At 33.8% G+C, this 72,089-nt stretch overlaps 5 protein-coding genes, 1 long non-coding RNA gene and 1 other non-coding gene across 11 annotated transcripts in view; 3 read left to right on the plus strand and 4 right to left on the minus strand.

The window, feature by feature from the left end:
- The window catches only part of LOC112421087 (DEAD-box ATP-dependent RNA helicase 1), a 7,834-nt gene extending 4,469 nt beyond the window's left edge, over positions 1-3,365 (plus strand). For all 3 annotated transcript variants that reach the window (XM_039833107.1, XM_039833108.1, XM_039833109.1), the window contains 4 exons: positions 956-1,143; positions 1,411-1,615; positions 2,597-2,702; positions 2,924-3,365. In XM_039833107.1, the coding sequence (XP_039689041.1) occupies positions 956-1,143; positions 1,411-1,615; positions 2,597-2,702; positions 2,924-2,979 (555 nt within the window). In that variant the 3' untranslated portion in view covers positions 2,980-3,365. The remainder of the gene's footprint in view (positions 1-955; positions 1,144-1,410; positions 1,616-2,596; positions 2,703-2,923) is intronic.
- A 7,874-nt stretch (positions 3,366-11,239) lies between these two features.
- Positions 11,240-11,313, plus strand: TRNAR-UCG (transfer RNA arginine (anticodon UCG)). Its single transcript has one exon. It is a non-coding gene; the product is annotated as a tRNA-Arg (tRNA).
- Positions 11,314-13,323: 2,010 nt separating this feature from the next.
- Positions 13,324-18,731, minus strand: LOC25491393 (heat shock 70 kDa protein 15). Of its 2 annotated transcripts, none has more exons than XM_024783057.1 (10): positions 18,574-18,731; positions 17,141-18,358; positions 16,622-16,849; positions 16,441-16,536; positions 16,092-16,319; positions 15,369-15,557; positions 15,128-15,274; positions 14,785-14,934; positions 14,570-14,700; positions 13,324-13,897 (listed from the first exon to the last, which is right to left on the minus strand). In XM_024783057.1, exons 2-10 carry the CDS (start codon positions 18,308-18,310, stop codon positions 13,681-13,683), a joined length of 2,556 nt encoding a protein of 851 aa, XP_024638825.1. In that variant the 5' UTR covers positions 18,311-18,358; positions 18,574-18,731; the 3' UTR covers positions 13,324-13,680. The 2 variants fall into 2 exon arrangements, with proteins under 2 accessions (XP_024638825.1, XP_013454751.1); XM_013599297.3 differs by having other exon boundaries at positions 17,141-18,343; positions 18,574-18,721.
- A 5,190-nt stretch (positions 18,732-23,921) lies between these two features.
- On the minus strand, positions 23,922-25,107 carry LOC25491394 (transcription repressor OFP14). The gene has a single exon (XM_013599298.3). The coding sequence runs from the start codon at positions 25,004-25,006 to the stop codon at positions 24,131-24,133; it is 876 nt and encodes a 291-aa protein (XP_013454752.1). The 5' UTR covers positions 25,007-25,107; the 3' UTR covers positions 23,922-24,130.
- A 9,345-nt stretch (positions 25,108-34,452) lies between these two features.
- On the plus strand, positions 34,453-36,639 carry LOC11411537 (uncharacterized). Its single transcript, XM_003604403.4, has 2 exons — positions 34,453-34,857; positions 35,692-36,639. Exons 1-2 carry the CDS (start codon positions 34,581-34,583, stop codon positions 36,279-36,281), a joined length of 867 nt encoding a protein of 288 aa, XP_003604451.2. The 5' UTR covers positions 34,453-34,580; the 3' UTR covers positions 36,282-36,639.
- Positions 36,640-45,149: 8,510 nt separating this feature from the next.
- On the minus strand, positions 45,150-46,140 carry LOC11416355 (uncharacterized). The gene is made up of 2 exons (XR_005645686.1): positions 45,517-46,140; positions 45,150-45,439 (listed from the first exon to the last, which is right to left on the minus strand). It is a non-coding gene; the product is annotated as an uncharacterized lncRNA (long non-coding RNA).
- Positions 46,141-66,879: 20,739 nt separating this feature from the next.
- On the minus strand, positions 66,880-68,594 carry LOC120580313 (uncharacterized). Of its 2 annotated transcripts, none has more exons than XM_039833992.1 (2): positions 67,372-68,594; positions 66,880-67,051 (listed from the first exon to the last, which is right to left on the minus strand). In XM_039833992.1, the coding sequence occupies exons 1-2, from the start codon at positions 68,387-68,389 to the stop codon at positions 67,014-67,016; spliced, it is 1,056 nt and encodes a 351-aa protein (XP_039689926.1). In that variant the 5' UTR covers positions 68,390-68,594; the 3' UTR covers positions 66,880-67,013. The 2 variants fall into 2 exon arrangements, with proteins under 2 accessions (XP_039689926.1, XP_039689925.1); XM_039833991.1 differs by having other exon boundaries at positions 67,363-68,594.
- Positions 68,595-72,089: the final 3,495 nt, after the last annotated feature.

Genomic DNA, 72,089 nt, shown 5'->3' on the forward strand with positions numbered 1-72,089 from the left:
CTTGAACCTGGGAGTGGCTTCTGCTTGTTGTAGAAACACCGTGACTTTCATAAGTTTTTGTTGACAGAGCACTAACGACGGTAACTTAAAAGGGAGACCTCAAGGGAGGTCAGTGTAGTTTTCCGTAAATCATAATAGTCAAATACACCATAATGTTTACCTAAAGCCATGCACATCGTTCATTCATATCATGAAATATATCAATGTATCACACTTTTCATCAATTCTTCTCTTAATACAAATAATCAAACCATTAACTAGAAGTTCATTATCCGGCCTATTTCCAAACAATCTCCATGCCTGAAAATGATCTCTCACCTGCAGCAATTGATATGGAAGAGTCAACCAAATGAGAAGTAAACTATTTTTTTTTTGTTTCAAATTCTTGACATAGATTAGAAAATGTTTTCTCTTGTTGAGTAAAGTCATCAGGATATAACACTGTCATTTCAAAAAAAATGTTAGTCGGTTCATAAATTATTTCCACACTGAGTGATTTGTGAAGATCTTTTATATGATCACAAAATCTACTATTAAGCTCAGTTGAGTACCAAGTGTAGAAATGAACAAGTCTCGACTCCACTTCCCCCCCTCCTGGAGTATGCTACTATTTGTTGTTTTTTAAATTTTTTTTTTTACTTTTTTTTATGCTATATTTGTATGAATTCAATATATGAGTAACTCATCTAAGCGTACCCACAGAGTGAACTATTTGCAACACGGTCAAATAGTCTTATTGTTTGAACACACTCAAATTGCCATTTAATAGATGGTGGGATGAGCATACTTGGATTCTTCTTTCACCATTAATTATTAATTTGGCATATTATATAATACACACTCACATATATGCATGTACACAGACAATGACAACACACATCTGCATTTTCTTTAATTTAAAAATGGACGAATTATAATCTGCAGCTACCTTGTAATTAGATTTATATTTTTGTAGATTTGTGAAAAAAAGGTCAAGCCTTTATATTTAATTGCCCTTTTGAAATCCCTGGGAGAAGAAAAGTGCCTGGTTTTTACAAAATCTGTGGATTCAACACATCGTCTCTGCCAATTGCTAAATTGTTTTGAAGATCTGCGAATTGATATCAAGGAGTATTCTAGTTTACAACATCAACGTGTAAGAAGGTAAGTTTTATTGACACATAATAATTAGTAGATATTTCGAGCGATGTATGCTAAGTGCACTTGTTTAAGTTACATACAAAACTTGTTCCCAAAGAACTTCAGGTCTTGGAGGTTAGTGTGTTTGGATTAGCATATCTTTTGACCAAATTAACTTACAGTAAAAAACTTACCAAGAAAACTTTGAAAGAGAAGTGATAATTTTCCAATGTGAACAGAACATGCGAGGGTTAGTCCTTGACCTGAAAAAAAGTTGCTAATTTTCTGCAGCAAGACATTGAACGAATTCCGTAAAGGGGTGTTTCAAGTGCTTCTATCTTCTGATGCATTGACTCGTGGGATGGATGTTGAAGGGGTAAGAAATGTCATTAATTATGACGTGCCCAAATTCATAAAAACTTATGTTCATCGGGCGGGCAGGACTGCAAGAGCTGGCCAGACTGGGCGTTGCTTCACATTGATGTCAGAAGATGAGGTATGAAGTTTTATCATCTCAAACATGTTCCTTGTTTTATGCTAGATCCTCATTTCATAGCGCACTAGAGCCAATAGAAGAAGCTATAATTTGAGCTTTAATTCTTCCATTTTTACATTAAAATTTTATTTATTAATTAAAGTTGTATACTAGTATAAGATTAGGCGAATGACTCCTGCAATTTTTAATGGGGGTCTCTAATAGGAACCTGGTATCTTATTACACAATAAGAGAATCTCCTTCATTACAACACTGTAGAACTTTCAACTTGGTCTTATTGATCTGCAAACAGGCCTCTTATTTCTCCTTGAATAAACTGCATTCTTTCTCCTTCAATAAACCAGTGAGGTTTTGGGCCCAATTGAATCACAATCCGGAGTCTGTTCAACTTGTCAGCTTCCTTAGCATTAGAATTTATAATTATACCAATTTGTGTTTTTATTTTTAATTTCTTAATAAAGTTATGTATGATCTGTTATCTTTGTAAAAAAAAAATTATATTTAATTGTGTTTGTTCAATAATTGTCGTTCTGCAATTGAGTCTTGGCTATCACTGTTAGAATCTGTTGACAGTGGTGTTATATTAAAAACAACTGAACTTTTTCTCTTAAAGTGAGATTGGATATATGAAATAAAATTAACTGGTATCATAAAACGCCATCATGTATGAAATCTAAAAATCTAAAGATAGACCATTTACGTATTTACCTCTAAATCTCTTATGATTGTTTGACCTATTTTTCTTGATATCCATTTGCTTCTAACTATTTGATTTATCTCGGTTAACACCCCTTACTGGTTTTTTTACGAGTCTTACTCTATTCATGTCCTTAGACAAGACTCCACCATCTTTTTCCACAATAGGAACTGTCCCAATTTCTCTGTAATGACTGTGAATTATATAATTTGTCAAATACTATACAGACACAAATATTCTGTCCTAAATCATTCCCGAACTCTTAAAATCTTATTCGATTCCAGGTTCGACGATTTAAGAAGTTAATTGGAAAGGCTGAGGGTGGTTCTTTTCTGGACCATATTGTTTCGTCCAGTCAAATTGAAGCACTCAATACTACCTACCAATCAGGTAAATATTTTGATTGCATTTTAGGGGTATATGCTTACACACCTTTTTCTATGTTCACTACATTTGTCTGCTTGAGAAAATTTCTAAAACAAGATAAATTATATCGTGTATGGACTTGAACTAACTCGACGCTTCTAGAAGTTATTTTCCTTTATGTTGTTTTGGGTTTAGATTTGATGTTTTATAAAGTCAGTGTCATTTCTATTTATTTTTGTTGGCAGCACTGACAAAATACAAGGAGATAATTTCGAAGACACGAAAGAAACCCAAGAATTAGAATCTTCTTAGCTGAGCACAGTGAATGGAAAAAAATATATTTAATAGGAATAGCAGCTTATTCACGAACACGTAAGGGAAAAGCATGTTAGCTTCAAAACATCAAAGTAATCCCTTGAAATATTCAACTGACAATGAGAGTTCTAAGTTCTACAATGGAAATGACAGGCTGAAGTATTCAGGGCTTGAACTCGTGTTATCAGGGAATATTCCCAGTGGTGTTCCATTTCTTGTATTTCTTGAGGTCTTTTGTACTAGTTGATTATACACGACTTTATGAAAAATAATTTCATGTTCTTCAAAGTGATGATCACATGATTATTCTGTTGTTGATTCTAAATCAGCTTAAACAAGAGGTTATCTCCTTAGCAGTTCTACTTATTCCAACCATATCTGGGCAATGCAATACTAATTTAATTTTTAAACGAGTTCCGTCTTCAACCACCAGTTATGTGCATCCTTTGCTATGTTAAAGTGTGTGTGGCTGACTATAATCCACACATAATTTTGTTTCTTTGGTTTTACTCGAGGCCAGGGTGTGTTACAGTGTTGCTTAGATTTTTATGGATTCATATTTATTATCATGATGAGTTAAAAGGATTTGGTGCCCACGCCACATATTTGCACCACCATAATTGATTGACATTTTTTAAATTATAAATACTTCAACAAGTAATATTGTTAAATTGTCAAAGCAGAAAGAGGACATTTACTCACACGCATGCCAGAATTTGTGGTAGTTTTGATTTTTTTTATTGATAGAAAATAATAATAAGCCTTTACATCCAAACAAAATACAGATGCATGAATCCTTAATGTTACTCTAAGCTCGTAAGTCTTAATTATCCTTGTTCATATAAAACATTGAACAGGATATCATTACATAAAAGATAAAAGAAGAAGAAATATAGCAGCTTTACATGACTCATGGAAACAACCACCAAAGATTGTCTTGCATTGTTTTATTGGCTTGCCTCAAAGTTTTAGGTAGTGAAATTACACTGTCATGTGAGTTAATTTTCCTATCCTCTTCAGCAATTGTTTCCATCATCTTTGATGTTCTATGCCTCATCACAGAAACATATTGTGGTGGTGCCACCTCCATGAAAAACCTTGCAACGCGAGAACTTGCCATTCTTAATGTGAACTAATTTCAAGTGTTCAATTGCGGAAAAATGTGTAATCACTAAGAGATAGATTGGAATGAAAATTGAGCTGAAATCGTTTTGTATTTTGATGTGTTTGAAGCATAAGAATAGTTCAATTTATAAAGGGTGGCTAGAAGTAATTAGCTAGGCTTAAATTGAGTCAAGGGTCTTAATCTTTGAGGGTCAAATCAGTTTTTATTTGATGGTGCCGCCTCCAGCTTTTGCTATTAAATATGTTACAAACTTATTTCTATTGTGGGACAAACTATTTGGTACGTGTCAACACCTGGATGAAAATTCTAATATCCTCTAAGATATAGTTTTTGTTTGGTACATTAAGTTCCATTTTACACTTTTCATTGGGACATTTTAGTGTAGTAGCCGTTTAATACTCTTCCACGTTTCTACATATAAGGAAATGATATTGACTTAGACGTTGATGGGGTTAATTAAATTTCTACTATACATCATTATAATTTTTTCCTCATCTTTTTGCAGCAATTATACGGAAGTTTTCTAAACGTACATTTGCATAAGTTTTGGCCGTTGGGTTTTGGTGATGAGAATGATATTTATAAAACCAGTTTAGACAACTTTTGAATAATGATATTTATTACCATTAATTCTAAGCATGAATGAACAAGAATTCTCAATGGTTTCAAGGGTTTGCATCTATTCCTAGATTACAAAGGCAAGAATTTCTTATCTCAAAGTATTTATAAATTCAACTTCCGTTTCACAATATAAACCGTAAATCAATTTAAAGGTGATCAATCAATAAAAGCATTAAGCATGGAGATAAGAAAAATAATTCAATAAGTTTCATCAATAATCGTAATCCAATCACATGACAAATGTATTCATCTAGGTCTACTCATCCCCAACAACGGAGGGTTTAGTTACTCATAGCAAATAAACAAGAGAAAGAATTAAAGAAGAATTACAAGAACAATTCATGAACGATTCTTGATAAATCTCCTTCAATGGTGTTGAAAGACGCCTCCTCTATGTCTTGTCTGCTAGGTGACAGGTTTCTCCACTCAAAATTGATTAAAAGCCGTATCCCCCTTTTCTTCGTTTATTTCCGGCTTTTATACACACGCCTTCTATGATGCAAAGGCTCCTCCACGTGTGTCCATGTTTTTAGGCTTCCTCTATTGTTTTTTCGTTGACCATTCCTTTGTCGTACGTTGAATCTTTCTTTGTGGCAAATGTATTTAATTTGGCAAGTAATGAATAAATGTGGTGTATGGACACCACATGAGTAAAGCAAGATCACACCAATACACAACAACATGTTGATCAGTGATATAGTGAGCATCTGCTATATATGGAATGAGATACACCTCCATTATGCCTAGATGACATGCATGCTTTAAAATTTTGATTGCTTGAATTAATCTTTGTAGCTTCTGCACCGGTATAAGTTCACTTCCTCAACTCAACCTCTAAAAAATAATAGAGAACAAAAACTCCAAAAATTTGTTTGGTTAGAGAGAACTATAAACAAGAATAACTAACACAATTGGATATTTTCAAAATCCTCTTTTTTTTTGCTCAGTTTGACTTTAAAAGCACTCTGAATTGATTCAACTTAACTTAAAACTACTTAAAAATAAATGTAAAAATAGAAACTATTGAAGAATTATCAGAAAGTTCTCTAATCCCAAAATAAATATAGGGGTTTTGTTGCAAACATTATGGGGAAGAAGAAAATCATATTAGTTTTTCAAATAGAGATTTGTGGTGGCCGGAAAATAAGAGAGAAGGTGAGAGTTAGGGTTTTTAAAATCTTAACAATCTAATAATAAGTTGGTGCCTTTTTGAAGAGGAAGATAAGAGTAGTTCAATGGTGGTGGTGGTGGTGGTCGTGGTGTGGTAAAACGACGTCCGACGGTGGGATTATGGTGGATGAAGTATTTTGATGGTGGTTCAAGAGAAAGAGGTTGATGCGCGTTGTTTCAAAGAAGAAGAAAGAGGAAAAAGTTGTGTTTTTTTTTTTGGTAGTGAAATAATAATAATAATTATCATATGTTGTGAGTTCACGGTATGTCACATGTGCTTTTTAAATCCAACCGTTGATCATCAATTTTAACTGACACGTGGAAGGAGTTACCAGATTTGGCAAAATACTAACGGATAGGACCAAAATAGTAAACAACAGAAGATTTATGAGATCAAATTAAAACACTTTAAAGTTAAAGGACCAAAGTGAAATTCAAAAATAAGTTAAGGGATCAAAGAATGTATTAAGCCTTAATTTTATATTGTTACATGATAATATGGCTCAATACTTTGAGGGGGAAACATACAAGTTGCAGCGATAAGGATGGTGTTTGTTGAACTTCTCCATTGAGAGAATAATATTTAAAATGAGAAAACATATAAAAACAAAATGAGACAGTGTTGTAGTTACAGATAAAAACATATAGCTAGCATTATTTGTGATTTGTTCATATGCTAGCATTATTTTTGCTGTGTGTGAAACTTTCTTTCCTTACCTGGAAAGTGTGGCACAGTACTAGTCTCATATGCTCCAATAGAAAGTCCCCACAGACAACAATATCATAAGGGGGGCTATGCTTTTGATTTCATTCTTTATTTTCTGGTATTTTCAACAAATAAGATATTTGAAAAGTTGAAGTATGTGAATTAAATTTTTAACCATACACATCGATTTTTCATTTTTTTCTAATATGTAGTGACATTTTCAACATCTACCCCAATTGCTTATTTTAGGCCTTTGAAATTAAATTTTAGGACATCTCATCGACAAATATGTTGTCACCAATAAAGGCTTTCCAAGAACTAATGAATTCAATTGATCTTTCTGACCTCTCTAATCGATTGATGTTTAATTTTTAGGCAGCTCAATAGCGGTGAAGGACAGAGATAGGAATAACAGCTGCCACCGTTACTTATAATTTTGATTAGAACAATTCATTACTACTGCAGAAAAGCATCCTCAGTATATTACAACATATAAGATTGACTAAGGGACCAATATTGTAATACAAATATTACAAATAAAGATATGTTATTTCAACAACCATTTATAGATAACTTATATGACAATCAAATATATATATATAAAAAAAAAATAAAGATATTGACCCACAAACCAAAACAATAAAGAGAAAGTGTACAAACACAATATAAATAGAAGAGATTATGTTGTCACAAAAGTTATTATAAAATGGTTGTACCAATATTATTTTTCTATACAAATATTTGAGTTGAAGACATGTTTACAAAAGCTTGAATACTAAGATTACAATGATATTACACTTAGTCAATTGCCAATTTAAATAGAAGTATAGACAATTTATAAAACTAAAAATAATAAATCTACGAATAAATTCACACATTCAACATTTTATTCTTCACAAATTTCATTGATAAGAAACTACTTTCAATCGTTACCTTACAGGTACACCAAAAATAAAATAGTTACCTTACATAAATTAACGTAGCTTCATCTGTATTTGATTTGTGGTTTTAACATTTTCATTGGTTATATCGCCTTTTATTGAAATTTCATCTCTTTCGACCAAATTTTTTTTTTAAATTTATTTTTAAATAAATTAATATAAAATATGACATGACATTAAATAATTATCACTTTTCACCCCATTAATATAAAAATTATTATTTTATTAAAATAATGAGGTAATTAGTGAAAAATAGTCAAAATAATGTGTTTGTTAATTGTGTGATTAATAAATTGTGCAAATGAGGTATTTAGAAAAAATTATTATTTTATTACCGACTGAAACTCATTAGTGGCGCTTTAAATAGGGAGCGTGGGTTATATGACTCATTGTCCAATTTTATTGAGCTTTGACTTTGCTTGAGGTCTTGAAGACTCACATATTAGTTTCTAGACTCAAGAAAGAATCAACTATCCCTAGTTTGTGGTTGTTATAATAACTTTCACCTAACCCCTCCACACTTGTATTACTTATGCTATGTCCCTCATGCTTACGGAGTAGAAATCAAAGAGAACTAGTCTTTGGTTGAGGACGAGAATTATCATGTCGATTTTTACAATTCCATTTTGAACTTCCCATCAATTTTCTATAAGTATATTATTATATCATATCCATTGGTTTTAACTTATTATACTTGGCTTTTTATTTAATTATCTATCACGAAACTAGAATGTTTATTTTGCCTTATTTCTCAGAAGTGCTTGATTTATGTAGAGCATTTTTTTTTACTTCAATTGTTTTGTATGAATTTCACGAACGAAAACATTTTTTACTCTTAAATCAATATGAATTGAATTAATGTGAAATGGTAATGAGCAACAAGGTAGGAAAAAAAAAAACATTTAGATAGTTAAAATGATCAAACCAGACAATTGTTGGTTTCATACTTTCATCGTATAAACTTATTAATGCCACTGATATCACTCACGTTAACTCTTCTTTTAGTTATTAGAGTCAGATCAAAGATTTGATATTTTATCCTAATTAATGTTTTCAATGGTATGTTGCTTCAACTTTAATATCATACAATGATCTACAATATATTTAAGGAAATGTACTTGAGATTTTTGAATGGAGGATGAGTTAAAAAAGAAGATGAGTTTATAGAGATGAGAGTTGTAAATGTAATATCCCTCTATGTTTGTTTGTATTCTTTCTTTTTCTACATCTCTTCTTTTCTATGTGTTTTTGGTTCTTTTTCTCCATGCCTCTTTCTTTTCTGATCTTGTGCTCCAATTTATACTAAAAATAAGGTCGAGGTATACATCGTGGCAAAATGGTAAAACAACATAATTGTGGATTTTGTTTGTTTGTTGCAAATAATGAAGAGCAGTGAGACATAGAAGAAAGAAAAATGTTTAATTTTTTATGACTTACATACATTGTTTATGAAGACTATAGTTTTATTAGGAAAAGAAATAAAGATATTAATGTTGAAATAAGGGGAGGAGTGGGTTCAACCCCTTGCTAAGAATGTGATGGACACTCTTCGATGCCGAATGGGAAAAAAAATCCATAACCAAAGAAAAGAAAAATTGGTATTACTCTCAAGGTGACATTTTATATGGGAAAGGTGAATCCTTTCCCATCATAGGAAAGTTTATTTGGACCTTTAGATCAAATCAAGAACACATTCTTATAATACTCTCTCCACACTAGATTATTTCTTTTACATCTTCCACCACCGTTATCTCCTCCCCACCACCAGCAACATTAAAAACGCCACCATCTCTCTTTTCCAAACCCACAAATGCTTGATTCCTCTCCAATTCCAGTTAATAAAAAAACTTCCGCTTCAACCATTAATTTTTATATTATTATATGGATCTTAACCTTTCATCTTCTTCACTACGAGATGAGATCTGGAAACACCCAAATCAATAACTTCATGGAACTAAACTCAAAATCATCATAGAACCAAAACATCCAGATTGATAAACTCAAAAAAAAATTAAAGAAATGAGATCTGGAACGTTATTTCTGTATAACAACCTTGGATATTCTGTTTCTGTTGTTGTTGTTTACTTGTTTACATATTATACAAAATTGAAGTTTGATTTGTTGTTGTTGATTATTATTGTGTAAAACTTTGCTCCAATTTCTTATGAACTATTGAGATTTTGTTGTTGCTGCTATTATGTGGAGTGGAATAAGGGAAAACAAAGGAAAGTGAAATCAGAAAGATATTATTTAAAAAATGAGTAGAAACTTGATTGTAAATTTAACAAAATTAAAATTATAAATGAAAAACCAAGTATGAGTGAAATCCAGACAAAGCATGCACAAAGATATTGAAAAAGCCATGGGAAAGAAGCTTACACAGAGATATGGAGAGGAATCAAGCATTTGCGGGTCTGGTGAAGAAAGTTGGTGGTGTATAGTGGTGTAAAAGAAATAATCTAGTGAGGAGAGAGTATCATAAGAATGTGTTCTTGATTTGATCTAAAGGGTCAATATAAACTTTCCCATCGTGGGAAAGGATTCACCTTTCCCATGTGAACACACACCTACTCTCAATATAGGTAAGTGTTAGTTTTGCTTTACCTCGTGTTGGTTTGTAGCTATTTTATGGAGTATTTGGCGTGCACGTAATGCTTGTTTATGGGAACAAAAACCAGTCAATGCACAAACATCTTGTGTGCTAGCGTTGGATACTGTTCAAGATTTCATGTGGTGCAACCGTCCCAATGATACTTTGCAGCCAGCTACCCCAAGATGGTCTAAACCGCAGGCAGATTGGATAAAGTGTAATGTTGATTGTGCCCTCTTCAAAGTCGAAGGAAAATTTGGTGTTGGTATCTATTTCCGAGACAGCCTTGGACATCTTATCCAAGCTCACTCAATAGTTTTTCCCTTTATTTCAACCGCAGTTGAGGGTGAAGCTACTGCTCTACAACAAGCCCTCCAAATTGCTCTCGATCTTGGTCTCAATCGCGTTGTTTTTGAAACTGATTGTCTGCTTGTTGTGAATGTTGTCCTTAGTAATAGCCCATATGTTAATGAATTAGGAAGTTTACTCTCTAATTGTAGGGCGTTGCTTTTTTTTCTAATGTTACTTATGCTCTAGTTTATGTTAGGAGACAAGCTAATAGAGTCACTCATAATCTTGCTCGAGTATCTATTTTACATGCCAGTCCCAGTATTTTCAATCATCCTCCCTATTGTATTGACTCTATTGTTTTAGATGAAATGAAATGAGCTATCTTCCCGTAAAAAAAATAAAAATGTAATGTCAAAAATCCTTGACTCTCACTTTCTTGATCCACACGTATATTATAGGGTCAAAAATAAGAAGAATCTCAAATGACAGAGTTAGAATATGTATTTTTCATTTTACAGGATTATTTTTCAAACATTGTGTATTTTACGGGGTCAATTTAAACAATTAACCCTAAATGAAATAATGTTACGTTTTTTGGATTTTATGAGGAAAACATGATAAAAAAATCAAGTAATTATCCTTACTTTTGAATTTTTTAAATTGATGGAACAAAATTGAGGTACTACACCTTGGATGAGAAGAGAATTGTGGAGTCTGTTGTTTAGTATTTCTGTGTGACATATAATTTTAGCAAAAGTGAAACAATACTTGTATTAGTTATACGTAAGAATCTCAACAGTTGACCGCATAGCGCAGTGGATTAGCGCGTTTGACTTCGGATCAAAAGGTCGTGGGTTCGACTCCCACTGTGGTCGATTCCTTTTTATTTTTCTGATATGTTTTCATATACAATCTTTTCGTTTTAGATAGTGTCTGTCCATTATTCAATACACCAATGAGTTACTTATTATTCTTAAGTCAAGCTATTGATTCTTCATACATTATGATACTAGTAATTGTTAACGAGGGTCTTATTTTCGTTTGTTGTCCCTTAAGTGTGTTTTTTTTTTTTTTGAGGGACCTAAGTGTGTTCTTGAAGGTCCTTGAATTTAAGGATATACGTATAAATAATTTCGAATTTAAATTCAGCCCTATAAAGAGTTTATGTCAAGTGGTATATTCCTATTTCACCTTTTCATAAAGAGAAATGATATTTGTACAATCAATTTGTGACAACTTTTGTACAACTTTCTCTCTCATACTCACATGATGGCTTTTTCATCTCTCTTCCTTTTTCTCTCTCCATTGTTTTTGACCAATAAGAAGAGAGAAAAAGAAGGTTGTCACTAAAGTTTTCATGGAATGGATGTACAAATATCATTGCTCTTTCATAAATGATCTGAATTGTATGGAGGAAAACATATACCTTTTGAATGAACGAACCACTTTCTATCATTCTATGTAGAAATTATTTTCAGAGCATATGTTAGTATACCAAAAAATAGAAATTAGTTTTTAAAAATTGTGCTAATTTATTTATCAAAAGTTGAAAATTAAGTCTATTTAACAAATACTTTTTACTTGTATAATCACTAACATGTGGGCACATATTAGCATGACCCTTGTTTTGAACTAATAGTCATTTAATTGTAGAACTTATTGAACATTTTTTAAAATAAAAGTAAACTTTTTACTTAGCTATCATATAAAATGTCCATAAGTAGAGAACCAAACATAAGAACTTTTTTTTTACTAAACATAAGTAATAGAGATTTAACATTGTTGAATTCTTGAAGCAGGGACATCTAATTAAGCTCTAATTAAACTGAAAGAGAACTCTAATCATCCCATCTGAACATTCTTGAGTTTGCTTGGAAAATATCTATAATTCATATTATGAGTGAGTGCCATATCAGTGTTTAATTCCCTTGATTCACATTGAAATGTAAATATGAAAAAACCTTAACCATCAAATAAACAACCTAAATTATCGATGAAAAATCAAGAGTTAATACTCCTAGGTACATATCATTACAGATCACACAATTATTAAAAGTTAAATTGTGAATGATAATTACAGTGATAATAGTAGTGGTGGTGATATTTACTTCATAAACGAATAGCTCCCCATTCTATAATTTTGTTTGGAAGTTTTGAGCAGGATGGAAAACGTTTTGGCGATAAGGAAGTAGAAAATGAGAAGGAAAAAAGGAGAATAGTCTTAACTCCCACACCTTAGACCAAAATGAGAAGGAAAACGTTTTCTTTATTAGACAAAAACTTCCACATGAGAAATTTAAAATATGCATTGGAAGAAAACTTCAAAAAAAAATTATAGGATAATTCCTAATTCAATAGATATCTATTAGTCGTGATTTAGTTGAATGAATGTGTAAAAACTAAAATGTTTTACACCGTCGGTGCATAACAATTAAATTCTAAATAATAATCTTAACAAAAAAAATGAACGGCTACATTCTCCACTCCCCATTGAAAACAATGGAAGAGATTCTATTCCTATCCCTTCCCTCCCCTCCAAACTTTCCTTTTCTGATACCTCTCAACTCAAATAAAAGTTCCTGATACAAACTTTCAACCCCTAGTGAAATATAACACTCAATCTTGTATTAAAACATTGTTTTCAACAAAACATTTCTAGTGTTAAATACACTTAAGCTTTATTGAAGAGTTTATAAGATATCTCGTCACAATACCTACTACCCAAGGCTTATCTGATTAATAACACCAGATTCATTTCTAAAGTCCAAAATCTATTTTGAGGGAGATTATTAAAGAAGATTCATAGAAACGCCTAGATGATGATCATCACATGCAACCAAACAAGAGAGAAAGTATATTTGACAAAAAAAAAAAGTCAAATGGAATTGAAACACAAAATGGGAAACAAAATTATAATTCAAATCCTGGAAATGATACTCAAATATATCATATAAATTTATAAACCTAAAGAGCGTAATTTTGCCTCTTACCACCACACATTTAGGAAGGCAGAACACACAATCATTTTCTCTTCAAAACCCTTCTGTAAAAAATCCGGATTCCAAAGACCAAGTATATTAATTGAAACTTAACAAACCAACCAACATAGAGGGCTCCACATCAAACACATCAGCAGCCATTCACTGTCCACCCACCCAAGCCCCTGTTTCCAGCACAAATTCTGGCAATTCATAGTCATATATGCTGATACAAAATGTAGTAGACTAAATCAAGAACAAAAATTAGGCAGAACTTGTATTCTCTGGCTTATCAGTTTCCATTGGTTCGGTGGATGCTGATGAAGCCTGATTTTCACTATCACCAGCATTTTCACTGGCACTGGCATTCGCATCTGCCTGAGGTTGCTGCTGCTCAGAACCTGAAGAAGCTGGGCTTGGTGGTGTTTGTGGAGCAGCTGGCTTGGCTGGCTTTGGTTTTGTCATAATCGGCTTGCAGAACCTATTCAAGATATATATTTTGATTAGAATAGACAGATGAACAATTAAGAGAATGGAGTAATAATTAATAGTGATAAGAAAACAACAGGTTTATCAAGATTCACAAATTACAGTCTATGAAGCACTGACACATGTCATCATTTGAGAAAACTGTACAATTGAAGATAATTATGTGTCAGTATCCAACATGTATTGGACACCTAACACACCTTGACCTAAAGTGTCGGAGCTACATAAAGTTGCAGTTAATCCTGCCCAACACAACTGAAGAGTTCATATAAATACATTACGCAAGGCCACAACAAGAGGCTTCCTAGAAAACATAAATAGTATGAATATTGGGTGGCCCTAATATAAATACATTAAGCAAGGCCACAACAAGGGGCTTCCTAGAAAACAAATAGTCTGAATATTGGGGGAGCCTAATATGCACCTCAAAAAAGAGGACTAATGGTGAACGTCTTGAATGTACCTGCTAAAGCAGGTTAACATGTTTTTTCCTTTTAAAATGATATATTTATATAAAGAATAAAAAATATTACAAGTAAAATAGTATGTTAACCGGCTATAACAGATAAAGCTTAATAGGTCCACTCTTAGACCTCTTTTTTGAGGTGATATTGAGGGTACCCTACCCGTGAATATCACACAGAAAGAGTTAAAACAAAAATACCTATCAATAGCCTCAGCTTTCTTTCTTATTTCAGCTACCAAGAGTACAGGGTTGGCATGTTTTGGAAGCGAGTCCTGCTGCTGCTTCTTCTCCCGGAGCCAGTTCTCAGCTTCAACACATTCATTCAAGACCTACGAACACATTAAAATAAATACACTTCAGAATAAATTACAACCATTTTATGGAAAAGGGGGAAAAAATTGACAGGTGATTACCTTTTGTTTCTCGTTAATGTCAATGTGATCAAATTTGGTATCAGTTGACATTGCAGCTTCTCTGTAACTGCCTATACAATAGTTGAACTGTTCAATTATTGTGCCCCTCTCCTCGTACTCTTTGTAACGCTCTTCGATCGGGTCGCCTTGCTGCAATTGCATAAGCAATGCTCAATTAAGGTTGTCAGTGGTTAACTAACATGACAATGTCTCCAGCCACAGTATTTGTGCATATAAGCACAAAGGGTAAAATCAACAGGGATTCTCTGATCCCTTTTTCTTTCTAAAGTTTTACAGTTTGACATAGGACAGGAGCAGTTACTGTCTTGTATGCAAAACTTACCTTTTTGAGCTCTTCAAGTTTGGCAACATATACACCTTTAGTTTCGTCTTCACCATCCTCATATAGCCAATCTTCCACCTCCTGAAGTTTTGCGGTAAGACCTTCCCTCTCAGAAGCAATGACAAACTCTTGGTATTTGTCATTAAGCTAAAATGATAGCAGAAAAGAAAAATTAGTTTCAGCAATTATGAATGACGGGCATTTGTATTTCATGTTAAACTTCGGGTAAGAGAAGAACAACCTTGTTTCTCATGTCATAAACATAAGCCTCTACTGCATTTTTCTTGTCCTTTGTTTCTTCCATCACGCGATCTTGCAAAGCCATTTCATACTCCTTCTCTACAGCTTTCTGGACATCCACAGGTGCCATTGCTCCATAAACCAACTCTGCTACAGGAACATTTGTTTTCTTAACCTTTTTCTTTGGAGCCTGAATCAACAACATATTTAGATTTTGGTGAGTTCTTGCAAAAATTGATATTGGATTATGGTAAACTGTACCACTATCATCTTATCAAAAACTGATCAAGTACATCCTAAGGAGATTTGCATTTAATCTAGAAGAGAAAAATGAGGAAATCATTTTCAAGTTAAATCAGTAACAGTATCAGGCAAACACGTGGAAACACCACAATAAACCTCAACAAGGCCATACTTGTGAAACTGTTCTTAAAATTGTTTTCTTAGTTAGTTTAAGCAACATAAACTGTGGCACTATCATCATCTGAAAAACTAATTACTGTCCCATCAAAAATTAGTAAACAGACCCTTTTTCATGTGAATACCAATAAAATAAGCAGGCTGATTTTACATTGTCAAAAGCTCCAATGCAGACAGAAAGGCACATCAAAACCATGACACCATGACAGGCTAAACACTTACATTAAAAAAATCCAACAGTTGCATATGAAAAGGAGTTTTGATATTGAGAATACACTTAAATATTCCTTTCAATAGTACTCACCTTGGTATCATCAACATCCATTTGTGCAGGCTTATCTCCAGTCTCAGGGACGCCATTTTCAACCCCAGGGGTATCAGCATTGGCCTTTGCATCTTGCATATTAACATCGGCATCGTTGCCATTGGGAGGTGCAGCAGGATCAGCAGGAGCTTCATCAGCCTCCATCTTAGTAGGCTCTTTAGCTGATTCTTTGGAAACTGAAGCCTCAACTTCTTCCTCTTCCAAGACCTAAACAAAAAAACAAGTAAAAGTTTTTAATTCACAGGAAAAAATGTTCAGTGACTTAAAATCATAAATGCACAATAGGTTATGGTAGGCAAGAAAATTAAGCAGCCACTAGAAGACTTACAGTTGCCAAGTCAACAGATGCAATTCCATGCACATTCAAACGAACTTTCACTTTAACTTTTGCCTTTTCGCTTTGTTTCGCTTCGAAAGGACCAATCTGCATACAATCAAAATGGTAAAATGACTTCCATGTGATAAAAAATACTAAATAAAGAAATTAAAAGACTTGTCAAATGGCTTACGGTATATGTGCTGATCCTAGCAGGTGTTTGCTGCCCATTCACATCACTGTATTGTGCATCAATGGAAAATGTTCCTGACCTGTAGAATGTCAGTGCCTTGATACTTGGTATGGGATTACCCTTTGGAAAAACAAGGGAACTCTGCTGATTGTCGGGTCCACTATCCTGTGCATCTGGACCAGAACCTTTCCACGCAAGAGAGATCGAGAAAGGAAAGCTTTCATTGACCTTCACATCATGAGATAAAATAGCCACATCATACCAGATCATGCAAAACTTATTATATGAACAAGTCATAGCAAAGGACATAAAATAAACACACACACAAAAAGAAACCCGCGTGAAAATTCATTAAGGCCTTAACAGAGGTATATACCAAAGATAAGCAATTAAAATAGCTTTGAAAATGTAAAAATTCATTATTCCGAAAGGAACACACTTTTATTATGAGTAGAAGAAATAGGAATGGAAAACAATAACCAAGTAAACTCACAAAACCAAATGCCGAAGAAATGTTACCTGAAATTCTCGCACTTTAAACGTTGGGCTAAGAATAGCACATTGCAATGCAGCACCTTTAGCAACACATTCACTGGCGTTCATTGTTCGCCTAGGCTCCTTCTTGAAAAACTCCGTCAAGATCTTGTTTATAGCAGGTACACGAGAGCCGGAACCAACGACCTCCACCATATGTATATCATCAACTGAGAGTCCTGCTTCAGCAAGTGCCCTCTCCAAAGGTCCCTTAACACGCTCCAAAATCGGGAGACTCAGTTCCTCAAACTCATCACGCTTCATTATACCCTTTACATCCTTCTCATCCATCAAGCACTCGATGTTTAGGGGCACCACAGGATTTGCACTGAGCATCTTCTTCATCTTCTCACAAGCAGCCCTAAGCCTCAAACAAGCCCTGGCATTCGAAAGCACATCAATTTTGTACTCCTCCTTAAACTTTCCAGCAAAGTGATGAAACAAAACCTCATCAAAATCCCTACCACCAAGAGACCTATCGAACGAATGAGCCAACACTTTCAGCTGCCCCTTTTTAAATCCAGCAATACACACCTGCATACTAGCATGTCCAATATCCACAAAAGCTACATTCAGCTGATCATTCTCTGGCAGATCTGTCTTATAAATCCCATACGCCAATGCAGTTGCAGTAGTTTCATGAAGCAACCGAAGCGGATGCAAACCAGCAATAGTTGCAGCATCCAACACAGCCCTTCTCTGTAGATCAGTAAAATAACACGGAATCCCAATACAACAATCATTAACCGCAGCATTAAGATTCTTCTCAGCTATCTCCTTCATATTCCCCAACATCATCGCAAACACTTGTGTCGGGGTAAACATCTTAACCTCCCCCAAATAACGCGCCTGAATCAATGGATACCCATCCGGCCCCTCAGCCACACTAAAAGGCAACGACTTAAGATCACGCTGCAAATCCGGATCCGAATACAATTTCCCAATAAGTCTCTTAATCTGTGAAATTGAATTCTTAGGATTCATCATGGTTGAAGCAGCACCAGCAGTACCAATAAACCGCTGTTTTTCACCGAAACACACAATCGCCGGTGTTTCACGCTTAGATTCATCGTTTAACACAACATCAATCCCTCTTTGTCTAGCAACAGCAACAATGCAACTCTCGTTACCAAAATCAAATCCCACCACACTCATCTTCCTAAATCAAATCTCACTTCACCACAAAAACTTGTAAAAATAAATCTGAAATTAATTATCAACACTCAATAAATCTCAAAGTGACAATAACAACAATAATAGTAATAATTAATGATTAATAATTACTACGCATGAACAATTAAATTAAACTAAATCAAATAAAACAGTGATAATAATAAGAATAATACTAAGATTTAGAATCGATAATGAAGAACGTTGAATCTAAGAGAAAACGAGACAGATCTGGATTAGGGTTTTACCTGTTAGGGATGCGAGAAGAGAGGAAATTAGGGTTTTGTATGGTTATGTTGTGATTCAGTTTGAAGAATCTGAACAATATAACACACACGTTAAAGTAGTAGAGGAAAATTGTTTTTGGAATTTAATTTAGGTTATAAGAAATTTCTGATAAATATTTTTTTTCCTGTAAATAGAAGAAAAAGATATAGAGAATCTGGTAGAGTGGTCCCACACTCTTTGTTAAGTTGAATACGTCATCGATGTTTTTTTGGTTCTAGAACCATCTTTTTCTATGGTCGTGTTTTTTGTTTTTTTGAATAATCTTTTCTAGGTTTGTTTGTTTTTTTTTTTTTTTGTTGGTTTTGGGTTTTACCTATGTACTAATCTTTTCTAAGAAAAAAATAAGTATTATTATTCCCACCTTCTTGGTTTGATTTCCTCACCTTAACCATCTCTCACATCTTTCTAACATTCATATGTCCACTCTCTTATAACCTGCATACATACATACATACTCTCTCTCTATTTAGGGACCTACAAAATAATTAGTCTAAAAAACTTGTGATTATGCACATACATGATTTTCTTGGAGGTTCTTGTAACAACTAAATGTGAAGATAATGTCACATGTATTGCTAATAGAATAGATATTTCATGAGTTATGAATTTCTAAAATAATTCATGATTAATTAATATCTTGTCTATAAATTGACATCAAAAACTCTTATATACCGCTTAAAAATAACATCATAGGAAAATTCCATGTCATTGTTTTTTAAATTTTTTATATTAACAATTGCATTTATATGGACAAGAATTAAAGGACGATATTAAATTCAACAAAGGAATGGTCAAGAATTAAAGTTGAATATAAAATTCAACTCAAAGTTTTTTATAGGGGTGTCCCACAATAAAACCTATGACAAAACCTATAAACACAGTAAAAATACTACTTTATCACACTATTCATGCCATAAAATATACATTATTCGGTTACTATTATGAGTAAAAATCTATATTTTAGATTCACTCAATTAATGCTCATTTATTGATTTTGTTTGGATACAAAGACAAAGAGGGTTGAGGAGATAAATAATACATGGTTCTTTTGGTCAGTCGAGGCCGATCTCGATTGTGGATGGGGGAGGTAGTTGGCAACGACGGTAGAGTGGGAGAGAGGTAGAGAGCGCTTATGTGTGTATTACAGAATAATGAAAAAATGAGGGTGAAAGGTGAGGGCCGGGTTTGATGTGGGAGATTGGGCTTAAGTCTTAACCCAATTCTGGCTAATTCAGACGGTGTACACCTAAACGGTGGTGTGAATAATAATAGATCCAAAATTGCTATTTCATTTAGTTTGATAAAATAAAACAATTTCAAACTATATTTTATACCATTTAATTTTCGAGATACATACACCCTCAAATATATCTCCAAGTTTTTTTTTTAAAATATTTTGTAATTCAAAGTAATAATAAAAAAATTAATGTTTACATTTAATGTATCAACTTCCATGACATTCATTCTTATAAATAATTTTCTAAAATTGATTAACAACCTTTGAATCTTGATGGTAGAACAGTTCAAATGTCTTGATTTCATATCGATGATGTAGCTTAAATTTTTATTTATGGTTGTATTGTAATTTGTAATCTTTATTTTTTTTAACAAGAATTTGTTCTCCTTATTTATTTATTTTTTGACAAAAGAATTTGTACTCCTTATTTGTAAGTTGTATGTCATGTGTTTTAACATCTATTGTATTTTGTATGTTCAATTCGCTATGTTGTTTTTGCCATTAAGTCATCTTTAATTCTGGCCTCATTGTTTATTATATGTTATTCAAATTACATTGTTTGATAGCAGATACATCAACCTGTGCGTACGCACGGGTGTCACACTAGTTGTAATACAAAAGATTTAGTTCATTTCTTGTCTATAAATTGTATGCAAAGGGTAGGTGAATTTCATACATCGTTCTTTCAACGTTTCAAGTAAAAATGTTATCATGTGAGAGCAGATGCATATATAGTATACATAGTTTTGTCAGACGGAAATGAACTCCTTTGTATGGAGTTTAATTTTACAATTTATATACAAGAAATGAACTAAAGCCTTCGTTGCATGGATGTTATGTGTCTTCTAACTTCCAAAAAAAAATTCTTCTAAAAAGTTTTTTCTTTAGAATTTGAACCTTTTGTGTTGAGAATTAATAATTTAGACACACCATTTAAGCACCCAATTTGGTAAAGTTTTTAAAAGATCTTAGACCATCCACAACATAATACCCCAAATTAGGTGCTTAAATGGTGTGTCTAAATCATTAATTTTACGGTAATATTTAATAGGCTTAAATATGTCTATAGTCCCTGTAAATAGGGTTCATGTGATTGGGAATATGGGGAAGAACAACAAGTTATTGAAGAGAGAAAAACATAGGGTGGTGGGAAGCTAGAGGTATTTTGGTCAATTCGCACACCTCTAGTTTCATCAAGGGCAAAATGAGAAGTTCAAGTTCAAAAAGCTGAGCCAGCGAGGTCCTTACCCAGTCAGCTAGAGCCACGTCAGTGCCATATAAGTAATCACTTGACACATATGCAAACAAAAGTAATTAAGTGATTAATAATTGCAAGGAAATTTTGGGGGGATTAACAAGTACTGGGACAAAAATTCAAACGAGCCCTATTTGCAGGGACTATAAACATATTTAAGTATTTAATAAGTACCAATTTTCTCCAATCCAACACTTCAAAAGAAATTATTAAATAGGTCCCACAAATAATTCTATATCATTATATTTCAACAAAATTTATTTAATTTATTAAATAGGACCAACAAAAAATGAAGAGAGAGGGTGATTCCATAACCACCCTTCTCCATAGGCACCCATATATTTTACTTCACAACGAGGGTGCTAATTTAATGTGGTGCTAAATAGGTTAATCACCCACCATTATATATGGTCTTAGTGAGCATTATGATGAGCATTCAAAAACAATTAAAAAGTGCAATTTGAGCAAGAATTCATATTATAGGAACAACTATTGTTATAACTCACTTGGATTGGTATGTGATACTGACTTAAGATTTGAGAGTATATTCATTTTAAAGGTTTGAGATTCGATTTTCTCCTCCGGTGACAATTTGAATGAGCTAATCTAGCTTATTAAAAAAAACAATTTAATTAATGTGAGGGCCGGAAGTCTTGGTTCAAATAGCAACAATTAAACAATGCCATTCAAATATTTTAATAGTCCAATTTTTAGCAAGTCACATCACATGGTTGGAAAGAAAAACTCAGCAAGTTTGATTTTGAATTTTTGCATTAACTAGCATCCCTCAATTGTAGTCATGCAATCCCTCATCTTGGCTCTTAATTAGTACCATCTTGTAATTATTCCTTAATAATTTTGGGATTGATACTGCATCAATGATGCAATCTCCTTTCCTCTCCTTCGTGTATATACAAGTATCATGACACTTTGTAAGAGATCAACAAATACATTTTCTATTCTTCTCTTATATGGCAAATCAAAACAAAGTTATCATGGAAAATTTCTCAAAAATGTTGTTGAGTTTTGAAGCTATGCTTGTTATAATTCTAAGTACTTTGATGGGAAACACACAAGGAAGGGAAATTGTGCAAGGGATCACCAATGCTGAATTGGAATATTCATATCATCCTAATCGCAAAGTACCATCGCCATCTTGCTGCCCGGAACATCAAGTATGTTGCAAACCAAACACACTTAAGCCCTAAAACTTCGTAGCTCTTTCTAGTTACAATGATCGATTTTAAATTGAAGGAAACTATCCTTTAAATGTAATAAGTGAATTTACAATGATGTATGAGAAAGTGTGCTTACTTATTCTCTAGTTTTAGCAAATTTTAATTAAGAATGAACATGTATGCAATATAGGTATGAAATATGAATATGCAAACATATTTAGTGCTAATGTGCACGACACTTATTGTCGCGCAACTCCCACGACAATGACGTGGCATCGCACACCCTTAATTGAATTCTCTTGTATTATAAAACTGCATCTTCCTTGTTAAACATCGTCACCCCTTCTCTTGCAAGCTACCACCGAACTCCCTTCTTCCCATAATTTGAACTCCCCTAGACAGTGTCAGTTAACGACAACGTCAACGGCGATGGTGATAGTGACACCGGAGATGGAGAGAATGATAGCAACGACGTATGATGGTGGCAGCCTTATGTAGTTGTGTGTGACAACGACAATAATAATGTCGGCAGCGACTGACAACAATGATGTAAAGTACAACAACTACGTCGAAGGCAAGTTGTTGTAGCTTAGTTTTGAGATGTTGATTGCGGCACCAATGTTGCTATGTAGGTGGTTGTAGCTTTGTTCATCTCCGGTGATTTTTTCTCTCTTAGGGGATATTTTTTACTTGCATCTTATATAAAAATGGGAAAGGAATATGCATTCTTCACGGCTTCGTGCAATTCAAGGGCTGTGCTATAGTTACAAGCATTTAAATTTACTCACTCGAGGATAAAATATAAACAAAAAGATAGTCGAAAAATTTATCTATGTGGATTAAATTTTTAACCACACGAGATGTAGTTTTTTGTTGTTGCTAGAAATAGCATTTTCGCACTAAAAATTGGTCTCTCTATTTTCTTAAATTCGCGATTTTGGTACTTTTTTCTTCACGAATTTGGTTTCCACGGATATGAAATTTCTATACTATATTAACTACAAATATTATTTAACTCACCAATATAAGTATATATTAAAAGTACCTGTGAACTTAATTCAGTTGGTCGAGACATTGCATAATATATGCAGGCGCCAAAGTTCAAACTCCAAACACCTCATTTATTCACACCTTAAGAGATGTCTTTCTACTTGAACAAAATAATAATAATTATATCTTAAAATATTTTTGTTTTTAAGATTGAATCATCTCATTTTACTGAAACTCAATTTTTTATTTGTCTGTCGACAAGTGACAAACACTACTAAAACTTATACACACAACTACGAGGTTTCAAGCTTAAACACCATTGCTACAATGGATACACACTACCAACTCGAGTCACGTTTCTCACTACCAAATCCTAATTAAGAATTTTCATCGATGTATATCTAATAATATCGATGAAAATTTGGTCTTAAACTATGATATTTTATTTTAATTTTTAAGTAAAAATTTAAATAAGTAGACTCAAATTCTCACTATGACCAGGAGAACGCGATACCGGATGGTTAACGCCAATTTTTTTTTTTTTTTTTTTTTTTTTTTACTATGACTGAGAAAAGTCTACAAACCTATTTGAACCGAGATTCTTATGAAACATATATATGATTTGTCTATTAACGACCACCGAAATTCTCTGACATTTATTTATTTATTTTCTCCAACATTGAAAATAGATCATATATCATAAAAAATATCATAGTACATATTACTAGCAAGCCACAAGACTAGGGTGAAAAAAAAATCCAAAAGACATACAAAAGATAAAATAACACAAGACTTCCTTCAAAAAAAATAAAATAATAAAATAAAATAACACAAGATAATCTGTCAAATTTGATTCATTATCTTGAACCTTCAAACTCTAAAGTTAATTCTTTAATCTTCTTCTTCCTTACCTCAGTCCCAATCCTAACAGTCCGAACGCTCCGCGGCTTCTCTGGTTTAGTCTCCGAACTCTTCCTCATGATAGAGATCAAGTCACAAAAAGCACTTAGTATAAACTTATAAGATTTCTTCTCATTTAAGTTCATATAACAAAACAAAAGCTCTTCCATAAAATCCCAATCAACACTTTCATTGTTCCTCAACCTTGCTTCCACCGTTTCTTGCATGGATCTTCGAAAATCATCATAAGGACTTGGCGAACTCGCCAACACAACAACACAATTATCAGGAATATTCATTTGATCCTCCTTTGAAAATGAATTAACATTGAAGGTTTTTGGTGTTGACGAGTTTGAGCACGATCCTGTTTCTTCAAATGTGTTTGTTGTTGTTGTCGTGGAGCCTGAGAAACCACGTGTCAAAACGAATCTGTTAGATCCACATAGATCTAGTGGTGTCTCATTGGATGAATCGAACAAGGTGGGACCTTGTTTTGAATATTTTTCTTCACGGGTTTCCTCTTCTTCTTCATCATCTTCTTCTTCGTCTGATGAGACAACACTTTTAGTGTTGTTGTTACAATCGGCTTCTTTGTCATCTTCGAGGTATAAAGACTTGAAATTCTCGAAGAGAAAACGGTCAACGTCTTCTAGTGTGGCTTCATCGTCCTTGTTGTCGTTGTTTTTCTTGTCGAAAGAGAGAGAAGGAGTTCTAGGATGCTTGCAACCTTTGAGACCAATCCATTTCTTAGAGGATATACGAAGCTGTCTTGGGCGATTGGTTTTGATTTTGGAGAGGTAATTTTGAAGGGATTTTTGAAAGTTCTTTGGCATGTTGGATATTTTTGGGCTAACGGGGGATTAATTTCATGAATGAATGAAAGTTATAGCCAAAGTTATTTCATGTGAGGATAGAAGAGTGTGGGTTTATAGGCATAATGAAAAAAAGGTTTGGTAAAAATCAAGGTGTGTGTGTGATTTCTTAAATGCAATATAGGATAGGATTAGGGAAAAAGATGAACTTGGTTGAAAATCATGCTTCTAGCAAAAAAATCTCATTCAAAGGGTAGAATTTGATTCTTTATCAAAAAAGAAAAGGTAGAGTTTGAATCAATTAATCTAAGGTATTAATTTTATTAAGTCCTTGATCTTTTACCAATTGAAACGATTCTGAAGGATAAATGAGATATTGTGTCCCCTTTTTTCAATAAAAAGAAGAAGATCGCCACTAGTTTAATGCTTAGCAAATAAAGGATAAAAAGAAATGGTAATATATATTTTTTTTATCAATAAAATAAAGAATGGTAGTAATGTTAAGAAAAAAACTCATGGGAAACGTTTATTGATGAAAAAAACTTATGGTCAACATTGACCGGTTGTGAATTTATTACTAGTAGCAACGTTGAATAAAAAAACATTATTGAAATGAATTTTGTGTCTTGGTAAATGATAACGTTTGAATTTTGAATGGAAAACTTTTTTTTTGAACAAATGTTAACTTTGTTCTGAATCATTTGTCTATTTTAGATATTGTGGATTTTGTACCTTCACATTATGTTATCGGTAAAAGATGTTTGTTAGATTGAGGAGTTTGTGCTGTTAATAAACCGTATAACCTTTAATTTTAATTACGGAAGAATAATGTGAGACTTTTTGATGTATCTGAATACCGTCCACTACATAAGACTAGAAATTTCCTTTCATTCATTTATCTTTTAGTCATTTTATTGTTATTTACATGTATTGAGAAATAACTTTTGTTACTTTTGACCAAATTATTTATTTATTTTCTATAATAAAATTATTTAGAGTATTTATTATCTTATTTTATCTATCTTTCTCTCTAGAATAAATAGTTAAAAATATTATTGACAAAACAATAATTAATATTATATTGAATTTTAAAAACCATGAATAAATTGAAAAAAGTTTCTGTAAAAGAGTAAAAAAAGAATAAAGTGAGTAGCCGATTAATTTTTAGTTTTTATTTTTTTTCCTGTATAAGAGTAGCAAATTTTCTATTGTGAACTAAATACTAATTTGTGTTTACTTTTCTTGTAAGGTGGCCTAGTGACTAAAATTTCACCTTTTAAGATGATGAATAAGAGACTGATTTGTGCTTACTTACAAATTAATAACTCGAATCACTTTAACATCTATTAAATTTAATTAATATTTCAATAATAATAATAATAATAATTTTTTTAAGGGAATATTTAAATAGTAATAATATAATTAAAACCACTTTTTTAATTTCTTAAAAGAATAAGGGAATATTTAAATAGTAATAATATAATTAAAACCACTTTTTTAATTTCTTAAAAGAAAAACCACTATTTAGATCTTCTATCTTATCTATAAGATAATCATATTTCCTTTCTCAATTTTTTTTTAAAACCACATTGACTGAAATTAAATTATTCTTAAAGCATTTAGACAAAAAGTAAATAAGTTCTCTCAAAAAAATAAAAATAATCGAAGCTTTGCGTTAGCAGATGCTTGTCATGTATTTGGCCCAAAAAAATATCGAATATTGCCAAATATTATGAAAGGGTTTACACAAGAAAAGAAAAAAAGTGAGATTCACTGTTAAAAAAAAAAAACTTTTTTAAATGGCAAACCCCACATTTCTTATTATTCAATAGCGAAAAGACATGCATTCACGTGTCCGTTTTTTTCGTTCTATTTATTGCGTTAACAAGTGTAAATTATCAATAATTTATTTGAAATTTGCGTGTAAATTAATAACGATATTTTATATAAACATACATTAAAATTTTCTTCAGTTTTCGTGAGCTTAACTAAATTGGTTGGGACAATACATAATATATGCAAGGTTGGGGTTCAAACTTCGACCACCACCAAAAAATTTAAAATTTCCTTCAAAAAAATTGGGTTAATAGTGTTTTTCACCCTTGTAATATATGTCATTTTCGGTTTTTGCCCCTATAAAATTTTTAGTTTGATTTGCACCCTCTTAAATTTTATTTTTTTTCCAGAATACCCCCATCCAACTCAGCGAATTCGCTTACGTGGCGCTGAATTGACATTTTTTTTTTCATTTTTTACTTTTTTTAATTGGCCACGTGTAAAAAAAAATTCCACATTAGATTCTATTTTTAAAATATTTGAAAATTAATTTAAAAAATTGAAAAAAATATTCAGATTTTTTCCCTAAAATTTGAAAAATCGAAAAAAAATTAAGATTTTTCCGGAATAAAAAAAATAGAAAAATAGTCGGATTTTTCTAAAAAATTTAAAAAATCAGAAAAAAAAAGTATAAGATTTTCATTTAAAATTAAAAATATTTTAGTAATTTCAGGAATTTAATTTTTAAAATATGAAAAAAAACAAATTTTAAAAATTAAAAAAAGGTCAGATTTCTTAAAAAATATTATGGGAAAAAATTAATTTTTAAAAATCTAGATACAAATTTAGAGGGTTTTTCCATCGCCGTGGAAACATGACTTTTTTCCCAATATTTTATAAAAATTGGGGAATAAAAAATCTGAATACAGATTTTTAAAATTAAAATTTTTTCCATAATTATTTTTTGAAAAATCTGACATTTTTTTTTTAATTTTGAAAATTAAATTCCACAATTTTTTAAAATCTTTTTAATTTAAAAAAAAATCTGAATATATTTTCTAATTTTTTAAATTTTAAAAAAATATAATTTTTTTTCTATTTGAAAATCATTTGTATAAAATCAGACTATTTTTTCTGTTTTTTTTTATATTTTGTAAAAAAATATTAATATTTTTCTAAATTTTTAATTTTTGGAAAATAATCTGAATATTTTTTGGATTTTTTTATTTATTAAATTAATTTTCAAATGTTTTATAAATAAAATGTGATGTGGAAATTTTATTTTACACATGGCCAATTAAAAAAATAAAAAATGAAAAAAATGGCCAAATCAACGTATTTGCTGAGTTGGATAGGGGTATTATGAATTTTTTTTTTTTTACGAGGGTGCAAATCAAACCAAAAATTTTATAGGTGTGAAAACTGAAAATGAAATATATTACTGGGGTGAAAAACGCTATTAACTCAAAAAAGTATATTAAAATCACAAGTAAAAATATATATATTTGTAGCCAGTGGCGGAGCCTAGAATTTTATAGAGCCTGCACAAAAAATTTATTGTAAATTCACATGTGACATAATATATACTAACAAAAAGATGGGAACTCACGTATCCGTGTTTCCGCTATTTTATTGTGCTAATGTCTAAATATTATAAACGGTTTTTTTTATTTTTATGAAATACACACACACATTTTTTTTTATGAAATACACACACACATTAGTGTTTAGAGTAATATTTTATGTTCGTCTGTTTGTTTTTTTTGTCATGCTAATGCGTATAATTTTATTTTAGTGTTGCATAATACGTATAGTTATTTTTATAAAATTTTGATTTTACTTAAAAGTACAAGTATAGATGCCTAAAAATATTATACTTATATATATTTTGCACCTTTATATTGTAACAAACTAATCATAACTTTTTCTTATTAAAAAAAATTAAACATTTCTTTTTCAATGACACCAACAATGTAACAAATATAATATTATATAGTATAATATAAATTTTTATCTTTTTGAATGACACCAAAAATATGATAATCTTATACGAAATTTGTTACAGAGTATAATTGGAAAAGAAAAAACCAACTATTTTGATATTATTTATGTTATTATTTGAAATAGTCATAGTATAGATAAATAGTTATAAATCGAAATAAAAGAGATGAAATATAATCTACCAAGTGTACTAAATAAAATTAGGAGGCAAATAACATTTTCGAGATCTCTTTGCGGTGAATATTCGAATATTATCAACATCATCAAGTAACTTTTGTTGTGCGCGTGTGAAAAATATTTGAGTTTGCCCATTTTTTATTTTATTTTTTCAAGTGGGTTAATGGGCTATTGGGTTGGACCTAGTATAAAGAAAATATCGATTGAGCCGGACGAGTGCCTGGGCTAACTAGGTGGCGTCTCCGCCTATATCTGTGACTTTCAAATGTAATAAATTGAACAAACGTTATCTTTTTTAAATGCTATTTTTCTTTATATACAGTATACATAAAAAAAAAAATAGATAAAAAATACAAACTACTTTGTAAAAAAAAAAAAACCTATAATTTGACAAAAAAAAAACCTATAACGTTGGTCTTTAACGGAGATCATGCACGTTGATGAATGATCGATGAGGGTAAATCAACCCATTGTCTCTTACATTTTTTTTTTGTCGCATTCCATTACTGGTGATTGTTGACCTTTTATGGTTACATGAGAAAAAGGAAGCCAAAACGAAAATAAACAAAGTCCTTGAAAAGGACACACCTAAATCATCCCCCAGTAATAAGATGATTTGAAATGTTGTTAGCTCCTATCTTGGAGAGAATATCAACACAATAATTCCTCTCTCAAAGATATGATGAATCAAAGTAGACCGATCCTTAGCAAGATAGACCTAAATAAGTTCTAAAAGATTTGCATAATGGTGGAACCTTTAGTCTCATTCATCACCAACTACATGAAGAGAATCGGAGTAGCATATGAGCTTTCTATATCCCGCAATCTAAAACAACTTTACACCAGCTAATAGAGCTTGAATTTCAACATGTAGGAAATTTGAGATTCCTACACGCTACCAAAGAAACCAAGTTGAAAACTTCCATCGTGCTTACAAATTAGACCATCATAACTTGCCTTTCTTGGATTGTCAACGCACTTCCATCAATATTGAGAATCATGATATCCTCATCCCCATGCTGCCAACTCACCATCCTTGGAGTATGAGTACGAGTATCCAAGGAGTTAGTACCAAAAGCCTGATGAGCAAGATGATGTTGGGAAAAAATAGTTGCGACCGTCAAATACATGTTTGGTTGGATATTATCAAAAACTAACATGTTTTTTGTACACCAAATATTCCACATAATAAACGATGCAAGAATACCGACATCACTTACTATTTTTTGGATGATCTTAATAGGACATCTTAACACGTGTCCTTAGCATCTTCCAAAAAAAAAAAAAAAATTTAACAAAGTAAAATTAATCCAATTATTTAGCATCTCATTTATTGATAAATTGATCAATTAATCATAATATAGTAATATTTCTTGTGTGCAATCAACTCGAATTTGGCTTAGGTTAGTAGCTTCTAATCATATTAATAATTTCTTTTCTATGAATTGCAGGGATTGAATCTTTGACAATCTCAACAACAAGAAGATGGGAGCACACAAGATTGAGTGGCAAACTATCTTTATGGTAACATGTTGGCACTTGTGGTCGTGGAGGAATAAGAGCATTTTTGAAGAGTAGTTCCATCGACCTTTTAATCCAATTGATGTGATTCTTAATATGGCTATGGAGATTGATAACTGTGAACAAATGCACATAACTTGATGACCTCAACCTGAAGTAGCAATAAACGTCACAAGAAAGGGGGGGTTTGAATTGTGACCCTTTTAAAAATTATTCCTGAAACTTAAGTTTAGATTTATATACTCAAGAATAATCTTGGTGTATGTTAGCTTAACAAGATTAGAGTATATAACAATTAATTGAATTTAGAACAGAACGTTCTGAAGAATGATTATAAACAGAATGAGAAAAATTATGTTAAGTTAAAAGATTATTTTAGCAAGGACCAGAATATTCTGGAGATTAATAAAATAATGTGTGTGTACTGTGTAACTTTAAATAAAGAGAGAGATAGAGAGAGAGAGAAGAATAACACAGGAGAGTTATCCTGGTTCACCAAACCCGGCTACTTCCAGTCCCCACACCTCGTGTGAGATTATCCACTATAGTTTTCTTGCTAACAGAAACTTCTGACTAGCACTACAATATCTTGATCACACCAGATCAGTCCGTAACACCTGTATTATCAACCTCAGCAGGCTTATACAATTCTTTGCACACTAGCAAAAGAAAGGTTGGAATTTTCTATCTCAAAACTATTAAGCCCAATAGACTTTGAGAAATACAACACACTTTGTATGAAGAGATTTGTTTGGATCGAATAAATACTCAAATCTTTGTTTGAGTTTTACAAGAGGCAAATTCAAGAGAGATGATCCAAGAGATATAGTGAGAGAGCTTGGAATTTGCTTTGTATGCGAAGAGCTTTGTTTGTAGTGATGATTTTCACTTTGAGAGATATTAGCTTGCAAAACTCTTGCTTATGACCTTCAAAGGCCCTTGTATTTATAGGTGAGGAGTGTCTTGGTGACCAAGGGAGAAAATAGAGCTGTTGGACACGTTTTTGATAGCTGTCCAAAGTCTCAATTGATTTCTCTTTTCTTCTTTAAAATAGCCAGAACGTTCTCAGAATGTTCTTTCTGATTTGCCTGACTTAGAAAGCACTGTTGCTTTGCTTGCGCATGAGATAACCAGCTGTGATGAGCTGTATAACTTGCAGCCCACTTCTGATGATGTCATGTCCTTTTGCTCTAGTGATGTCATGCTTAAGTAAGCCATGTGATCTTATCCATTTAATGGGCTTTACTTTTCCAAATGGGCTTAAAGCTTTTCTTATGGCCCAATAGACATAATCAGCCAAGCTTTCTTGCTGTGCAGACTTGTTCGCTTTTGATGTACTGTTCCATTTTCATCGTTTTCGCCAGAACGTTCTCATTTCATTCTCATGAAACAAATTCTCACAAAACGAATTAGTAGATAACAAGATTAAATAAATATAATATGTTTGTAATCTTTAAAACATCAAATAAGGATTTTGTCTCAACACAACCTACTGACACTATTTTCATTGGATGGAAGAGACCCCGAGAGGGCTGGGTTAAACTCAACTGTGACGACGCGCATAAAAGCTCAGTTAATCTCTCGGGATGTGGCGGCCTTCTTCGTGATAGCAGTGGGAATTGTTTGAATAGCTATGCTCGTAAGATAGGTTCATGCGACACGCTACATGCAGAGATGTGGGGCATGTATATTGGTATGGATATGGCTCAAAGACAGGGGATCACACACCTGCAAGTGGAAAGCGACCCATCACTTTTAGTTGACATGGTAACAGGGAAATGTAACAACAATGAAAATGTTCCTACCTTGATTCGGCACATTCGTGACCTAAAAAACATGAGTTAGCATGTTCAGATCAACCATACATGGCCTGAAGGAAACAAATCAGCAGATTGGTTAGCTAACTTTAGTCTATCTTTGGACACCTTTGATTTGCATATGATTGAGACTCCCCCAAGAGAGCTTCAACGTCTCCTTTTTGATGAGATTTCTAGCGTTTGCATGCCACGGAATGTTCGATTAATCGCTCAATTTTCTTTTTCTTTTTTCTTGGGCTATGCCCTCTTTTTGTACCCAAAAAATATAGTAGTATTTCTTTAGTGCAACGTGTTATTCATTTGTATTAAAATTTTGTTCCAAATTAAATGATAATTTCAATTTTTAGTACAATCTTAATTACTTTTTCTTATTGTACACTAATACTTGCATTATTCTCAAGTCAATCTATATGTATAATAGAAATGTAAATACATTAATATTTGGTAGATAGACGAAATGTGAACCGTCATTGGAAACTCGCACACACATGTAAGTGGAAAAGTCGTGATTCGAACCCTCGACCACGACGTCCATCATAACATTTAAGTTTTTTTTTTTTTTGCCCGGTAAGTTAGGATTTGTGGACTCTTTCATTTATATATTATAGTAAAGGTGTATTTTACTTTTAGCTTGAAGAATCTCAAATAACATAGTTTTTTTATTTTTGCTGTTAAAATTGTATTTTTAGTATTAGATAGAATATATGAATATTGCTCCTACAATCTAACATTTATGACTTCACTATTGCATGCTTCTCTATAAACCAGATCATTTTGTAGGTGTGCCTTTGTTGGGTCACGAGGGAAGTCAAGGGGACTGCCCACATCGAGGCTGGAACAACCATACAAGTGAGAGAGACGACACATTCTTACCCAAAACTTTAAGACAATGAGTTTATGGGTCCTCTTACTTATAAGATGTTCAACCTTTACTTTTCTATCCGATGTGAGACATATAACTCACACTTGCACACAACACTCTCCCTTAAGCGTGAGTCCATCTATTCATCATGTTCCCCCTTCAAACACAAGCTCTTGCTTGCTTGTATCGTCGTTTCTACTTTCTCTGCCAATGGACCGACACAATGAGCCACTTGCTACTTGTACCACCATTCAGGGCCATTCCTAACATTTTACGGGCCCTAGGCCAGGGTTGAAAAAAATGACCCCGTACATAATACATCATAATTTTTTTATATACAAAAGATGAATGCAATATGCATTAACATCATAATACATTAATTTTGGGGTATACATCCAAACTATGTTGAGACCAAGTCACCGTAATGATGTTTTGAAATTTCAGTTATGCTGACATTCCAAAACATCGCTTGATGAATGCACCTCATTGTATATATTATTAATTAAAAAATAACAACAAAAAAATTTGGGGGACAACCAAAACAAACAAATCTAAGTAAAATAATATGTAGGGATATCAAATATATCTATAAAAAAACCAGTATGATAAAACTAGAATGTATAGACCACTATTGAGAATCTACAATTGTTTTACGAAAAAAAAAAACTTCACTTTTATCTGGAAAGCATAAGATTGCATTTCTTAGAGCATTTTGATATGCAAAATCATTTCAAATGTCATTAATTTCTCAAATATATTTTTTAAAGAAGTAATTGTCATATCAACAACAATAAGAAAATAGTCAATTATTATGAAGTCTTGATCAAATAATTTTATGTAATAAACATTATGTTAATGTAAATCTATTATGAATTTTTTATCAAATAATAAAATGTGTTCAATTCTTGACAATTAGTATTTTGTCTCTTTAAATTGTTACTTTCATTATATCATTTTAATAATTTATGTCTTTGTTTTGAAAAAATTATTTAATCACAATTCGGATTATAAAAAACGAAATTCACAAAATACGCTTGAAATCATAAAATCCGAACATTATAAAATGATCAATTTGGAGGGCGCTTGAGAAGTGAGTAGGGTGAGAAAAGAAATTCTAAACTCATTATTTCGAAAACCAAAATGCATTATTTTGTTATTTTATTTTACTTTATTTATTGATAGGAAGACCACTGCCTTCAAAATTTCAAATAATGAATCAATACAAAACTTTGAAAAAAAATCTTTATCATTCAATTCTTAAATCCAACAATGACATATACAACAATAAGATGTGGTCATTAATGAGACAAGAACATGTCAAATGGCGATGTTTGTGGGTCTTAATTCTAAAACATTCTCGTAAACAAACAAACAAAGAAACAAAGAAACACAATTTCATTTTAGAAAGAAAAATCAAGAAAGAAAGGTGCAAAATAAAAAAATGGCTAGCAACAACAACAATACAGAAGAGAGAAGAAGAAGGATTCAAGAAAGAGGTTCAGATCGAATGGCATTAATAACTGGTCGTATCAATGCACTTCCTCCTACACCTCGTTCTGCTACCTCATCTCCAGTACATCCTCGTCATACACAATCTATGTCTGTTTCTGCATTTGATTCCCATTATGACAAAGAAAATGATAATCTTCCTCGCCATACACGACCGCATTCCCTTGCTTCCACTGCTTTTGCAACTAATTTTGTCCAAGACAACGCTGGTTTGTACTTTGCTTTTTCTAACATTAAAATTGTTGGTTGATATAGGATATATTAAAATTTTGAGTTTATTATGCTAATTTAACAACACCGAAGAAGGTAATTTATGGGTGAGGATCAATGTAATACTGACACTTTTGATCAAAAGATGCATGGTGGCCAATACGCGTGACACTGATACATATGATTATATCTAATAAATTTTATCATATCAAATTATTGTGAGTGTTTTTATGGTGTTTGGTATTTTGGTCATGTTTCATAAGTGAAGGTCGAACAAAGTTTTAAATCTAAATCCTTAATATCGTAAAGAATAGTGGAGAATTATGTTTAAATGGGCACGATGCAGCCCAAACTGCAATCAAATGGTTGCACATCAAACATTTTAACGCCGCGATCTAGATCACACTAGTGGACCTTGGTAGAAAACATCTAGAGCACGAGGTTCGTAGAATTAGGATAAAATTACACAATTGTTTCTAGTTTAATTAGATGTCTCGAGTTTGTGTTTTGAAAATGCAACAAGGTTGGAATATTTCGAGGGTCGTGATACCTTATTTATATAGAAAAAGATATTTATCACATCTTAGATAGATTTTGATATTACATTATCATTCAACTCGATCTAAAAGCTAGCTCATGGGACAGGGTTACCCCCGCTTGTAAGGGACTCTCAACGTGATCTAGCTTTATTTGATAAATGGTGTAAGAAAATTGCAACTTTCACATTTGTTTTTTAGTTTGGGGTGAAAAATAAAACATGATTTGTTATATGATGATGGTTTCTAAGTACATGTTGCTTATTTGCATTAATTGTTCTTCTGTTGTGTTTTCAGATAATGCTGATGACAATAAACATGATGCCTCTAGTGCTTCAAGGCTTAAACATCAAGGAGGTTTTAAGTATTCAAATTTTGAGACCAAAAGTGAAGATGAGCCTCTAATACAAGATTCTAAGGCCAAAGAAACAGAATCCTCATCAAGACCTAAACAAACAGGATCACTAAACACAAACCAAGCAAAGAAACCTCATAACTGGCGCCGGCATACATTTTTCTCATCAAGAGAGCTGAACTTCTGCATTTTAACTTCCGAAAACACACGTGCACTAAGTTCACTGATAATAGCATTGCTGGTTGTTTTCTATTACTTAATCTCCTCAAAGAGTATTTTGGCTTCAAGGCCTCTTTACATTGTCTTGGTAACCGATGTCACGATTGTCATTGCTCGCATATACAGCGAAAAGGCTCGAGTTTTGGAAGAAAATAAAGGAGAAATGGTTGAAGCTGCTGAAGATGGACGCAGTTGGAATGATGCAGTGAAACTTTTGGAGAGAGGTTTGGTTGTATACCAAGCAATTAAAGGTGTTTTTATTGATTGTAGTATTTATTTAGTTGTTGTTGTATGCTGCATTTCCATCATGTAACTTTAGCTGTTTGACGTAAATCGGATATCCTCCACACACAACTGCAGAAACTAATCTATCGAGCCATGTAGGACCACAATGGCCAGCAAAAGCTCTCCCACAAGAGTTTTAAATCTCCTGCATTCTCCGGATTGGATTGAAACCCGTGACGTCTAGTTAAACTAGAAAAGACCCGAACCATCTCATTCAAGTTCTTTTGAGTGTAACTTTAGTTGTTTGAGTATTTGCAAAGTCTTTATTTCCCTTTTTGGCAAGTATCTTGCTGCCAATTTTTGTTGTAAATTCTTATTTGTTTTTGTATCTTTGAGGACAATGTCTATGGTTAATTTTATTTGAATCAAGAGTTGAATTAGACATTCATACCATCTTCCTATATATCAATATATATTTTAAATAATTATATATATTCTATGTCTATATCTAATAGGGAGGGACTATTATTACCATAGTATGGTACCACCAGTCCAAAATTGTACATATGTAGCAATAAGGCATGACATTGTCACCATGGTGTGTAATTGTACTGGCAGACGATGGGGGGGCCATAGAGTAGATTTCCCTAGTTTCACCCTTCCATACCATCATTAATAATGTGGTAATTTCTGGTAGATATGTTCCTATCTATATGAGCCAATGCTATAACTTTTCTGTTCCATTATTTTGAGCAGCATTTATTTGAGGAACTATATATTCGGTTGTTTATATTATTTTATTGCAACATTTTAAGTTAATAATTTATGAGGGTCACTGTACCACTTAGAGGGATAGTAGATACTATATAGGACAGACAACTCAGTTTTGGTCACTCTGAAAGCCTGGCTTGATTCTTAATTGCATAGTACTGAATTAATGATGGAGGAGGAAGACACAAGTTATGTTTGTCTCTAATTTGGAAACCCCTTATTTACCTAACTGACAGCTGAACTGCAGATATTTATAGTTATAGTTAGAAACAGCTTAATCCAAAAAAATGTGGATTTCTTGCTGTAACGTTGCAGATCTCCACGGTTTGATCACAAATTAATGGTCGAGATTGATTACTGCATATAACTGCGTGATAATTTTACTATAGAGAACTCGGACCTCTTAATCCACCAAGAGCGCATGATACAAAGTCTCATCAAGCTTAATCAGCGATGTCATATACAAATTTGAGCACTTAAAAATACAACAACGTTAAAACTCTTACATAGAAGTTTTACTGTCAATTTGATCTTACCTGATTCGAGAGATTAATCTTTACAATTGTATAAAGAGATATCCAATTTATATTAAAAGAGATGACGTCGTTTAAAGAATATACAAATATTACTATGCGGTCATATCAGGCTCGAGAGATTAGTCGGTGCGGAGATACCTATTCTACGCTACCAAAAGAGACAGCTTCATCCAAAAGACATAGGAAGGATTTATAGCACAAGTACAAGCATTAAAGTTGATGAGCCCCACTGAAGCACTGATCTTAAACCAGTCACTGTATGGTTAACGAATTAGGATGCCAAAAGAAATAGGTCCTATCACTTTTTACTATTTTAAATTTTGCCATCTTTCTCTATGCATCACTTTCTCACATTAAATTGCAGAGTCATATAGGTGAAAAAAGAAAGAAGATGAAATAAATGTGAAGTGGATGAGGGCTGGATAGCACTATAGCCACTATAACATCATTTTCATTCACATAGCACATGGTCTTTTGCAGTTACTTCTATTTTATATTTTCCTTCCTTTCTCATATAATGGTCCAAAAAGACCAAAAGATGAAAGAGGTGTAATTGGACCACATTACATGTTCTTTAATGAGTTTGTTAGTTGATCAAAAATAGAAGAATTTTGTACAAGAGAAATTATGATATCATATTTTAACACGGTATGGTTTACAATATTAAAAGTCTGTCTACATTAAATTATTTGAGGTTATCTATTAACATAAGGATTCATGAGTTTGTATGAAATGATTTATGTAAGTACCTAATGATATGTTGTTAACTAATTTGCATAAACCCTCGAGGTTATCTTATGAAAGTAGATTATAATTTACTCCTTCCATCATAAATTATAAGTAAAAATTGGTCGACAAAAGTTAATGTATTTGGTTCAAAATTTATACCAGATACATCATTTTTGCTTACTTTTTGAGATGAAAGGAGTATTTGAAAAGTATTTGACTTTATTTCATCTTTTATCATAGAAATAACTTACACATACACACTTATATGATAAGCGCTTATGCTATAAAAACTTAATATGTCCAAAGAAGACCTAAAAAGCATTCTAGTAATAAAGATAAAGGTGTTCAATCTAAATAAAATCAAATCCTTATAAGGAAGAGATAAAACACTTTATTCTAAGGTTGTCTGATAAGCTACAACTAAGAAGGACATGATATCAACAACAATTGAAAGTTTAATGTGCTTTTGGATTTCAGACATCGACAATGTATATCAAATATCAATGTCCTAATCTTCAACAAACTTCAACAACTAGGAACAAGTGTTGCTTTGCTTAAGTTGGACTGCTTTTATTTGATGTTATTGGTAAATGTGAATTATATACATTTGGATTAACATAATCCTGACTCAAAAGTTGTAGCAAATGAGTCAAAGGGTCCCCATTTTACCAGTGGAAAGTGCACATATGAAAGATGAAAAAGAGGAAAAGAAAAAGAAGAAATGCAAAGATCATGTAGATCGAAATCACTTTTATAAAATCTAATAGTCGAAGTAGAATAATTAACAAGATGACTAAACCTTTGTACAACTACATCATAATCCACATTGAAAAAAAAAGGGAAAATATTTGAAATTGTCCCCAAATTAAAGAACACAAAATGACATCATGTTCATGTTGCTAGCTAGCTTTCACCATTTATCTCAAATATTTCTTCATCAACCATCACTTCAATATTCTTCTCAAAAATCTTGCACGGTGCTGCGAATCGAGCTGAGAATGATCTTGAAACATTATCAGCATCGGTGGAATAACCATCATCGAAATTCTGTAAGTAAGAGTTAGGATCATATATAAACACAGGTGAAGATGATCTAAAAATTCTCCTCTTTTTCTCTCTCTTGATCTTCCTCCACAAAGTTTTCAAGCTTGCTATCTTCATTCTGCTCATGAATTCATTGACACATACAATAGGGTCATAGCCAAGTCTCTCATAACTTGACAAAATGCTGTGGTTTCTTGTGCTTAGACAATTGTAATTTTCAAGACTCATAGTGTATGGAGTTGATAACATAGGAAAGCATAAAATGGTTTAAGGAACCAATGTGTTTGGAGTGCATGCACTTACTTAGACTGTGACTAAGAGTAAAGGATAAAGGGTATTTATATAGTGATGGCATCAACTACTTTCCTTTTTTCACACTCCTCGCACATACTTTGAAATACATAGGACCAAAAAAAGGGAAAATAAATTGCTTTTGATGTCAGCAATTCATATTATATTATATGATTTTGATTTTATGAATTGATTTTGTAAGATGAGTTTACTTTAGAGTGAGTTGAATGTGAAATTGGTTTATATTTGAATACGTTCGTGCAAAAATGAATGTTAAAATCAATTTTAAAACCAATAGATACAAATTCTCACTCGAAGTTAAAACCAATTATAAAGACAAAATTAATTACAATCAAGTAACGTTGATTAAAATCAATTTTATGTGTCAGTAATCACTTTTTTATCGTCGTAGCCCCGAACCTTGCAAATATTATGTATTGTTCTTACCAACTGAATTAAGTTTACGAGGACGTTATCTAATACTTGTTAATAGCAATGATCGAATCATGGATCTCATTCCTAACACTTGGTGTCTCAACTCTCAACCCTTACAACTAGGCTGACATCTGTGGTCCATCTTAGCAAGGTTAAAACAAAATTCTTCAAAAATGAATTGTATTCATTTTATAGAGTAACTAGTATATTTACCCGGCGTTGTCCGGGTTAGACATATAATTAAGGATGGACAATATTTGGTATGCATGGTATCCTCAAATAAAATTGACCACAGACGAGTACGGGACGTATATCTTAATAGGTACACACAAATAAAATAAAATAAACATATCTTAAATACCTGTAAATAAATAGATGCAAAAGCGGATAAAATTAACTGAATTTAGTAAAATTATTAACAGGTATAGGAGGTTAACAAAATGAATTATGTTAAAATTATCTTAGAAAGGAATAAAAACAAACAAATAAAATATTTGGACTATTCTTCAAAAAACAAAACAAAATATTTGGACTATAAAATTAAAGTAGATGTGGATTATTTGTTAAGATGTTTATGCCAGATAGAAAAATGAGTTTTCTAAAAATAAAACATAATGTTAATAATATGGGAGTGAACATGTGCATAAACAATTATCACTTTTCATTGGAATACCTACAAAATAAAATGCATAGGGATGTAGTTCTATTGCATCAAATAGATCCATTGTGAGATAAAAATACATGAACATCATAACATTATTTTTAGTAAATGTAAAATACGACTCATTTTTTATAGATTATAAAAATGATTTTGACATTCTTTTTTTGACAAGATGATTTTGACATTCTATAATTTAGATATTATTTTTTAGAGACTTTATTAAAAAAGTATAATCAATTTTGTGTTTATTCATCATAATAACAATCACTTATTTGAAAAAAAAATTAATTTAATTTGATACAACTATATTTTGATACAAAATTACTTTCATCTTTTGATGCATATTTTCTCCCCCTCTCATAAAAAACATAATCTTAATATCTTTTAATTTGATATTGTTTTTAGATCTTGGTTTAAAAAAAACAATAACAAAGAGAAATAATGCTTTTAAAATGATCTTTTTTAAAAGTTATAACGAACAACCTCATAGACCCTGTTTGTAACAAATATGAATAAAAATGATTTTAACATTCAATAATTTAGTGTTTCTTTTACTAAAAATTAACATAAAAAAATCTACATAGCTTTGACCAAAAAAAAAATCTACATAGCATGTTTGACATTCGAGAATCATCATGGTCATTAACTTTCATAAATAGGTTTTGGTAGTATGATTTTTTCAGTGGATATGATGAAAATTCGAAGAAAAAAAATCAGTTTTAACAAAGTTTCCTTCAATTTTTTTTTTTTTTAACAAATTTATAAAATCGAAAATAAATAAAAAACTACATTTATTGAAACAAACAATGCTGAAATTGAAGTAGCTATTAATTCATTAAACCAAAAATTATTTAACAAATGAAGTGAAATATATAATGGATAGGATTGAAAGTATTATATATAGTTTGTTGAGATATTTACGCTACATAAAATATTATGAATTAAATAAAAAATTAAATAAAATGTATAGTGGATAAGATTAAAAGTTTGTTGAGATATTTATACAAAATAAAATATTGATTTTAAAAATAACAAAAATATTAAGAATAAACGTGAAAGTGATACGTGACATAAAAAATCTTACTATATATATATATTGATTGATGTGAGCAATATCAAGCGATGATAAATAAATCAATAGTTGATATCAAATTCACATATATAATAAGTGGTAAAATATTTTAATCATAGTTTTTGATCTCTCTCAGCAACCACAGTACTTACTTTAGATGAATTCGAGATTTCTAAATTGCTAGATAATTTCAAGTCATAAAAATACGCAACAATTTGTGGACATTTTATTTTATTTTGGGTGAACGGTTATTTTGGTTCATTGTAAGACCACCATGATCAAACTTTGGTCGGTGCTTTAGCGTGCGATTTCACGAAGGAAATAATTTTTTTATTTTACTTCTCTTAAAGATCTATAAATCGAGGACCTATCTGAAACAAACTCCAAATTTAAAGGATCTATCTGAAACATTAGAAATTTAAAGGATCTAACTGAAACAAACATGAAACTTAAAAGGACCTGGAAAGGTATTTGACATTTTTTTTTACCGCAAAACATAATTTAATAGTTGTCTGTATTCCAATATTTGTAGGTTTACCATTGAGCTGCAAACAGAGAGAATTAAATCAACACCATTATTGGATTTGATTGAAACATCTTGGTAAATGTCCCACATTGTCTAGAATTATTTGAAACATCTATGCTTTCGTTCTTTGTTACACGACACTTCAATTAGAAATACTTTAAATTTGTACGTTTTTCTTCTTTCTCTTATATTATTATCTAGAGTATTGTGAGATATAGTTCAATATATATTGATTTAATAATTTTAACATATTGTTATTATGTGATTGTCATTAGATAACGACTATGATTTTTCTTTGGGTTTAGATTTTTTTTTTTTTTTTATTATATATTTGTGTTGAAGGCAAAATTTTATTGAACATTTGGAAAATCGACGATGTTGTATGAAACAAAATGTTGGGAGATGAAAAACCAATACAAGATAAAATCAGCGTAGCAGAGACGAGAATGTTAGGTTCTTTTGTCGTAAGAATGTATGAGATATGATTAGAAATGAAAATATTAATAAGAAAGTTGTGGTAGCACCTTTAGTAGAAAAGATGATGGAAAATAGCTTAGGTGGTTTGGACATATAGTGTGAAGACCTATGAATTATGTAGTAGGAGGGTAGATCAAATGAAGGATAATCAGATTCTTCAAGATAGATGAAGAACTAGAAAAATTTTAAGAGAAACTATTAGGAATCACTAAGAGATTAGTGAGTTGGACCAAAATATAAGTTATTATAGAATACTGTAACGTTGTTTGATTCATGTAGTCATTGCTATTTAGTCGAAAATTATTTGGTTGTTTGTTGTTGTTATTTTGTAATTTCTCTTTCCTATTTTTTCCAACACTCTTTAGTTTTCCTTTCTTAAAAATATTTGTTAGACCCAAGTATGAAGGTGGCCTAGGAATCAGAACAGCCAGAGAAACCAACACATGTCTCCTTGAGAAGCTAGTTTGGGATATGTTCCAATCTTCTAATAAATTATGGGTTGATCTCCTCTCCGATAAGTATGATGATGGCGCATGTCTTCTGTATGCTACTACTCGGCCTAGTAACTCCACCACTTGATCCACCATAATTCATGCAAAAAATTATCTCAAATCTGGTTTCTCATGGCGCGCAGGGTCATGTAACTCTTCTTTTTGGTACTATCCATGGATCACTCTTGGTTACTTGGGAAATTTGGTGCCATACATTGACATCCATGATATCCATTTATATGTCAAAGATGTGTTAGCCTACAACAACCGTGATACTCAGGTTCTTTACACTTCTCTCCCCCACATAGTATCTGATATCATTAACAACATGCATATGAAGTTCAATGATGCCAGATAAGATAGTTTCGCCTGGTCTACCAATAAAAACGACATCTACACCACAAAAAGTGGACATCGTTGGCTGATTTCACATAATACCTCCACTCATAATCACACATGGTCTTGGATTTGGAAACTAAAAATTCTGAAAAAAAAATTAAATTCGTTATTTAGTTGGCTTGCCATTCTTTGGTCCCTACCTTGTCCTTACTCAACCATAGGAACATCTCCACATCTGCTACTTGCAAATTTTCAAGGAATATTTGGCACCATTTCAACTTTAATCACTCAACTTTCTTTGCTGTTAGGTTCTTGATGATTGGCTCAAAGATGGGCTATTGGGAGCTCATTCCTTTACATTTACTGCCATAGTTTGGTGGGCTTGGCGTCACCGAAACATCACATCTCTTAGCCATAAAAATTGGTCCCTAAACCGCCTCGTCTTCAACATCCAAAGTATGATAGAAACTTTCAAAAATTGCTTCTCTGTCAACCAAAATGGTGCTATTGATGAGAGATTCACCAAGTGGAACGAAACAACCGCTCTTGTGTGATTCTTAATGTTGATGATAGTTGTCTTGGCTCCCCTCCTAGAGTTGGCTACGGTGGTCTTCTTTGAAATAATGCAGGCTACTACCTCTCAGAATTTTCATGTTACATCCACAATTCTACCGACATTCTTTACGCGAAACTTTTTGCTATTTATCATGGCCTCTTGTTAGCCAAGGAAAAGAATTTTGCTCATCTTGTTTGCTATTCAGACTCAATGCATTGTATTAATTTAATTAAAGGGCCAACAATGAAGTTTCACAGTTATGCAGTGTTGATCCAAGACATAAAGGAGTTGTTTGATCTTTTGAATGTCACTAATTGTCATACTTTGAGAGAATGGAACCAATGTGCAGATTTTATGGTCAAACTTAGAGCATTCTTATATATTGACTTATGCCATCATGCATCACCGCCGGAGGATCTCCAGAGCCTTCTAAAGATTGATGCAGCTAGAACTATCTTTCCTAAATTGTAGTTTGCTTTGTTTCTTTTCTTTTTCTTCCCCAAAATGATTAAATAATTCTGCTGATACATTCAAGTAGTTGAACATTTTACAAGTAGTAAACTATATTTACTGTCATGTTGTTCTTATTTAGCTTTGTAACAAAAAAATATTTGCGTTTTTAATTACAACGGTCGAATATGCATGTTCAATGTTTAATCTTGAGCAAAAACGAACACATGTTGGAACTATGCTTGCGTTAGTTTTCCTTTTTCTGATCCTAGTAACCGTTAAGTTTATAGATTTAAATTGGCATAGTTCTGAGTCAAAAGTTTTGCTGATTAGTCAGAGGGTTCCACATCTTAACCAATGAACACAAATAAATTTTATTTCAACTACAAAAAAGCTGTCCAACACATACGTGACACATGCACGTATATAGTTTAGATAAATTAGTGATGTATTTTTATAAGTGATGTATTTTTATAAAATCTTAAAATGTAGCGTTAATTTTTTATGTTAAAATATAAAAGAAGTTTCATGGTCAAAAACATAAAAAAAAATGAAGAGAGCATGTATGACAAAAAAAATTGAGTCAAGAAATCATCATATCATAGAATATCAACCTTTACAAAATCTAATATTTAAAATAGATTTACAAGATATATAAGTGAATTACTAAAACCTTGTACAAATTAAGAATCTCAACTACATAATTCACAAGCGTAAAGAAAATGAGTCCAAATTAAGCAACTCAAGTACATCATACGTTCCTAGCTAACTCTCTTCGTTTATCTCTAATATTTGTTCACAATCCATCACTTCAAAATTCTTCTTACAAATCTTGGAGGACGGTGCAGCAAATCGAGCTGAGAATGACCTTAAAAAATTATCAGGGTCAATGGAGTAACCATCATCAAAATTTTGTAAGTAAGAATTAGAATCATATATAAATACTGGTGAGGGCGATCTAAATATTCTCCTCTTCTTTTCTTTCTTAATCTTCTTCCACAATTTTTTTAAGCTTGCTATCTTCATTCTTGCCATAAGTTCATTGACACATTCAATAGGATCGTTGCCAATTCTCTCATAACTTGACCAAATGCAGTTGTTTCTTGAGCCTAGACAGTTGCAATTATCAAGGTCCATGGTGTATGGAGTAGAGGACATAGGAAGCATAAAATGGTTTAAGGAATCAAGGTGTTTGGAAAGCATGCTCTAAAACTAAGACTGGAGAGGCTATTTATATAGTGATGGCATGAACCACTTTTCTTTCCCTTTTTTCAGTTTCCTCATCACCACCTCAGCAATGCATATACTTTGAGCTAGATAAGATTAAGAAAAAGAAAAAGAAAAAAAAGTTAATTTGGATGATCCAGCAATAAAAATTTCTTTTCATGTCAGCAAATCAAGTGGCTACTATATGCTTTTTTAAAGATTCCTAGTGACTGTATAATACAACGTAGTCACATGTCATGGTTTGAATGACAAGTTACTTTTGAGAAAGCCAAACGATGAATGTTTTCAAACACCACCTACCCTTTGTAAGGAAAAAAAAAACCACCTACCCTAGCTACGCAATTTATTTTTGAGATAAAAATATCATTAGGGGTAAGGATGGAAAAAAAACTAAAAAATCGAACCGAACAGCTGACCTGAACCGAGCCAAACAAAAAAAAACTGAATCATTATTAACAGTTTTGAAACTGAACTGAAACAGTTCGGTTCATTTCAAAACAGTTCAGTTCGATTTAAAACCGTTTAGTTCAGTTCGATAACAATTCGGTAACTAAAACTCGATTTTTTTTTTTTTTTATATTTTTTCAACGGTACCAATAATAACAATTTAGTCCGGTTCGAAACAGTTCGGTTCGATTTGGAACATAATTTAGTTCGAATTGCAAACAGTTCAGTTCAATTATTATAAATTTACCAAACAGTTCAGTTCGATTCAATTTTCATCCCGAACCAAACCATGTCGACTCCTAATTAGAGGAGCTGCACCACACAGTATGGTGGTTAGCCAAAATATCCATACCCTCGATCTTAAGCTTAATGGATAACTGTGAGTAAAATAAAGAGACTATTCAACTATCCTTTCGTTAATACACAACTTTCTCAATTGGCTGTACTCGTAAATATTCGTTAATAAATTAGTAAAATCACAAAGATAGATTACAATTTAAGTATAAAACTTTCTCAAATGAAAGAAAATTTAACCTAAGTTTTGTGGCACTATACGAGTTTGTGCATGGTAGACTAACAACCGTGCTGCCTCTAAGATAAAACAACTCAGTTCACCTGTACGATTATGTATTATACCGTAAGTAATTGTTCGAGAAATAACACCATCAATATGGTTTAATAGTTAAATTAAACCACTCTATATAGTATGAAGACCACTCAAAACGGAAGGAGTAGAAGAAAGGAAGAAAAACTCGCCAACACAAATTTGAAAGAGGGAGAAGAGAGGAAAAACACATGAAACATCAAATGTGTTTTTCAGTGTGAAGAATGAGTGAGGCGAACTCTCCTTATAATCCGGAGCGACTTAAGGATTAAGCTAACTTGCGGATTAAGCAAACTTAATGTTTAAGTAATCCGCGAATTTGTTTTCTCGTGAGTGGATATATCCAGAACTTTCCGGATATTATGTTGGATTGGATTATAACGAAACTTATTTGGTTAAGAATTTAACTGATAAAAAATATCATGAAACATCAATTGTGTTTTTCAGTGTGAAGAATGAGTGAGGCGAGCTCTCCTTTTATAAGGAGAGTTTGTAATGCCCTAGTTGTTATATTTAATTCATTTGAATTAGGTGGAGTATATAGATATATATATATATATATATATATATATATATATGATGTTTGGTGATTTATGTGGAGTATATGCATATATTTATATATATATATGTGTGATTTTGGGTGATTTATGTGGTGTATTATTTTATTATATGGTTTATTTAATAATAATTAGAATGAGTATGAAATAATAATTATTTTGGTGTTTGGGGGAATTAATAGGAGTTAATAGAAATTATGGGGAGTTAAATGAAAATAGTAGGGAGTTACAATTTATGGGAAGTTAAGAAAAGGATGGATGTCAGAAAACCAGTTTCACGTAAAAACCAACTTTGGGAGAAGAAGGAGAGAAGAGCAACTTAGAACCAGAGGAACCCTTTTTGCTGTGCATTTTTCATTCTGAATTAAGGTAAGGGTGAGGTTTACTTCAGTATTGTAGCTATTAAAGTCTGATTTTGAGTTTAACAGGTTTTGGTGAGGAATTGGGATTTTGGGGTTTTATGACAAAATGATGATTTTGATGTTGTAAGCATGATTTTGATGTTAGAATTAGTTTCTGGTTGCATAGAACACTTAATTATATATCTGTAAACTAATTTCGGGAGTGATTGGAAGAAAAATGGGATTTTTGGGAAAAACCAGTTTTCTGCCCGTACTGATATTCATCGCTCGCCTCACGAGCATTCATGTCTCGCCTCGCGAGTGAACAATATCATGGCTCGCCTCGCGAGCAGTCAAACTCGCCATGGCGAGCAAGCCAAATAAAAACTTGATTTTTGAAAAGTTGTTATAAGATGTTTTGGGGATGGATTACGGTACCTAGATGATATTAATGAAGACTGGAACAATTTTCAGGTTAAAAAGATGAATAGGGAGCTTAGTATAGAAGTTGGAGTGTGAAAATGTCATTTTTCCCGAGAGCACCTGATTTTCACTCGCCTCGAGTTCGCCTTGAACTCGCCGTGGCGAGCTAGTGTTTTTGTGAACTCGCCATAGCGAGCAGATGTGCTCGCGAGGCGAGCTGCACAGTTCCTGAGTGTTGTTTTGCTAGCTTGAATAGTAGTGGTTGATGTTGTTGTATTTGAGCATGGTTATATATAATTATGCATTATTTTGGTCGATTGAATTGCTGGATTGATGATTATTGATGATGGTTGAATGTATGTTATTTATTGAATCATACATATTATTATAGTGGAGTCGCATGGAGTTGCATTGCATGGTCAGTTGTATGTAGATATACACAAGTAGGTCCATTGCATATGCATAAAACAGCGGTGAGGGCTTCGGTCCTGGAGTACTAGTTGCTCAACAGCGGTGAGGGCTTCGATCCTGATGAATGCTTTAACCATTCAAAAGCGGTGAGGGCTTCGGTCCTGTTTGGTACCACATGCATGTTGCATTCATTGAGAAGTCTAAGATGGTGTCTTAGCAGTGTTGTCATGTCATTTGCATGAGTCTTTGTTGTTGATTGCAGTTATTATCTGATGGTTGATGTTGATGTTGAATATGCATTTATATATTCATTATGATGGTGGTGTATTGTTGATGTTGTTGTTGCTTGTGACTTATACATATATATGTTTACAAGATGATGTGTTTGATGATTAGGGTGTTAGATTCAATTGAAGATTTTAATATCTATATTTATTGTTGTGAATCTCACCCCTTCTGCTTGAAAATGTTGCCCTTCCTATGGGTAACTTGCAGGTGATCATGAGTAGTTGGTGGTGGCTCAATGTCGTGTCTAGGGCTCTGATACGTGGGATGAGAACTATTATTTATTTTATTGTTTATTTCCTTCCATGTATCAAATTTTGGAATTGTGATGTGGAGCCTTTTATTGTCTCTTGAACAATGTTGTTGACTTATGCTAAGGCCTTTAATGCCGTAGGCTGTTGTTGGATTGAAAACTATTCCGCTGCTATGTTTTCATATTTTATCAAGTGGTTTAATTAAATAGTTTCATTTTCTATTTAAGAATTTTTGAAATTGCAATGTAGCATACCCGTTTGGTGAAATACTCTGATATATATTTGTTATTTAATTACTTTTGGGTAACGGGGTGTTACAATTTGGTATCAGAGCAGGTTGGTCCGTCCGGCCAAGTAGTAGAGTCGTGTTGAGCCACCTAGGATAGAGTGTCAACTTTAATGTTGTTTTTTGTTGTTGTTCTGAGTTGTTGTTTGTCATGTAGAACCTCGAGATGACTGGAAGTAGTGATGCTGCCCTTGTTGCTGCGCTTGAGGCTGTGGCTCAAGCTGTTCAACAGCAACCTAAGGTTGAGACTGGTACTGATGGAACCAGGATGCTGGAAACTTTCTTGAGGAATCATCCACTGACATTCAAGGGTAGGTATGATCCTGATGGTGCTCAGAAATGGCTAAAGGAGATTGAAAGGATTTTCAGGGTCATGCAGTGTTCAGAGACACAGTAGGTGCGGTTTGGGACGCACATGCTAGCTGAAGAGGCCGATGATTGGTGGATTAGTCTGTTGTCTGTGTTGGAACAGGATGATGCTGTGGTAACCTGGGCTATGTTCAGAAAGGAGTTTTTGGGCAGGTATTTTCCAGAGGATGTCAGAGGTAAGAAAGAGATTGAGTTTCTGGAGTTGAAGTAGGGTGACATGTCTGTCACAGAGTATGCTGCAAAGTTTGTGGAACTTGCCACATTCTACCCTCATTACAGTGCAGAGACAACTGAATTCTCCAAGTGTATCAAATTTGAAAATGGTTTGAGGGCTGACATCAAAAGAGCTATTGGGTATCAGCAGATCAGAGTCTTCTCTGAGTTGGTTAACAGGTGCAGAATCTATGAAGAGGACACCAAAGCTCATTACAAGATAATGAGTGAGAGGAGGGGTAAGGGACATCAGAATCGTCCTAAGCCTTACAGTGCTCCTGCTGACAAAGGAAAACAGAAGATGAGTGATGATAGGAGGCCCAAGAGGAGAGATGCTCCTGCTGAGATTGTTTGTTACAAGTGTGGTGAGAAAGGCCACAAGAGTAATGTTTGTGGAAGAGATGATAGGAAGTGCTTCAGGTGTGGTCAGAAGGGTCACAGTTTAGCTGAATGCAAGCGTGTGGACATTGTCTGTTACAATTGCAACGGAGAAGGTCATATTAGTTCACAGTGTCCTGAACCGAAGAAGACTAGAACTGGTGGGAAGGTGTTTGCTTTGACTGGTACGCAGACTCCTAATGAGGACCGACTTATTAGAGGTACTTGTTTCTTTAATAGTACTCCTTTAATTGCTATTATTGATACTGGTGCTACTCATTGTTTTATTGCTATTGAATGTGCATATAAGTTGGGTTTGGATGTATCTGATATGAAAGGGGAAATGGTTGTTGAAACTCCAACTAAGGGTTCAGTAACCACTTCTCTTGTTTGTCTGCGGTGTCCTATATCTATGTTTGGTAGAGATTTCGTGATTGATTTAGTTTGTCTGCCGTTGACGGGTATGAATGTTATCTCTGGAATGAATTGGTTAGAGTATAACCGAGTTCATATTAAATGCTTTAGTAAGACGGTGCATTTTTCTTCTGCTGAGGAAGAAGGTGAAGTTGAGCTTATGTCTACAAAACAGATGAAACAGTTTGAACGTGATGGAATTCTGATGTATTCTCTAATGGCACAATTGTCGTTAGAAAATCAAGCTGTGATTGACAGGTTACCTGTAGTGAATGAATTCCCAGAAGTGTTTCCTGATGAGATTCCGGATGTGCCATCAGAGAGGGAGGTTGAATTTTCAATTGACCTTGTTCCAGGAACTAAGCCGGTGTCGATGGCACCATACCGTATGTCAGCTTCTGAGTTAGCTGAGTTGAAGAAACAGTTGGAGGACCTGTTGGATAAGAAATTTGTAAGACCCAGTGTTTCACCTTGGGGAGCACCGGTGTTGTTGGTTAAGAAGAAAGATGGTAGTATGAGACTGTGCATAGATTACCGTCAGTTGAACAAGGTTACGATAAAGAACAGATATCCGCTTCCGAGAATTGACGACTTGATGGATCAGTTGGTTGGTGCTAAGATTTTCAGTAAGATTGATTTAAGGTCTGGTTATCATCAGATAAAGGTGAAGGATGAGGATATGCAGAAGACGGCCTTTAGGACACGTTATGGTCATTACGAGTACAAAGTGATGCCTTTCGGTGTTACTAACGCGCCTGGTGTATTTATGGAGTACATGAACCGAATCTTCCATGCTTTTCTGGATAAGTTTGTTGTAGTGTTCATTGATGATATCTTGATTTATTCCAAGAATGAAGAGGAGCATGCAGAGCATCTGAGAATAGTATTACAAGTGTTGAAGGAAAAGAGGTTGTATGCAAAGTTGTCGAAATGTGAATTCTGGTTAAGTGAAGTGAGTTTTCTGGGTCACATTATTTCTGGTAGTGGTATTGCAGTGGATCCTTCAAAGGTTGATGCGGTATCACAATGGGAGACTCCGAAGTCGGTAACTGAGATCAGAAGTTTTCTGGGTTTGGCTGGTTATTACCGCAGGTTCATAGAAGGGTTTTCGAAATTGGCTCTTCCGTTGACACAGTTGACCTGTAAGGGTAAATCTTTTGTGTGGGATGCTCAGTGTGAGAGTAGTTTCAATGAGTTGAAGCGAAGATTGACAACTGCTCCTGTTTTGATTTTGCCTAAACCAGAAGAACCGTTTGTTGTGTACTATGATGCATCTAAGCTGGGCTTAGGTGGTATTCTGATGCAAGATGGTAAGGTGGTAGCATATGCTTCTAGGCAATTGCGTGTTCATGAGAAGAATTATCCTACACATGACCTGGAGTTGGCGGCGATGGTTTTTGTTTTGAAAATTTGGAGGCATTATTTGTACGGTTCCAGATTTGAGGTGTTCAGTGATCATAAAAGTTTGAAGTATTTATTTGACCAGAAGGAACTGAACATGAGGCAGAGGAGGTGGTTAGAGTTACTGAAGGATTATGATTTTGGCTTGAATTACCATCCTGGTAAGGCCAATGTGGTTGCTGATGCTTTGAGCAGGAAAACTTTGCACATGTCTGCTTTGATGGTGAAAGAATTTGAATTGCTAGAACAGTTCAGAGACATGAGTCTTGTCTGTGAATTGTCATCTCAGAGTATACAGTTGGGGATGCTGAAGATTGATAGTGACTTCTTGAACAGTATCTGAGAAGCTCAGAAAGTGGATTTGAAGTTTGTTGATTTGATGACTTCAGGTAATGACACCGAGGATAGTGATTTTAAGGTTGATGATCAGGGTGTGCTGAGGTTCAGAGGAAGGGTTTGTATTCCTGACAATGATGATTTGAAGAAGTTGATTCTTGAGGAGAGTCACAAGAGTAGGTTGAGTATTCACCCGGGGGCTACAAAAATGTACCATGATTTGAGGAAATTGTTTTGGTGGTCCGGTTTGAAAAGAGATGTTGCTCAGTTTGTTTATGTCTGTTTGATTTGTCAGAAGTCCAAGGTTGAGCATCAGAAGCCTGCAGGGTTGTTGACACCGTTGGATGTACCGGAGTGGAAGTGGGACAGTATCTCTATGGATTTTGTGACTAGTTTACCGAACACTCCGAGAGGGCATGACACTATTTGGGTTGTTGTCGACAGGTTGACGAAGTCGGCACACTTTATTCCTATCAATATCAGTTATCCAGTAGCACAGTTGGCAGAAATTTACATTCACAGTGTGGTGAAGCTTCATGGTGTTCCGTCGAGCAATGCGTCGGATAGAGATCCGAGGTTCACTTCTAGGTTCTGGAAGAGTTTACAGGACGCCTTGGGTTCGAAGTTGAGGTTGAGTTCGGCTTATCATCCTCAAACAGATGGTCAGTCGGAGAGGACAATTCAATCATTGGAAGATTTGTTGAGGTGAGGGTGTGTGTGCTTGAACAAGGTGGAGCTTGAGATAGTCACTTGCCTTTGATTGAGTTCACTTATAACAACAGCTATCACTCGAGTATTGGTATGGCACCGTTCGAAGCCTTGTATGGTCGGAGGTGTAGGACTCCTTTATGCTGGTTTGAGTCGGGTGAGAGTATTGTGTTGGGACCGGACTTGGTTCATGAGACTACTGAGAAAGTCAGGTTGATAAGAGAAAAGATGAAAGCTTCGCAGAGTCGACAGAAGAGTTACCATGACAAGCGGAGAAAGGATCTTGAGTTTCAGGAGGGTGATCATGTTTTTCTGAGAGTCACTCCTTTGACGGGTGTTGGACGTGCTTTGAAATCGAGAAAGTTGACTCCTAAGTTCATTGGTCCGTATCAGATTTCAGAGAGAGTTGGAACTGTGGCATACAGAGTTGGTTTGCCACCTCATCTTTCGAACTTGCACGATGTGTTTCATGTTTCTCAGCTTCGGAAGTATATTGCGGATCCTTCACATGTGATACCGAGGGATGATGATATGCAGGTTAGGGACAACCTGACAGTTGAGACTATGCCGTTGAGGATTGATGACAGAAAGGTGAAGTCCTTGAGAGGTAAAGAGATACCTCTTGTGAGAGTCGTTTGGGGTGGAGCGACTGGTGAAAGTTTGACTTGGGAGCTGGAGAGTAAGATGCGGGAGTCGTATCCGGAGTTGTTTGCTTGAGGTAAGATTTCGAGGACGAAACTCTGTAATTTGGGGAGAGTTGTAACGCCCTAGTTGTTATATTTAATTAATTTGAATTAGGTGGAGTATATATATATATATATATATATATATATATATATATGATGTTTGGTGATTTATGTGGAGGATATGCATATATTTATATATATATATGTGTGATTTTGGGTGATTTATGTGGTGTATTATTTTATTATATGGTTTATTTAATAATAATTAGAATGAGTATGAAATAATAATTATTTTGGTGTTTGGGGGAATTAATAGGAGTTAATAGAAATTATGGGGAGTTAAATGAAAATAGTAGGGAGTTACAATTTATGGGAAGTTAAGAAAAGGATGGATGTCAGAAAACTAGTTTCACGTAAAAACCAACTTTGGGAGAAGAAGGAGAGAAGAGCAACTTAGAACCAGAGGAACCCTTTTTGCTGTGCATTTTTCATTCTGAATTAAGGTAAGGGTGAGGTTTACTTCAGTATTGTAGCTATTAAAGTCTGATTTTGAGTTTAACAGGTTTTGGTGAGGAATTGGGATTTTGGGGTTTTATGACAAAATGATGATTTTGATGTTGTAAGCATGATTTTGATGTTAGAATTAGTTTCTGGTTGCATAGAACACTTAATTATATATCTGTAAACTAATTTCGGGAGTGATTGGAAGAAAAATGGGATTTTTGGGAAAAACCAGTTTTCTGCCCGTACTGATATTCATCGCTCGCCTCACGAGCATTCATGTCTTGCCTCGCGAGTGAACAATATCATGGCTCGCCTCGCGAGCAGTCAAACTCGCCATGGCGAGCAAGCCAAATAAAAACTTGATTTTTGAAAAGTTGTTATAAGATGTTTTGGGGATGGATTACGGTACCTAGATGATATTAATGAAGACTGGAACAATTTTCAGGTTAAAAAGATGAATAGGGAGCTTAGTATAGAAGTTGGAGTGTGAAAATGTCATTTTTCCCGAGAGCACCTGATGTTCACTCGCCTCGAGTTCGCCTTGAACTCGGCGTGGCGAGCTAGTGTTTTTGTGAACTCGCCATAGCGAGCAGATGTGCTCGCGAGGCGAGCTGCACAGTTCCTGAGTGTTGTTTTGCTAGCTTGAATAGTAGTGGTTGATGTTGTTGTATTTGAGCATGGTTATATATAATTATGCATTATTTTGGTCGATTGAATTGCTGGATTGATGATTATTGATGATGGTTGAATGTATGTTATTTATTGAATCATACATATTATTATAGTGGAGTCGCATGGAGTTGCATTGCATGGTCAGTTGTATGTAGATATACACAAGTAGGTCCATTGCATATGCATAAAACAGCGGTGAGGGCTTCGGTCCTGGAGTACTAGTTGCTCAACAGCGGTGAGGGCTTCGGTCCTGATGAATGCTTTAACCATTCAAAAGCGGTGAGGGCTTCGGTCCTGTTTGGTACCACATGCATGTTGCATTCATTGAGAAGTCTAAGATGGTGTCTTAGCAGTGTTGTCATGTCATTTGCATGAGTCTTGGTTGTTGATTGCAGTTATTATCTGATGGTTGATGTTGATGTTGAATATGCATTTATATATTCATTATGATGGTGGTGTATTGTTGATGTTGTTGTTGCTTGTGACTTATACATATATATGTTTACAAGATGATGTGTTTGATGATTAGGGTGTTAGATTCAATTGAAGATTTTAATATCTATATTTATTGTTGTGAATCTCACCCCTTCTGCTTGAAAATGTTGCCCTTCCTATGGGTAACTTGCAGGTGATCCTGAGTAGTTGGTGGTGGCTCAATGTCGTGTCTAGGGCTCTGATACGTGGGATGGGAACTATTATTTATTTTATTGTTTATTTCCTTCCATGTATCAAATTTTGGAATTGTGATGTGGAGCCTTTTATTGTCTCTTGAACAATGTTGTTGACTTATGCTAAGGCCTTTAATGTCGTAGGCTGTTGTTGGATTGAAAACTATTCCGCTGCTATGTTTTCATATTTTATCAAGTGGTTTAATTAAATAGTTTCATTTTCTATTTAAGAATTTTTGAAATTGCAATGTAGCATACCCGTTTGGTGAAATACTCTGATATATATTTGTTATTTAATTACTTTTGGGTAACGGGGTGTTACAGAGTTCGTAACAAATCTGGAGCGACTTAAGGATTAAGCTAACTTGCGGATTAAGCAAACTTAATGTTTAAGTAATCCGCGAATTTGTTTTCTCGTGAGTGGATATATCCAGAACTTTCCAGATATTCTGTTGGATTGGATTATATCGAAACTTATTTGGTTAAGAATTTAACATTTTCAAGTGATAAAAAATATATTTCGTCCAAGCCCCACGGCGGCAGCGGTGCCATTGTCGTGCGTGATATATATATATTTTCGTGAGCGCTCATCCATTTGTAAAAATGGATACGCCAAGGGCATACCCTTGGAGATCACCCCCCACTTATATAAACACTACTAGTGGGTATGTCCTATCCAATGTAGGATATTTTTCAATTCATGCCAACTAGTGGATATGTCCTATTCAATGTAGGATATTTTTCAATTCATGCCAACACTAGTTCTTTCCTAAGGAATATGCGTTTATTCTTTCCAACTTCCACTCAAATTCAACTAGTGTTTCAATGAAAAAAAAAAGTTTGAACAACAAAAAAGTTGCCCATTAAAGATTAGCTGATTAGTCAAAGGGACTCACATCTTTACAATTGGAAACAAACATAAATTTTATTTGAAGTTTTGAAAGTCCAATACCATAAATTTGGACATGTTAGATTTTTTTTCATCGATCACATTAATGATGTTTTTTTAAAACAATATTAAAATAGAGTGTTTTTATTTTTTTTTATTTTTTATGTTAATGTAAAAATAAATCCCGATCGTACCTGATCAGAAGGTGGCTGCCGGTGCTTTGAATGCAGTGGTTTGAGTGGTGGTAGAATGCGCTAAACACTTGTTGGAACGGATGGGGAGTGTGTACCTGCATGTATTCCGACGCTCAAGTCAGTAGAGATCAGAGAGAGTGAGGGTTTAGAGGGAGAGATAGATTCTACCTTGGAGACTTCCGTGAGTCCCCTATTTATAGAGGTGGAGGGCTGCAGAGCCATTGTAATGACACACCTGGCTCTGGCGGTTACGTAATCGTGGGAAGTGTAACCGCCATAGAGTTTATTGCGGGAACGTGCAGAGAGACGTTGTGGTTCGTTTGAACCAGTCTCTGTCGCTCCGTGCACCCCCCTTGTGTGGAAGGGGTGTGTCACAAGTAATTTTGCCAAAATCGGTGTTTGGGCTGTGGATTGTTTTGAGCCTAAGTAAATGGGCCAAAGGTCCTTTTGGCCGGTCCCGAACAGTAGCCGTCCAAGTCGTTGCTCTTAATGAAGAGTGAAGACTTAAGTGCAGACATATTTGATCGTTTGTAGCTGGCCGTATAAGGAAGTTCGCTTTGTGAGTTGTATGCTTGAAAGTTACCGATCCCGTTTGGCGGACAAGATGCCTCTTATGATTCAAGAAACTGTTAAGGCCGAAGATGTAAGAATGTCACAAAGATTATGTGGGCACATAAGTGAATGTGCTCGCTATCCCTTGGTATTCTCTTGTTCTTTAACCAAATCAGTCTGCTAGTAGAAAGGTCGTGTTCGACGTGTGAATGCTCGGTTGACTTAAGCCGGAGGAAAGATTCCCTCGTCTGGAAGTTTGGTTGATTGTCATTCCACAATTAATGCCCACGTCTTTGAGGGAAAGGTTGAGGAGACATGACCTTTGGTTTCTGAGTGACACATGTAAAGGCTATTGCGGTACTTGAGTACCTATAGCCTACACGGTGTTCTTGGTTTGTGTTTTCAAGGTGTCATCATCATCGTTGATTTAATCTTGACGTTTAGAGAACTGCTTCGAAGGATCAGAGCCTTTGGATGAATGATTTGAGTAGATTTGGACCGTAGGGGTGCCACTTGAAGGGAGAGTTGTATGTGATAGGCTGTACTAGATAGAGTCTCGCGACCTTTGAGAGGTTTTATGAAACGAGTATAAATAGTTCAAATGTTGTTTGGAACATCACTACGTTTCATTTTCTCAGAAACTTAGAAATTTTTCCAAGAGTTCTCTCAAAGGCGACACATTTCCGAAATTTCAACTTCTCACTTCAAGCCCAGTTCATCCATTGAAACAGGTAAGATTCTGATAATCCCTCTTTCTTTTTTCTTCATGCTTGACTCCTGTTAGTTTTCTATTTAAGAAACCGTAGAAATGCATGCTTTTCAGGGTAGCAGTTACTCCGACTCGGTGGTTTTCTGCCGTTTGTTACGGTGGTTTCCACTGTGTGTTAGGAGTTCTAGGTGTTTTGCTGTCTGTTTTCTGTTTGTGCTAGAAAAACATTGGCGACAGGCTTTAGTTTAATCCATAAGCTTGAGTTCTGTTCGCCACAAATTGGTTTCCCCGACGTGTGGAATAGATCCGTCATTTTACCTTATCTTTTGCCTTTTAGCGGTGGTGTTTGATCCCTTCCTCGCCGTGGTTGACCTGATGGGTGAAGGAAGGGTGTATCTGAACGTTAGATTCACTTTTCCCTTTGCTTTTTTAGGTCTCTTATGGCAAACGAGGAAGCCACCGCGCCTGTCTCTTCTTGGTTGGGGGAGGAGCCCCTGGAAACAGAATCGACCTTTGCGAATGACGGAATGGGAGAGATTCCCTTCAGGTCTATGAAAATTACGCCTTTCCTATGTATGAAGTCGTTTTTAAAGACATGGGTTTTCGGCTACCTTTATCCGAGTTTCAGCGAGAGATGCTTCGCAGGACTAAGTTGTCCCCCTCACAGATTCATCCAAACTCTTACGCCTTCATGCGGGCTTTTGAGTTGTTGTGTGACTACCTCCGCCTTCCCGCTTCCAGAAATGTCTTCTTTTCCTTCTTTACTGTACAAAGAGGTACAAATTGGGTTTCCTTCCGCCAAACCCAAAAAATGTTTGAGGTATTTGCTGGGAAGGTGCGGAATTTCAAGGAACGCTTCTTCTTAGTTCGACCGAGGAGCACGACGGCTTTGGATACTCTGCTGGAGGCTGTGAAGGATGGTGTTCCCACAGACGGCGCTACTGAGCGTACTTGATAAGAAGGTGGTTGCCGGTGCTTTGAATGCGGTGGTTTGAGTGGTGGTAGAATGCGCCAAACGCTTGTTGGAACGGATGGGGGGTGTGTACCTGCAGGCACTCCGACGCTCAAGTCAGCAGAGATCAGAGAGAGTGAGGGTTTAGAGGGAGAGATAGATCCTACCTTGGGGACTGCCGTGAGTCCCCTATTTATAGAGGTGGAGGGCTGCAGAGCCGTTGTAATGGCACACCTGGCTCTGGTGGTTACGAAATCGTGGGAAGTGTAACCGCTAGAGAGTTTATTGCGGGAACGTGTAGTGAGACGTTGTGGTTCGTTTGAACCAGTCTCTGTTGCTCCGTGCACCCCCTTGTGTGGATTGTATTGGGCCTAAGTAAATGGGCCAAAAGTCCTTTTGACCGGTCCAAAACAACTCCCATGGTCAAAACATCTACGTAAATAAGATGAATAATTAGAAAAAAAACATGTATGACTAAAAAAATGAAAAATGAAATCATCATATAAAATATCAATTTTTACAAGATTTAATAGCTGAAACAAATTTACAAGACAAGATAACTAAACTAAAACCTTTGGACAACTATAAATCATAAATCACAAAGCAAAAGAAATGGAAAATAAATTTTGAGTCCAAATTAAGTAACTCAAATTACATCATGTTAATTGTTAGCTAGCTCTCATCGTCTATCTCTAATATATCTTCATCATCCATCACTTCAAAATTTTTCTCAAAAATCTTGGAGGGTGGTCCTGCAAATCGAGCTGAGAATGACCTTGAAAAATTATCAGGGTCAATGGAACCATCATCAAAGTTTTGTAAATAAGAGCAATGATCATATAGAAACACAGGTGAAGATGATCTAAAAATTCTCATCTTCTTTTGTCTATTGATCTTCATCCACAATGTTTTCAACCTTGCCATCTTCGATCTAGTGACAAATTCATTGACATATACAATAGGCTCATGACCAATTTTCTCATACCTTGACCAGATGTTGTTGTTTCTCGTGTCTAGACAGTTGCAATTTTCAAGGTTCATGGTATATGGAGTAGAGCACATAGGAATCATGGTTTAAGGAACCAATGTGTTTGGAGTAGATGCACTTAGACTAAGACTAAATGCTCTTTATATAGTGATGGTATGAACCCACTTTCCTTCTCACACTCCTCAGCACCAGCTCAACAAAGCACATACTTTTAATAGATAGGTCGACCAAGAAAAAGAAAATTGCTTTAGATGTCGGCAATTCAAACCATAATGATATGATTTTTGTTTTAGAAACTACTAATAACCATAATCAATTTAGTTTTTGAAATTGTAGCACATATTTTGTCTTTTTTTATAACCGTAATGTTATGACTCATCTCTTTTCTGTTGTGTGTAAGTCTCACATCAGATAGAAAAGTAAAAGTTAAACACCTTATTATAAGTAAGAGAACCCATAAACCTATTGCCTTAAGGTTTTGGGTAAGAGTGTGTGTCTCTCTCGTTTATTATGTGGTTGTTCTAGCCTCGATGTGGACAGTCCCCCCGAGCTCCCCCAATGACCCAACATTTTCAATGGGAACCTCCTCGGTGCAGTTGCAATGTCAAGTTCTAATTTGGAAGTTTTGCACAATTTTTTTTAATAGAAGAATCAAATTTAGCTTATGAATATGCAAGTCTACAATATGTTTTTTGTTTTTGAAGAAGTCTACAATATGTTGATACAACCATGATTATCCAAGGTGTTTATTACCAGACAAATATTGATTGTTATTGATGTAAGACATGTTGTGAGATTATGTAGACTGTTGAAGAACTTCTCAAGAAAGACAGTTGTACCATAATTTTTGGATATTTTTAGTATATGGAAATTCTTGAAGTGATTTAATTTCAAGTGAATTATATTCTTTATGGTGGAGTATGATAGTTTATTTGACTATGACTGTTAGACAATAGAAGCAAATGAATTTAAAATATCAAAGCAGATATTGTTGGAATTGAATAAAACATCTTGTAAAATATTCCAAGTTGTCTCATATTGTAAAGAAAGACGAAGACCTATATATTAGTTCTAGTTTCATTACAAGATGCATCAGTCAAAAATACTTTAAACTTGTAATTGATTTTCTTTTTTCTCTTATACTTTGTCTTAAAATGTTGTGAAATGAAGTCCGTGTATTTACTTTAAATAGAGTTGTATACTAGTGCCGTGGGTGTCCAAAAGAAATATGTGTTGTAACTTTTTTTACATAATGTAATTCTATGGTTATCTTTAGACAACTACTATAGTTTTTCTCCATGTTTGAAGTTTTTCATTTTATATCCTTGTGTTGTAGCTTCTCTTTAAAAATAAGGGGATATACAAAATTGTGTGAATTATTGGAGAATTAAATTTATGAGTCATAATGATAGGATTGCACCAAGGATCAACCCTAAGTCTTTATATTTTTACATTAGTTTTGGATCTATTTATAGAACGAATCTAAGCGTTAGCATTGAGATGTATGCTTTTTGTAGATAATATAGTATTGCTTAGAGAGTCGAGGGAGGAATTGAATGAGAGGTTGGAGCTTGGAGACAAGCCTTAAAAGCATATGGCTTACACCTGAGCAGAAGAGAGGCAAATTATTATGGAATGTAATTTAAGCAAAAGACAAAGTATTTCTACCTTAGAGGTTAAAGTTAAAGATCACCACAAGTTACACAATTTAAACATCTTAGGTCCATAGTACAAAACGACAAAGAAATAGAAGCAAATATAAACCATCGAATTCAAGTTGGATGGTTGAAATGGAGATGAGCCTCATTTGTTTTATGTGATACGAAAGTATCATTGATGTTGAAGGGGAAATTTTATCAGACAACTATAAGATCAACAATATTGTATGAAACATAGTGTTGGCCGATGAATAAATTAACAACATGAGAATAAACCAGTGTAGCCAAGATGAGAATGTTGCATTGGAAGTTTGGTAAACATAAATGAGATAAGATCAAAAATGAAAATATTAAGGAGATAGTTGGGGTAATACCTTTTAACATAAAATATGGTAAGGAATAGATCAAACTGGTGATAGTCAAATCCCTAGAGGTTGAGGAATACTTAGAAAAACTAAAAAACTATATAATATTTTGTGATTAATGAGTTGGATAAAAATATGGTTTATAATAAAGTACTATGGTGTTTTGATCCATGTAGCTACCCAAAAAAAAAATTAGGGTAAATATCTCTTTTCGTCCCTGTAATATTAGCGAATTCCGATTTTAGTCCCCGTAATTTTTTTTTTTATAGATTTTGTCCCTGTAATTTCATATTCTTCCACTTTTGGTCCCTCCTTTCATCAAGTCATTAGAATCTGCATAAATTACGTCCTTGTAATTTCATATTCCTCCCACTTTTGGTCCTGTAATTTCAGATTACTCCACGTTTGGTCCTCATTTTACGTGCCATGTATGCAGATTCTACTGACGTGGTGAAATGAGGGATCAAAAGTGGAAGAATCTGAAATTACAGGGATAAAATCTAAATCTTTTTTTTATAGGGACTAAAACCGAAATTCGCTAATATTACGGGACGAAAAGAGGTATTTACCCAAAAAAATTATTGGTTGTTGTTGATGTGTTGTAATTTCTCTTTCCTAATTTTTCCAACATTTTCCTGTTCCCTTTTAAAAACTATTTGTTCTTTTTAATTACTTACAACGGTTAAAAATGTATGTAGCAATTTTTAATCTTGAGCATAAACGAACACATGTTGGAACTCTGCTTTTACTTTAGTTTTCCTTCTTTTGATCCGACAATAATGAGTAAACTGTTAAGTTCATAGATTTTTTTTTTTAAAATATGTTCATAGATTTGAATTGGTATTGTTCCACATATTTTTCTTCTTTTTTTTTGAGGAAAGAGGGTTCCACATCTTATAACCAAATAAAAACAACATAAATTCTATTCTCACTACAAAAAGCTGTCGAACACACATGCACATATATAGTTTAGATAAATAGTGCTGTAATTTTATAAGTGATGAATGTTGAGAATCATGGAATTGAGGGAGAAACATCATATATGTAAGCAAAATAGAGAGCATATGTGTATTCATGTGAAGAATACTCGTATAGATTTATATTGAATAAATATAGATTGATAAAAGATGATGAATGATTACCATGATGATGTTTATATATAGAAATTAATTTGAGTAATTAACTCTAACTAACTTCTAATCAAGCCACTAACTCTTGTTTACCTATCAACTAATTATAGTTGATTACTAACTATAGTTTTACTACCTTAACTAACTTCATATAACTTCCAACTATTTTAACAATGTATTTTTTTTAAATTTAAAATGTAGTGTTAATTTTGTATGTTAATATAAAATAAATTTCACAGTAAAAGACGACTACGTCAAAAAGATGAAAAATAAAATAAAGAGAGCATATAATATGACAAAAAATGAGAAATGAAATCATCATATTGTAGTCTATCACCTTTACAAAATCTAATATTTAAAATATATTTACAAGATATATTTTTGTAATATTTAGAATATATTTACAAAATATATAATTGAATTACTAAACCTTTGTACAACTATAAATCATAACTCACAAGGTTAAAGAAAACTAGTCCAAATTAAGAAACTCAATTGCATCATATGTTTCTAGCTAGCACTCATCGTTTATCTTTGATATTTCTTCACAATCCATCACTTCAAAATTCTTCTTGCAAATCTTGGAGGATGGTGCTGCAAATCGAGCCGAAAATGACCTTGAAAAATTATCAGGATCAGTGGAATAACCATCAGTTTGATTTCAGAAGAATATTTTTTCTCTGATTGATATATGTTTTATTGAACATGTACAAGAATTATATAGCCTATAATTAGGAATAGAAAATAGGAAATCTCATATTTACACCTTTCCTATTTTACATGAACTAAATCCCTTAAATTAAGCAGCAAGAATAAAACAATATCTCAACAGTCCCCCTCAAGTTGGTGCATAGATATCCCACATGCCCAACTTGCTCACAACCTTTGAAAACACTTGACTTGAAACTGCTTTAGTTAGAATATCGGCCAATTGATCCTCTGAACGAATCATAGGTAACTCCAATATCTTTTCATCCAATTTCTCCTTGATGAAAAATCTGTCTACTTCCACATGCTTAGTGCGATCATGTTGAACCGGATTATGAGCTATGTCACATGCAGCTTTATTGTCACAATATAGCAGAATTGGTAGTTTCGGTGGATATCCCAAATCTGAAAGTAGTAGTTTTAACCATAAGGCTTCACATAACCCGAGTGCCATTCCTCTAAATTCGGCTTCTGCACTTGAGCGTGCAACGACATTCTGTTTTTTGCTTCTCCATGTAACAAGGTTACCTCCTACAAAGGTGAAGTAACCTGAAGTAGATCTTCTATCATCTATAGATCCAGCCCAATCGGCATCCGTATATACTCTCACATTTTGCTGATTTTCATTTTTTGCAAACAAAATTCCCTTTCCTGGAGCTGATTTCAAATATCTTAGAATACGCATGACTGCACTCATGTGTTGCTCTCCCGGATTATGCATAAATTGACTTATGACACTCAATGCATAAGCAAGGTCTGGTCTTGTATGTGCTAGATACATTAACCTTCCTACAAGTCTCTGATATCTCCGTTTATCGACTGGAACTTGATCAGGTTCAAAGAACAATTTCAGTCCTCCATCAAGAGGTGTATCAATTGGTTGACAAGCTGACATACCGGTTTCCTCCAACAAATCTAAAGTATATTTTCTTTGAGACAAAAATATTCCCTTAGTTGATCTAGATACTTCAATACCAAGGAAATATTTTAAGGGGCCAAGATCTTTCATTTCAAATTCCTTAGATAAGTAGGTTTGAAGAGCTTTTCTTTCTTCGTCATCATTCCCAGTAACTACCATGTCATCAACATAAACAATAAGTGCAGTGATTTTACCTTGATGCTTCTTTATGAATAAAGTGTGGTCTGCATTACTTTGACTATAGCCAAACTCTTTCATAGATTTTGTGAACCTTCCAAACCAGGCTCTTGGAGATTGTTTTAGCCCATATAGCGCCTTCTTTAACTTACACACACTTTTATCATATGCTTCTGGTGTCTTGCACCCCGGAGGAAGTTCCATGTAGACTTCTTCAGTCAATTCTCCATGAAGAAATGCATTCTTCACATCGAATTGTTGTAATGGCCAATCCATGTTTGCTGCTAGAGATAACAAAACTCGAATTGTATTTACTTTAGCTACAGGTGCAAATGTGTCTGTATAATCAACTCCGTACGTTTGGGTATATCCCTTAGCCACCAACCTTGCTTTGAAGCGCTCTATGGTACCATCAGCATTGTATTTAACTGTATAAACCCATCGACATCCAACTATTTTCTTTCCTGCTGGAATGTCAACGAGTTCCCAAGTATTATTCTTAATTAAGGACTTCATCTCCTCATTCATAGCTGTTGTCCACCTTGGATCTAATAAGGCTTCCTGCACATTGTTAGGAATAGATACAACAGATAATTGATTTGCAAATGACCGGTTTGATTCTGACAAACGATGGTTAGAAACATAATGGTTCAAAGGATATCTAGCTTTACTAGAAATTTCAGGTTCATAACTAGATTTAGGGATACCTCTATTTTGTCGTGGTGGAAGTTGCTTTCTGGATGGTTCAGAAACTAGATTAAGGGCATCCTCAACTAACGATTGGTTTGGTACGACAATTTCTTCGGGTGGTGCTTCTTCATTACCTATTACTTCATTACCCATTTCTTCATGAAGATCTTGTGATGTTGTTGATATCTCAGAGAGTATTGGAACCTCTATTCCCATTTCTTGATTATCATCACTAATACTTCCTACCACTTCTTGTGGTGTTAGTTCTATTTCCTCTTGTACGTGAGTATCATGATCTAGAGTTAGAACTTCTTTTTGTTTTTCCCCCTGAAGGTCTGACTCCGAGGAAAAAAAAATAGAGTTTTCATGGAAAACAACATCTAATGTAATAAACATTCTCTTAGTTGAAGGATGATAGCATCGGTATCCTTTTTTATCGGCAGCATATCCTAGAAAGACACATCTCAATGCGCGAGGAGTTAGTTTGCTTCGTTGATGCTTATGAAGGTGCACATATGCTACACAACCAAATACATGAGGAGTCAAGTTTGGGACAGCCGGTGCAATAACTGCTTCAGCAAGGGCCTGTAATGGTGTTTGAAAAGCAATAGTGCTAGAAGGAACCCTATTAATCAAATATACTGCTGAGGTAAGGGCTTCACCCCAATACGACAGAGGCATATGAGATTCTATCAATAAAGCACGGACAACTTCCAATAAATGACGATTTTTTCTTTCAGCTACTCCATTTTGTTGGGGTGTGTCGGGACAAGTAGTTTGGTGAACGATTCCTTGTGCTTCTAAGTACTGCCTAAATTCAGAACTTAAATATTCCCCCCCATTGTCACTACGTAGAACTCGCACCTTGACATTATATTGCGTACATATCATTTTATGAAATTTTTGAAACAACAAATTAACCTCACTTTTGGATTTCATTAAACATACCCAAGTCATTCTAGTACAATCGTCAATAAAAGTAACAAACCATCGGGATCCACCTAAGGTAGCCACCTTTGATGGACCCCAAACATCAGAGTGTAAAACCATAAAAGGAATTGAACTTTTATTCATGCTTAATGGAAATGAAGCACGGTGACTCTTTGCAAGTTCACAAACATCACACTTGAAACTTGAAACATCAAAGTTTTTAAATAAATTAGGCATTAATTTTCTAAGGTATCCAAAGGAAGCATGCCCCAAACGTCGATGCCATAGCCAAATCTCTGATTTTCTCCCTTTTTCTTCAATACTGTCTGTTGTCAAGGCTTGTTGTAATTGAGTTGAGCTATGCGGCTCCAAGTTCAGGTAATACAGATTCCCTTGTCTAGTACCATAACCAATCGTCCGCTTCGTTTGGATGTCCTTAAAAACACAATATTCAGGCCAAAAAATCACAACACAAGATAAAGCAGTAGTAATTTTAGAAACTGACAAAAGTTTGTATGCTAAAGATGGGACAACTAAAACAGAATTTAAGTTCAAAGTATCAGTCAGAGATACATCCCCTTCCCCAATAACAGGTGCCGAGGAACCATTAGCGGTGGAAATAAATTTTTGCGAGGAAGGTGTTAGAGGTGAGATTTGTCTAGAATCAAAAGTCATATGATCGGTGGCTCCGGAATCAATTATCCATGTACTATTAGAAACAAAGGCAACTGAATTTAAAACCTTACCACCATTACCTCCTGTTGTTATCAAAGCCGAGCTTTTCCCAGCAGCATCTTCCAGATCAGTCTTTGTTTCTACAATTGCAGCAGCGGAATTTCTGTCTGGATGCTTCTTTCGCTGGTCACGGTTATGATCCCACCATTCTGGATATCCTACAAGCTCAAAACAACGATCTCTAGTATGACTAGATTGATTACAATGAGTGCACTTAAGGTTGGACTTGTTGCTCCTTGTCCGATCTTGTTTTTGAGAAAAAACATTTTGGTTTGTTTTGTTCCTGCTCACCATGGCTGAAGCCTCAGGCTTCTCAAATTCTCCACTCATTGTTGTTTGTCGAACAAACTCGCGGCGGACCATTGAGTAGCATTCTTCTAACTCAGGAACCGGATCTTTGCGCAAGATTTCACCACGGATCTGTTCGAATTCACCATCCAAACCAGCAAGGAATATGTGCACTCGTTGTCGCTGAACTGACTTGTGATAAGCTGCAACATCTTTTTCACATTCCATAATCACCTTGTCCCGATGATCCAGTTCGCTGAAAATTTCAACCAATTCTCCATAATAAACAGAAACTGATTTTCCATTCTGTTTGGAAGAGAAAGCCCTTTGATTCAATGTGAAAACTTGCAATTCATCTGCTCCATCATAAAAGGCCTTTGATAAAGCTTTCCAAATATCTCGGGCAGTTTTTAGGCGAATATACCGCTTCATAATATCTGGAGACATAGACATCAGCAGCCACCGTTTAACTTTCTGATTGTCGGTGTACCACTTCTCGTATCCATCATCTTTTTCTGTGGGGGGTTGAGTGTTACCACGAACAAATGATAGCTTTTCCTTTTCGGCAAGATGCATCTCCATAATCTGAGACCACATGTCATAATTCGTTTCATTGAGTATAATCCCTGCATTGAAGGTTGAACTTTCTGACTGAATAATAATTGGAGCAGGAGCAGACTTAGTGGTAGAGATTTCATGATTCCTTTTTGATGTTTCAATTTCAACATCTTCGGAATCTGATTTGCTCATGGCACTAGGTTTAGACCTAGCTCTGGTACCAAGTTTGATTTCAGAAGAATATTTTTTCTCTGATTGATATATGTTTTATTGAACATGTACAAGAATTATATAGCCTATAATTAGGAATAGAAAATAGGAAATCTCATATTTACACCTTTCCTATTTTACATGAACTAAATCCCTTAAATTAAGCAGCAAGAATAAAACAATATCTCAACACCATCATCAAAATTTTGTAAGTAAGAATTAGAATCATATAGAAATACTGGTGAAGGCGATTTAAATATTTTCCTCTTCTTTTCTTTCATAATCTTCTTCCACAATTTTTTTAAGCTTGCTATCTTCATTCTTGCCATGAGTTCATTGACACATTCAACAGGATCGTTTCCAATTCTCTCATAACTTGACCAAATGCAGTTGTTTCTTGAGCCTAGACAGTTGCAATTATCAAGGTCCATGGTGTATAGAGTAGAGGATATAGGAGGCATAAAATGGATTAAGGAATCAAGTTGTTTGGAGAGCATATGCTCTAAAACTAAGACTGAAGGCTATTTATATAGTGATGGCATGAACCACCTTTCTTTCCCCTTTTCCAGTTTCCTCATCACCACCTCAGCAATGCATATACTTTCAGCTAGATAGGATCAAGAAAAAGAAAAAGAAAAAGTTAAATTGGATGATCCAGCAACAAAATTTCCTTTTTATATCAGCAAATCAAGTTGTTACTATATATATGCTTTTTTAAAGATTCCTAGTGGTGACTGTAATACAACGTAGTCACATGGGTCATGGTTTGAATGACAAGTTACTTTTGAGAAAGCCAAACAATGAATGTTTTCAAACACCACCTACCCTAGCTACGCAAATTTTTTGAGATAAAAATATCATTAGGCGATCTGCACCCCATAGTATGGTAAGACTATGGTTAACCAAAAAAATCCATACCCTTGACCTTAAATTTAATGGATAAACATACAATTCAACTATCTTTCCGTTAATAGACAACTTTCTCGAATGGCTATACTCGCAAATATTAATTAATAAATTATATTAGAGCACTGTCATATGAGTAAAAATCATCTCTATTTGTCAAAGTAAAGGAAATATACAATTTGGAGAGAGATACACAAAAAAAGATAGTGAATGCTTTCAATAAATGGATCTCGTTGTCGTTAATTATTGTATATATTTTTCAAGATTTTTGTGTGTTTTTATCTTTCTAAATGGAGGAAATGAAGAGAATTATAAATGAAGATGATTTCAACTCCTGCTATATATAGCGAAGTGTTTACCCCGGAAACATCCCGACATGCCTTATTGTGTTAATGCCAAAGGCTTGAATATTTATTTGACCAGCGGAATACATGGGAATTTGATGTGAATTAGCCAATCATTTTCCTTCGTGATGTTATCGGGACGTTTTCCTTTGGGAAACTTAGCATTTTCGAATAAATTAGTAAAATTACAAATATATAGATTACAGTTTAAGTATAATAGTTCCTCAAATGAAAGAAAATTTGACTTAATTTATGTTCATTATTTGATTAATTAATAATTTTATTGTAAAACCGAGATAGTAACGTATAATTTATTTTAGCGTTTAAATAATTTTGTTGTGAATTGTAGGGACTGGATCTTCAATAACCTCACCCATGAGAAGCACAAAGCACACGAGGAGGAATGTCGATCTATCTTTCTAGTGACATGTTGGAATCGTTGGAAGTGGAGAAACAAATCTATCTTTGAGGAGGACTTTCATTGGCCTATTGATCCTATTCGTATCATTCTTGAATTTGTCCAAGCCATTGGTAGGGACGAACATCCTCACCTGCCACAAGTGTCACAAAATTTTGACATTATCTACATCGGCTGGAAGAGATCACATGGAGATTGGGTGAAACTGAATTGTGATGGATCTTATAAGGAGTCACTGGACAACGCAGGTTGTGGGGGCCTTATTCGAGACTCCAACGGTCAGTGGCTAAAATGTTATGCTTGAAAGATTGGAACATGTGATGCTCTTTATGCTAAGATGTGGGGCATGTATGAGGGCTTAATGATGGCGAGAAGACAAGGTTTTTCGCAACTCATTATGGAAAGCAACTTCAAACTGCTACTGGACATGGTAACGTGAAATTGCAAGATTAATGGGGCTACCATGTTTTGATTCGTCGAATCCGATATCTCATTGAACTTTCTGGGGAGGTTTAGATAAACCACACCTTACGTGAAGGAAACAGAAGTGCGGATTGGTTAGCTGCATATAGTCTTACACACGATTCTTTTGTGCCCAATGTTTTAGAGGTCCCTCCAAGGGAGCTGCAAAGTATTTTATTTGAGGACATTTTCGGAGTTTGCATGCTTATGAATGTTCGTTTAATTTCTTTTTTTTTCTTTTCTTTGGGCATTGCCCTCTTTTATGTACAAAAAAAATGCACAATCAATGTAAATTTGTTTTAACACATCCAATCAAGTGACGTTCATTAATTTACCATGTCATCCCACTCCCTGAAGTGGCAAAATAGTGTGTTACACCATATTTGTTATATGTTATAGTAAGCTTAAATAATTTTGTAGATATACTTTTTATGAGGTCTATAATATGTACTTTTTATTTATTTTTTCTATCGCTAATTTTGATTATGTCAATAATTTTCATATTGGTTGAATTCATAGTAAGGTGAGTTAAATAGAATGATTTGTCTTTGTGAGGTTAACTCAGTTGGTGGAAACAATGCATAAAATATGTAATATATGAGATTCGAAACCCAACCACCACCAAAAAAATAGAGTGACCTAACTCAAATATACAATTAAATCTCAAACCTAAAATTCAATACTCAAAACTGAAGTTAGATTTTACATTTAAAAATTTCAAATTATAAAACCACTGAACCAAGTTTTTTTTCCTTCTAAAAAAAGGAGGTTTATGGAGAGGGATCGATTGTTAAATTTCTTTTCATATTGAAAAATTTGCATTGGATCTCATCATCAAAATCAAAATATTCAGATTTGGTCTAGCGATAATCAAGTTCAAATTGATTACTTCTTCCACCACCTCAAAGTGATGACACTCTATCACTGACTAGATGTTGTGCTGAGTATCTGCAACATACAAGATCTAAATTATCAATAGACTCTATGAGAATGTTGAAAATTCGAAGCTAAAAAAAAAAAAAAACTAGCTAAGATGTTGAGTCGAGTATATATGTACAATTTACAAGACCTAAATTATCAATAGACTCATTGAAAACGTTGAAAATTCGACCTAAGGTTGCTACTCCAATTTGAACACTTAGAGGAGCTCATGTATCAATCACTTTGATTCCTCTCTTTAGGCCAGTAGCACCCATATAGGTATAGCTCTATTATTTCCTAAATAATAATTGATGCATATATTTGATTTTTATTAGTCTCTCAATTTCTTCCATTTAGAGAGATACATATATAAAGAAGTTTCGAAATAATTAATAGTGGTGGATCCCACTAAAATATAAAGAAACATATTTTTTTTTGAGTAATATATATATTTTTTATCTATCTTTCACCAAATGACATTGTCCACTTATTTTAAGCAAATGGAGAGGATATTGACTCTTTTGATCCTATGCTAAGTGAGTGAATGTTAAGTTTATATATTTGAATCACAATGCATAATCCTGACTCAAAAGTTTTGCTGATTAGTGACAAGGCCGCCCCACATCATGTT

The sequence above is a fragment of the Medicago truncatula genome, chromosome 4 (assembly GCF_003473485.1).
Source record: "Medicago truncatula cultivar Jemalong A17 chromosome 4, MtrunA17r5.0-ANR, whole genome shotgun sequence".
Taxonomy (NCBI): Eukaryota; Viridiplantae; Streptophyta; class Magnoliopsida; order Fabales; family Fabaceae; genus Medicago; species Medicago truncatula.

Bases quoted from the DNA above. Each gene is read 5' to 3' on its own strand.
- LOC120580313 (XM_039833991.1), bottom strand. From the start codon at position 68,389: ATGAGCAAATCAGATTCCGAAGATGTTGAAATTGAAACATCAAAAAGG. The intron at 67,052-67,362 runs GTAAGGTTTTAA...TGTGTTTTTAAG, and splicing joins AACAACAGGAGGTAATGGTG to GACATCCAAACGAAGCGGAC.
- LOC25491394 (XM_013599298.3), bottom strand. From the start codon at position 25,006: ATGCCAAAGAACTTTCAAAAATCCCTTCAAAATTACCTCTCCAAAATC.
- LOC25491393 (XM_024783057.1), bottom strand. From the start codon at position 18,310: ATGAGTGTGGTGGGATTTGATTTTGGTAACGAGAGTTGCATTGTTGCT. The intron at 16,320-16,440 runs GTAAGTCTTCTA...TTTTTTGTTTAG, and splicing joins CATCTGTTGACTTGGCAACT to GTCTTGGAAGAGGAAGAAGT. The intron at 15,275-15,368 runs GTTGTTCTTCTC...CTATCATTTTAG, and splicing joins TTTATGACATGAGAAACAAG to CTTAATGACAAATACCAAGA.
- LOC11411537 (XM_003604403.4), top strand. From the start codon at position 34,581: ATGGCTAGCAACAACAACAATACAGAAGAGAGAAGAAGAAGGATTCAA. The intron at 34,858-35,691 runs GTTTGTACTTTG...TTGTGTTTTCAG, and splicing joins TTTTGTCCAAGACAACGCTG to ATAATGCTGATGACAATAAA.